This window comes from Cynocephalus volans, chromosome 1 (assembly GCF_027409185.1).
Source record: "Cynocephalus volans isolate mCynVol1 chromosome 1, mCynVol1.pri, whole genome shotgun sequence".
NCBI classification, from domain to species: Eukaryota; Metazoa; Chordata; class Mammalia; order Dermoptera; family Cynocephalidae; genus Cynocephalus; species Cynocephalus volans.
Window position 1 is genome coordinate 82,466,057 of NC_084460.1, and position 72,089 is coordinate 82,538,145.

The 72,089-nt window shown below is 39.3% G+C and overlaps 1 protein-coding gene across 1 annotated transcript; it reads left to right on the forward strand.

Moving 5' to 3' along the window:
• Positions 1-20,992: 20,992 nt before the first annotated feature.
• On the forward strand, positions 20,993-49,825 carry TIPARP (TCDD inducible poly(ADP-ribose) polymerase). Its single transcript, XM_063113902.1, has 6 exons — positions 20,993-21,188; positions 23,983-24,940; positions 40,025-40,193; positions 41,565-41,725; positions 46,633-46,911; positions 47,762-49,825. Exons 2-6 carry the CDS (start codon positions 24,024-24,026, stop codon positions 48,207-48,209), a joined length of 1,974 nt encoding a protein of 657 aa, XP_062969972.1. The 5' UTR covers positions 20,993-21,188; positions 23,983-24,023; the 3' UTR covers positions 48,210-49,825.
• The last annotated feature ends 22,264 nt before the right edge of the window (positions 49,826-72,089 follow it).

Below are 72,089 nucleotides of genomic sequence, written 5' to 3' on the forward strand. Positions count from 1 at the left end.
TTAGGAAATGGTTAGCTTGCTTATTAAACAATTCTCACTATGATCACTACAGTGACCTGAAGGGAACCCTGCCTCCGTTCATGGTCCCCTTTACTTATTCGCTCATCACTATCCCTCTTCTGCTTTTAATTCTCTCCCAGGATGGATTTCATAGTCCATACTTTCTGTAATACACTTGCCAATATCATAAATCCCCTTGCCTCTTGGTTTTTCTCATATCAATAAGGAAAAATTTCAGTCCTGGTTGAACTCAACAGCCCACATTCTCCATGCTTCCATGAAGGCAGCTGAACACCACAACTAAGAAATGTGAAAGGATAGGCTGATGTGGCTATAATGTTAAAGTCACTAACTCTGGGCCCTCACCACTGCCAACAATCCCATTCTATTTCTTACTCTAGGCAAGGACTGTTTCAATTGTTGCACACTCTTTTTAACCTCTAATCCCCTATTGTGCTGCTTAGTGAAAGGACACCAGTTGATGATCCACCAGAGAGAGCTCGTTTATTAGGCAGCACACACACATATATATAGGGCTTTTAGGGAAGGCTGATTGGATCAGGGTGTGATCCCTTGGGGCATTTGGGTTCTTACATTCCTCGGTGTGATCCCTTGGGGCATTTGGGTTCTTACATTCCTCCCTTTTTCTTGTTTTAGGAAAGGGTACGTTGAAGTCATCGAGCTACTTCCTGCTGAACTGGGGCGTTGTGGGGGGGGCAAAGGGAGGAAGGTACATAAATACCCATTATGAAACCCCAAAGGAGGGTGGAGAAACAAGTAATTTCAAAAGGGGAAAAGTCCATAAACGTTCCTTGAAGCCACAAGTCGAATACGCACCTGTTTCATTGTTCGTAGTTGGAGACTGGAGGGAGCAGCCAGGCGTCGGTGGCAAGGGCGTGTAGGAATGCGTTTCCTCTGTAAGGTGGTGTCTCTTCAGCATCGGCTGAGGCACTCACGAGATGAGGCAGGGGGTTCATCAGTACCTAGAAGCTGGTAGTTTCTAAGCAAAAGCTGGTTAAAGGCCTGATTAGAGATTTTTCCCACTTGGGTTTGAAGAAACCTAATGATGCAGGGCAAGAAAAGGCAGGTTATGAGGATAATGATTAGAGGTCCCAAAATGGGCCAAATCCAAGTTAGGATAGGGTTTAAGATAAAAGAAGAAAAGGGGTTAGAACTGGATGTGGTTCGTAGGCTGGAAGCTAAGTCGGTGAGTTTGATGATGTTTGTTTCTACTAGACCGGATTCACTGATATAATAACATTCTTCCCCAAGGAAGATGCAAGTACCTCCTTTTTCTGCGGTGAGGAGGTCTAGTGCTCTATGGTTTTGGAGGGTGACCTGAGCTAAAGAGGTAATTTGTCTCTGTAGAGAGGAAAGAGATTCGGCAGTGGAGGTCAGAGCCCCTTCAAGTTTAGCATTTATGTCTTCGAGCCCCCATAAACTGTGTCCTAAGTCTCCTCCCGACAGGCCGGCTCCGACCGCTGCTGTTGTTAGGGAAATACCAACCATGATCGGGAGGAAGGCGGCCCTTTTTTGCCTTGAGGGGGGGGATGAAGAAGATGGAACAGTGAGTTGAGGGACAATGGTGACGAGAAGGCATGGGACAGTAAGATTGGACAGGATGGAGGCAGAGAGGGTTCCATTGCACCAGAAGAAAGAGCCTGGTGGGGCGAAGGTGTGGTTATAAATGGTTGGGGAAGGGAAGCGTTTAAGGGGACGGCCGCCAGGAGCGGTCGCATGAGAGATCTGTTGCCAGGTGTAAATGGGTGACCCTGGGGAGCTAGCAGAGGGGCCTGAAAACTCCCTGGGTGAAATGAAAAGAACAGGAGAAGGCCAAGGAGAAGGTTCATTTCTCCGGAATTGGGGGTAGGGCTGAGGTCCGGGATAGGTGGAGTTTGAGAGGGTTGGTAGGATGAGGGATACACTTAGAGGAATAGTGTGTTAAGTTTCCTTGCAGCTTGTTACTGGAGTTCTCGGTGGCCGAGGGCGGATCCTGAGTGTAAGGCTTCAGCCTGGAAATACGAATCCATGGAGTAATATGATTACCTGGCAGGGCAAGTTTAGCAGCAGTTGGAGTGCAAAGGATGACAGGACATGGGCCTTCCCACTTAGGGGTTAGGTGGGTTTTGGGTTCTGGGGAAGTGTAGAATACTAATTGGCCTGGGCTGAGTGAAAGGTTATTTTGGAAAGTGATGGATCTGGAAGTAGCCAGCCCCGGTACTTCCATAATTCGGTGCGAAGGTGGGAGAGCAAGGGTAAGGCCATGGTGGGTGGTATGAGTCCTTCAGTTGCTGTGATCCCCGGGGGTAGGAGGGGCCTACCATACACGACTTCAGATTGGAGGGCCTTTTGGGGAGAGCTCTGGTCTTGAGTAGAGCAAGAGGTAGAAGATGGACCCAATCAAGGTGTAATTCCAGAGACAATTTAGTTAATATGTCCTTTAAGGTTCTGTTGGTTCTCTCTACCTTTCCGGATGCCTGAGTTCGGTAAGGGCAATGTTGGTGCCAGGGGAGATAGAGCGACTGGGAGAGTTTCTGTATTACCTGGGCGGTAAATTTGGGTCCATTGTCAGATTGAATGGAAGTGGGCATCCCAAATCATGGGATGATTTGGGAAAGGAGAGTCTGGGCTACGGTGGAGGCCTTTTTATTGGATGATGGGAATGCCTCTACCCATCCTGAAAAGGTATCAACAAACACCAAGAGGTATTTGAGGCGCCGGACGGAAGGCATGTGTGTAAAATCGACTTGCCAGTCAGCCGCGGGTGTGAGACCTCTGGCCTGGTGGGAGGGGTATGGCCCAGGTTTGAGAGGGGTGTTAGGATTGGTACGCTGGCAGAAATTTTTTGTAAGAGGGCTTTGTCAGATGGGGTGACTGAGAAGAAGGCCTGTAAAAACTGGGATAAAGCTTGGGGGCTAGAGTGAAACAGGTCATGGAGCAAGCGAAAGAGAGAGGACTTATCATCATTAGGCGGTTGAGGCTGAGAGGGTGTCTGTGAACCTTGGGAGCCGTATGGAAGAATGGGAAGTTGGTTTTGTGTCTGTGGGTGCCGTGCCACAGTGCGTGCGGCGAGGTCAGCCTTACAATTCCCGCAAGTGATTGGGGAATCGTCCCTCTGGTGGGCTCTGCAATGAATGACTCCTAATTTACAAGGTAAATGGGATGCTTCAATTAATGTGGAGATTAAAGCTGAGTTGGTGATTGTGTTACCCTTGGTGTTAAGCAGACCGCGTTCTTTCCATATGAGAGAGAAGTATATGAAAGACATATTTGGAGTCAGTGTATAAGTTAAGAGTTTTTCCTTCAGCTAGAACGCAGGCTCGTGTGGCAGTGATAAGTTCAGCCTGCTGGTTGGTAGTACCCTTGGGTAAAGTTTGGGCTTCTATAACCGAATCAAGGGAGACTATGGCATAACCTGCGTAATGAGTGTTTCCTTCCTTGAATGAGGACCCATCCGTGAACCATGCGAGATCAGCATGAGACAGGGGCCCCTCAGTGATGGAAGAGTGGTAAGGTATGAAATTTTGAAGGCTTTCTACGCAGCTGTGCAAAGGGGTGTTGGGGGAATCTGGTATAGGCAGTAGGGTGGCTGGATTTAGGGGTGGGCAGGTAGTGAAGGATAGGGCAGGATTTTCCAGAAACAAGGATAGGAGGGTTAGGATTCTGGAAGGTGGGAGGGATTGGAGAGCCTTATAGGTCTTTGAGGTAATGTGGTGAGAGAATGGTGAGAGGTGCCCCAAATGTTAATTTGGATTCCTCCTTATGCAGTAAGGGCTCTTAGACAGGGTGCCCAGCCTCGTACAGTGGGGTCCAACTGTTTTGATAGGTATGCTACGGGGGCAAAGGAGGGGCCATAATTCTGTCCTAGGACGCCTAGAGCTTGTCCCATATTTTCATGAATAGAGGAAAAAGGGTTTAGTTAGATCAGGGAGATGAAGTGCAGGGGCTGTTAGAAGGGCCTGCCAAAGCTTGAGAAAAGGGCGCTGAGGTGAGGAGAGTAAAGGTTCTTCAGGAGGACCCTTACTCGTATTATACAGAGGTCGGGCTAGCAAAGAGAAATTGGGGATCCATGCTCTGAAATATCCGGCTAGACCCAGGAAAGATATGATCTCTGTTTTGGTTTTGGGGATGGGCAGGTCAGTAAGAAGCTGTTTCCTGTCCAGGGTGATTTCCTTCCTTCCCGGGGAGAGGAGAAAACCAAGATAGGTTACAGACAGCAAGGAGATTTGGGCCTTGGCAGGGGACCCTCGATATCCCCTACCCGCTAGGAAGTTAACTGCATAGAAGGAGGATGGTTTAAGTGAAAAGATTTGAGGTCCTGTGCTAGGGTCTGCCCGAAAATATGAGGGCTATCCCGAAATCCCTGTGGCAGGACCGTCCAAGTGAGTTGTTCGGAGTGGCGGGAGTGGGGGTCAGTCCATGTGAAGGCAAAAATGTCCTGAGTGCCGTTTTCTAGGGGTATGGAAAAGAAGGCATAGTGGGACGGAGATACCCCTTTTTTAATAGGTCCTGAATAATGGGGCTTAACCCGAGGAGGGCTGTTGTGGTTAATGGATACTGAGCCTGACAAATATATTTGGAGGGGTCTTTTTAGTTTTATGTGTACAGAGGAACACTGGGCTAGAGCGGGGCTGGCAGTGTCCCAAACTGTGGGGTTAACAGGGTGCATAAGCATGGGTAGGGACTTCTTTGGAGGGGTGGAATTTGTAGGATCTTGGAGCGCTAGGAGGAAGGAAATGGGGGAAGAGGAAGAGGACAGGGGCAAAGTAATGGAGACTTGAAGCCGTGATAGAATGTCCCGACCCAACAAGGGGACAGGGCATTGTGGCATGACTAGAAAGGAATGGGAGAAAATGGATTGAGTGCCTTGAAGGCAGCAGGTTAAAAGAGGGGTTTGGGGGGGAAAGATGTGTTTACCTCCTACCCCGACTATAGGAGAGCTGCTGGAGGTGGTGGGGCCTTTATATTCCCTTAAGACCGAAAAGGTGGCTCCAGTGTCCAAGAGGAAAGATATTGGGTGGCCGTCCACAACCATGGATACCCTGGGCTCCTGCTTTGTTATAGAGATGGTCGGGAAGGGCCCAAGGCTCCTTCAGTCCTCCTCAGCGAGGCCCACCATAGGTGGTGTCCACGGTTCGGGGGGACTGTGGGGCAGTTGATCCCTCACCCCTTTGGGCAAAGGGGCAATCAGATCCCCAATGTCCCTTCTTTTTGCATTTTGGACAAGGAGAGGTGGGTGGCCTGGGGGTGGGGCAAGCCTTTGCCCAATGCCCTTCCTTTCCACATTTAAAGCAGGCTCCAGGTGGAGGCTTACAGGTGGAGGCTGTGGGAGGGCGCCCAGAGGGTTTGATAAGCTGGGCCAACATCTGGAAGTTGGCGTGGTCGGCCTTTTGTTTTCGATGTTCCTTTTCCTCCTCCCGATTATGAAAAACCTTGAAGGCCACTGACAGGATTTCGGTCTGAGGGGTTGCAGGACCCTGCTCTAATTTTTTAAGTTTAGTTTTAATGTCGGGGTAGGATTGGGCCAGGAAATAGGTCATAAGGACATGCCGGCCGTCTTCTGAGTTGGGGTCTAAGTTAGTGTATTGTTGAGGAGCATGAAGATGTCATGATGTGTGAGGCTGTAGGCCTGCAGGATCCATTGGAATTCTTTAATGTAGGTGGTAGGGTCGGTAGAGAAAGAGCCTAGTCTTTTTTCTAATTCTGTAAGGTCAGCTAGGGAAAAGGGAACATGGACCCTAACTACTCCTTCAGCCCCAGCTACCTCACGTAGTGGGGCGATTGTTAAATGGGCGGTGGGAGGTCCTTGGGAATGGGTGAAAGGGGGACTTAGTGGGTCAGGAGTAGGTGAGGGTAACGACGGGGGAGTGGATGGCGCAGGAGGTGCAGAAGGTGACGCGGAGGACGGGGGAGGAGGAGTGGACCCCGGAGGCGCTGGGGGAGGAGGAGGTCGGTAGGGTGGGGGTTCATCAGCAGGGTCGAAGGTGGAAAAATCAAGGGGTGACTGTGAAGAGGGTTTACAGGCTAAAAGGACTTGAGAGGGAGCACAGGAGGAGCAGAGGGCGGGGTTCTGAGCCAAGAGGCGAAAAGCCTCGATGTAGGGGATCTCCTTCCATTTTTTTAGGCGCTGGCTGTAGTTAAAGAGGTCTCGTAGAATGTTAGGATCTAGTATGCCCTCAGGGGGCCATGTGTTTTGATTATCTAAAGGATAATAAGGCCAATCTTGTGTACAGAATTTGGTGAGGAGTTTGGGCTCAATATCCAGAAGGCATTGAAGTGGAGAGTCCCCTAGGGAGGAGGAGGAAGCGCCCATTCTGGTCTCTTAATGGGAATTTAGACAGAAATTGGACAGAGATTTAGTGAGAAGACAGATCCTTCGGCCAGTTGGGAAAGGCGGGATCCTAGAGGGCGTCCCCAGTAGGTCACGTCAGTCCCGGCAGGTTCAGGTACGAACCAGGAGGAGAGAAGGGAGGTGTGGGTCATCACTCAGACCTCCACTTCTCTAGGGCAAAAGCCCGGTGCCTGAAGGAACCTAGCACCAGGATTTTCTGGTTGGGTCCCAGACCCGGGAAGTGGAGAGAAGAGAGTGGTGGACAGGAGGGTGAAGGAGAGAACAGAATGGGGCTTTTAACCTCCAAAAATGAAAGTAAAAGTTTACCGGGGCTTTGGTACCTGTTATAGTTTGGGAATTTATGGTGGTCATGAAGACCGTGGTGGGGTGGGGTATGGGCGTTAGGGGCTACTGGACAATCTAGACTCCCTGTGGTAGCCTGAAAAAGGGCTGGTGCCCTTTAGGAAAGGGGGCTTACCTAATGATGAGCCAGTGGTGAGTGGAAGGAGCCAGCGCGGAAAAGAATGGACGAGGGTGGACCGTCAGTGGTGAGCGGTGGAAGGGAGGCCGGTCCTGGCGGGACGGAGTTCCCGAGGGGTGACTCGAAAAGTGCTGCCGCTGCGATTTGAAAAGTGTTACAGCTCAAGGGAGCCCCGAGGGGTGGCTCGGAAAGTGTTGCCACTGCGATCCGAAAAGTGTCGCCGCTCGAGAGAAACTCCGTCCCGGGTTTCAGCACCAAATGAAAGGACGAGTCGACACCAGTTGACGATCCACCAGAGAGAGCTGTTTATTAGGCAGCACACACACATATATATAGGACTTTTAGGGAAGGCTGATTGGATCAGGGTGTGATCCCTTGGAGCATTTGGGTTCTTACATTCTTGGGTGTGATCCCTTGGGGCATTTGGGTTCTTACACTTAATCTCAGAAAATACCTCAACTTTTATTTCTTGGAAAATACAGAAGTCATTGTACTGTAACTCCTTCTGCCTAGCAACTTTACCACCCTACCTACACCTGTGCCTATTCTAGTCTCTTTCCCTTTGTTAAAATAGAGATGCTCCTTCTTAATGCGAGATCAACTCCTCTGCTGCTTCTTTAGATCCCATCTCCTCCCACCTTCTTAAGAACCATATAACGTTATCTTTTTGTCTATCTTCAACCTCTTTTTTCTGGATTCTTATCATCAGTATCTAAAGATATTATAGTTTCCCCTATCTTAACAAACTTGTCAAATTATACTTATAAAGTAATTACTATGTGGCACTGTCGTTCTAAGAGATTCATATATGCAACTTATTTAATCATCTATATTACCCAATGAAGTAGATAATATTTTCATCCCTATTTTTTTTTAAGAGGAAACAGGTTCATAGAGATTATATAACTTGCCCAAGATCACATGGCTGATGAGTAAAGTGAGAGTCAAACCCAGGCAGTCTGATTCCACAGCCTTTTCTAGTTTCTAGATTCCCTGTTGGTCTATTTTTATTTTCTGTTGTTTGTCTGGATTTTCCATTGCATTGTCTTATCTCCTCATGACCTGCTTCCTCCCACCCTCCCAACTTTTATTATGATATATTTGAGATTTACAGAAAAGCTACAAGAATAGTACAATGGGAACCTATATACCCTTTATCTAGATTCACACACAACACACACAGAGGCAGTTACTCAACAAAATGATTCAAACTTCAGTTACCATGCTATACTAACTGTAATTACATAAAGTACAGACTTCACTGCTAGAACTTCAGTCTGCAAATCACTATATAGTTAACAGATGTGCATCATGATCAGTGACAGTGACCAATCACAGCTCTTCTTTCAAAATCTGTCAGTGATTGGTCGGTCACTGCACATCTGTTGTTCAGTTCATGAACAGACAGCAAAGCATGTAGTTGTGTTGTCACCTTGTCTCCCAGTGATAAACTCACGTGATATTTTATAAAAATGATTATTCAAAAGAGGAAATCGGCCAAGAAAGATGAAAGTGCAGGAAAGAAATAAAAAGTGATAATGCTGGAAATGAAAGTGAAATCAACCATAAATGGAGTTATAGAAGAGACTGTGAGAATGTTGACACCACCACCATTAGAGAGTCTCTAGATATGCAGCCAGAGGAACTTAGTGAAGATGAACTTATCAACATTAACAGGGAAAGTGGCTGTGACAAAAAACATGAAGATGTCCCAGAGGAAGTACATTGGCAAAAAACTTTACATAAATGTAGACAGATTGATAGAATTAGAAAATCTCTTTGGAGACATTTCACATTAAAAGTGCAAAGGATAAAATAATGTAAGCTAATCCAAACCTAGAAAGAAGTACGACAATTTGCAAAGGCGTAGAAAAGATGCTTGATCCATATGGTAGGTTATCAGAAGTAGCAGCACTGTTCAAACTACTCTTGGTAATTTCTTTACAAAGAAATAAAACACTTTAATCTTCAATGTTTGTAATGTTTTAAATTACAGTGTACTAAGTAAAATTTTGTTTTACTATTTTTTTTTCATATTTCTACATTTATAACTGACTATAAGAGAGTTCTTAATGTTTTGACAGAAATTTTTAAAGGTCATAGAACAAGCGTAATTTTTCCCACTGATTAGGATTACTTTGCACATTTTCACCTTGCATGGTTATTTTTATGGTCCTGTGTTATCATACCATTTTTATAGTCCTGCAAAGTGAGGACTGCCTGCATATACATATATATCTATAAATATGCAGTATTCTTGAACCGTTTGAGAGTACTCTACATATGAAGTAATGCTTCATACCCTAAATATTTTAACATGTATCTCTATTTTTTAAAAACAAGAACATTCTTCTACATATTTACAATACCTGTCCTATTATGCTTGAAATTTAACACTCATACTATATCTAATATTCAGTACACATGCAAATTTCCCCAGTTGTCTAAATAATATTATTCATAGCATTTAAAAATACTCAGTATATAAATAAAGATCAGACATAGCTTTTAGTTTTCTTTAATCTAGAATATTTCCACTGCCTTTTAGTTTCTTTTCCTCTCATGACTGATATTTTTAAAAGAGTTCTGTAAAATGTTCCACGATTTGGATTTGTCCAATTGTTTTTTCATGCTTAAGTTTAGATCAATTATTTTTGGCAACAATACTATATAGATGATGGTTTGTCCTCCTTAGTTCATCAATATCAGAAGGCACATAATGTCTGTTATTCCCATTAGTAGTAATTTTAAATAATTTTAAGTTTGATCATTTAGTTAAGGTGGTGTGTGTCAGATTTCTCCATTGTCGAATTACCTCTTTCTTTTTGTTATTAATAAGTAATGTATAAGGAGATACTTGGAGACTATGTGACTACTTTCTAACCTTACTTCTAGTGGTATTAGCATTCATTGATAATCCTTTTCTCATTAATTATTATTTTGGTAGTTACAAAATGGTGATTTTCTAATTCTATCACTCTGTCTACATTTATTAGTTGGCATTCTTCTGTAAAGAAGAACTTTCCTTCCTCTTTTGTACCCTTCCCCACCTTTCAAGTATTTTTATAGACTCATGATAGACTCATGGATTTCCTTTTTTTTTTTTTTTCAAAAGATGACTGGTAAGGGGATCTTAACCCTTGACTTGGTGTTGTCAGTACCACACTCACGCAGTGAGCTAACCAGCCATCCCTATATATAGGGATCCGAACCCATGGCCTTGGTGTTATCAACACCACACTTTCCTGGGTGAGCCAAGGGCTGGCCCATGGATTTCCTTTTTTATTTTTAAAAAGGATGACTGGTAAGGGGATCTTAACCCTTGACTTGGTGTTGTCAGCACCACGCTCTCCCAAGTGAGCTAACCAGCCATCCCTATATATAGGGATCCGAACCCATGGCCTTGGTGTTATCAGCACCATATTCTACCAAGTGAGCCACGGGCCAGCCCTGGATTTCCTTTATGTTAGCTATTTTAAAATGAATTGCCATCATTACTCTTTTATCATTCAGATTGCCCTATTTTGGCCAGTAGGAGGACCTTCAATTTGGCTTCTATGTCCTTTGGCTTGTCCTATCAGTGCTTACCTGATTATTTTTCACTGAGTGCCTGTCAAGCTAGGGCTAGGGCTCACAGACCCCTCAAGCCTGTTGTACAGACTGGGTCACAAACTCTTCACATGCAGGTCCATGAGCTAGGTAATAGGAAGACCTGGGCACATGTGGATATTTACAGCAAGTGCTCAGCAAGATTCTGAACATCTGACGGGCCCTGACCATTTTCCTATATTTTTCCTACAGTGCCAGATATTGCTTTTGAATGATTGTAAAAATAGTTTGAGGCCTAAAAGAATGTTATCTTTCTCCAAAGAGTATTTACATTTGCTTTTGGCAAGAGGTTAAGGCCAAGAGCAATCCTAGATCACCTTAATTTAATCCAGTTGTAGGACCTGACAGGATGTGAAAGGGGAGGGTTCAATCCCCTGGGATGGTTGGTCTATTTCTGGTTTACCCTTACTCCCAATGTAGACCTTTGGGTCTCAACCCAAAGCCTGATGTCACTCTCCTTGTCTTTCCTTGAATTTCAGTTTTATACCCCATTGCTGTTAATCTGTCAAAAATTCTGTTCAGCTTCTCAGCCACCTCTTTGGGAAAAGTGGCTCTAAATGCTTTACTCATCTCTCTGATTTTCATTCTCCCAGGTCTTCTTCCCTTAATTATTCATTGTCATGTTAACTTGTGATTTTAAAAATATCTTACTCAACTTTGTGGTTTAGTAAGGGTGTTAGACTGAATTACCTAATCCATTACTGGAAGTGAAAGTTCTCCTTACTACAGATTGACTTTTAAAAATCAAAATATGGGGCCGGCCCGTGGCTCACTCGGGAGAGTGTGGTGCTGATAATACCAAGGCCATGGGTTCAGATCCCATATAGGGATGGCCGGTTAGTTTACTGGGTGAGCTTGGTGCTGACAATACCAAGTCAAGGGTTAAGATCCCCTTACCAGTCATCTTTAAAAAAAAATAAATAAATAAAAATATGGTCATGTGATTTTCCTGATTAAAACACTTCTATGACTTCCATTTTCCTTTCCTTTTTTTTTTTTTTTTGATGGTTGGCTGGTACATCCATCCAAACCCTTGACCTTGGTGTTAGTAACACCATGCTGTAACCAACTGAGCTAACTGGCTAGCCCTTAATGAGGCCTGAAGTTCTGGCTCCCCAAATCATCTCCAGCCACTCTCCCTCTCACTTTCTATTTTTTAGACACACTGACTCTCTTTTGCATGCCACACCTTCACAATTTTTGCTTTGCACTTGCCATTTCTGTCCCCTGACCACTATTAACTGCTCCCATCCATCTCTCTTTGATCTAATTGATGCTTGCTTAATCCTCAGAGCTCAGCCAAATGATTTTTCACCAGAAAAACCTTCCCTGGCTCTTCCAGTGTAGGTCAGGTCTCAGTCATGGCACCCTGCACTTCTTCAAAGTAGTTATTAAAGTTTGTAATTATACGTTAATTTCAGTGATTATTTGAGTAATATGCTACATGAAGGCAGGGATCATGTCTATTTTGCTCACCATTGCATGCCCAGAAACTAGCTGTAACAGGCATTCAGCAAAATAGAGGAATGAATAAAAATTATGTCAATCAAAAAGTTATTTTCTGGGTCACTTATGTAAGCAACTAGCCCATTTATTTCCACCAACATGTCTGTACCTAGGATTCTGTTGATGTAGTAAAAATTTCTTGGCTTTTAACTTTGAAATTTGATTAAAATAGTTTGTTTCCATCTGTCTTATGGTCACACTGACTTCATTTCAATAGAGAGTTATTCTTAACAAAAGAAACACTGTTTTTTGGTGACACTGCAAACTTAAACTGAGAGGTTACCATAGTTTCAATATAAACACACTGATCATTGAGAAAAAGCCATTCTGATCTTTGATTTCTAATTTAGCCAGCTCTTCAGAAAGTGCAAAATAAAAACCAAAGAGTCTCAGGCAGGTGATGAAGTCAAATAATGCATACAGTACATGAGGTTGCAAATATTTTCTTTTGCTTAATATAGATTTTCCTGATACACTAAATTTCCATTTGTTTTGCATTTGAAAATAAAATACAGATGCTTCTTTAAAGTCCATAGGCAAAAAGCCAACAAATAATGGGAACTCTAATGGATACTATAAGTTTTTGTTTTAAAACCAGATTTAGGCTTATATTACTAGAAACTTGTATGAGCTTGTACCAATTTTTATTTTCATATTTTAATATGCTTGACATGGCTATCTTCCTTTCTTTAGATCTACAGAACATACAAATGTCTACTGTTTCACTTCTTTATCCTCAAAGTCATTTCTTAGTCAGCTTCCCTGAATGAGGTCATCAGGTCACAGCTGGGTAATGCGAACTTTAAATTAGCTCATGTTTATAGGGATTATAGTTTGCCTCTGCTGGAGACCTATGAAATGAGTGGACACATCACTGGGCAACACCTCACTTCCAGACTTTGTGAAAATATATCTCCCTCCTCTGCAAATGCAGAATTCAGTCCACTACTCTTAAAAGACTTGCATTTAAGCCCTCCTATTTAACCTAAATGTCAAATGGAGGAATGAATGTGTTTGCTACATAGGTTTAGAAATGGGGACATTCTTAGATATAGTAGCAAGAAGCTCCAATGTCTCCCCTAAACTTTAGACCTCATTATGGCAGTTGCCTACGAGCCTTTCCACTTAGATATCTAATATGTCTTAATCTTGAAATTTTCAAAACTACACTCATTTTTTCCTTCTCCCAAAAGCCTGTTCCTCCCACAATCTTCACCATCTCAGTAAATGACAACTCCATTCTTTTAGTTGCTCAGACTAAAAACTGAGGAGTCATGCCTGGCTCTTCAGTTTCCGTCATAACCCTACATTCAATTCAACAGCAAATCTTCTCAGATCCACTCTCAGCATGTGTCCAGAATCTACCATTGCCATGCCACCATAATTATGGTGGTGGTTATTATCTAACCACCTCTACCATTGCCAAGCCACCATAATCTCTTGCCTGGATTATAACTAATCTTCCTGTTTTCACTCTTTTCATCCTATGAGGCTCTTCTTCACACAGCAGCCAGAGTGATCCTTTCAAAATGTAAATTACATAGATTTCTGTCTAAAGGAAAAATCCAAAGTCTTTACCATGGGCCTAAAAGATCTTCTGAGACCTGGCCTCTGTGTACCCTTTTGACCTCATCAGCAGCACTCTTTTGCTCATTCTACTCCAATCAGACTAGCTTCTGTGATTTCCCTCTAACATGCCAACCTTGCCCATACCTCTAAGACTTTGCACATGTTGTCCCATCTACCTGGAATGCTCTTTCCCTAATAGCTTTGTGGCCTGCTCTTTTATTTTCCTCAAGCTTCTTCTTAAGTGTTTCCTTTTTAGGGAGATCTTCTCTGAACAGCACATCAGTTTTTGAAAAAGCACATCATTCCCTTTCCTGCAGCACTCTCTAACGCCTTATGGAGGGAGACCATACATCTTTGTTTATCCAGGATAGTTCTGATTTCATTTGTATTGTCCTGACATAATTGTGAATAATTATTCTCAAAATGTTCTTATTTGATAAAGTATGTAGTTGTCCTACCCTTACCATGTTTTCGTTTTACAGCTTTCATCACTACCTGATACCACTTGTTTCCCCCCATTAGAATTTGATGAGTTGGCCATTTATTTTAGTCTCTGCTGTATCCCTACCACTTAGAAGTGCCTAGAACACCAATGCTCAATAAATATGTGTTGAATGAATGAATGGGGTCGTCGATTACCTGATATATGTCAAGTGCTGTACTGGGAACCAGGGAAGAGAAGACAAATGAGACACAGTCCCTATTCAGTTCACAGGCCTCATCTGAGAAATTCTGATTTGACTGATCTTGTATAGAGACTGGAAACAGATATATATATTTAAAGTGGCTCAAGTGATCCTCATTTACAGGCCAGGTTGAAAACCTGAAGTCTAGGAATTATCTGCCTCGTGGAGGAGTCAGAGATGAAAGGCAGGTGGGCATCAAAACAAACTCTCCACAGAGAATGGCTTGGATGTCCAGTCTGCCAAAATTCCTGTATTGAGTTTGGACATCAACATGAAAACATGCCTGCAGTGTTGCTGGCCAGGCCTACCAATGAATTAAATTCCTAAATTTTATTACTTTGCTAGGAAAAAGTCTTTACTACAAAAATAGAATATTGGCTTTGCAGAGCCTGAACAACGAAAACAGGAATGATTTATGGCCCAGAATGTCTCATGACAGTATAAGAACTGTTCAAAGGAAAGTTGTCCCACAGATAACTGGGTCTGGGATCGTATGACAATGAGCACTCAGACACAACTTATTTGTTGTAGGGAACAGTTTTTTTTTTTTTTTAAAGATGACAGGTAAGGGGATCTTAACCCTTGACTTGGTGGTGTCAGCACCACACTCTCCCAAGTGAGCTAACCGGCCATCCCTATATAGGGATCTGAACCCGTGGCCTTGGTGTTATCAGCACCACACTCTCCCAAGTGAGCCATGGGCTGGCCCTATAGGGAATAGCTTTGTAAGCAAACCTGTGCACATAACCCTAATTATACCTTTAGGATACAGTCACATATGTAGAAGTGCTGTTAACTCAGATCATCTCTGCACATGATTATCAAGATCTTTAATTTTACCTGGGAATTCACCTTTTAAAAAAAGTAGACTTTTTTTTTGTTTTTGTTTTTCTATTAGAGTTTAGATGTACACCAAGTAGAAACAACAGAGTTTCTTAACATTCTAAAGAGTAATACTTGTAGATACTTCAAGAAATCCATGGCTGGTAATCATCTCCTCTGACAATATAGTTCTCCTTTCTATATTCTTAGCACTTTGCATGTATATCTCCATTATGGCACTTACCACGCTGTAGTGTATTTATTTATTTTCCTATTTGGCTACACCCTAAGCCGCCTCCTCCCCACCCCCACCCACGTGTTTTTAAAATTATGAGCTCTTGAAGCAGCAGTACCTAGGGAACTTCTTCAAAGTTCAGAATCCTCTGCCCTGTCCTTTGAGATTTTAATTCAGAAGGTCTAGGGTGGGGCTGGGGACTCTACAGCAGGCCTTTCCTGGTAGTTCTAGGTGGTCAGTTCACAGACTTCACTATAAGAAACTGACAGAGAGTAGAGACAGTCTTAGTCACCACTGCATAACTGGTGCCTGGCATAGACACATTTGATAAATGTGTGTTGAATCAATTGGATGAATGGTCAGGAAAACATCTGGGGACTTCTCTGAGAAAAGACCCAAAACCATTAGATCAGACAGAATTTTCAGTATGTGCTGTGAGAATTACTCGACAGGTCCAAAACTGAAGGGGATTAAAGAGAGTCCATGTCAAGGATCTTGAGAGAACAGTCCAGCAGATGATCAGGCAATTTAAAAATGCAAATCTTAGATAACCAGAATAGTTTGTGATCTTGTTTAAGCATTTTAGAACTCATCCCATTCATATTTTATCTGTTTCATTTTTTACTAGGCCTTGTACCCTTACCTTTCGCAGACAGAGGCATTCTGCTGCCTAATTAGAGGCAGAGAAAACAGTGAGGTTCAAGAGAAAGATTATAACTGAAATATTTTAAAACTTGAAAATGGTCTGCAAAGTGAATATGTCATCACTCTTATGAAATTATGAATTTTAAGTTTACATTTATCAGAGCATGTTTATGACAGGCTCTAAAACAACCTACCTCTGAGCATTGAATTAATTCACCTTTAATTCATGCTAATTAAATTCCCTACCTTTAGTTGCTCTGAAATATTCCCTAGTAGCATTTTCCAATCTTCTCCGACCACCACAACATTTAAAACCCACCTGAGGTAAATAAATTCCAGCCAAAATCTTGTTTTGCTTTAGAATCCCAAGAGTGCAGAGCTCCCTCTCAGGGAAATAGGAAATCTTCCTTCAGGTAAGTTCCAGGAGTTGACTCATTAGTAACAACATCAAGAGATAATTTTCTTTTCTTTTTTTTTTTTTTTGTCCTTTTTCGTGACCGGCACTCAGCCAGTGAATGCACCAGCCAGTCCTATATAGGATCCGAACCCGCGGCGGGAGCGTTGCAGCGCTCCCAGCGCCGCACTCTACCAAGTGCGCCACGGGCTCGGCCCAAGAGATAATTTTCAATAACAGATTTTATGTTTAAAAACAACAGCAATTCAGTTATCTAGATAATAACAGTCTGACTTTTCTTTCACTTCAGATATATTATATACATGCACATATGAACTTCTTTTGAGTTAAGGAATTAGTTACCCTTATATAAACAGTCACATAAAACATTATAGCTTGGACTTGGCCCTCATAAATGAGTTGTCAGTCTGCCATTACAAGTCAACCAATACAAGTTGGTTGTATTCTCCATGTAATCTCAGGATAGCATTGCAAAGACAAAGCCTCTGTTTTCAAATCTCAGGTCTTTCATTGTGCTGAGTCACATTAGTCACTGTTTCCTTCTTGATGTGGTAACCAAAAATGATTAGCTTTCTACTAGAGGGATGTTTGGGAATTAACTAATAATTGTCAAAACAGAAAGCAACAGAATATTGATATTTACATGTGATAGCATTTACTGTTAACAACAAAGAAAACTGGAGGCCTTGGGTAACTTAAAACTTTTAGTAAGAAGTCTTGGTTTTTATATTGATATTGTTCATTGGAAGCACTCTACTGAATCAATCAGTCATGATAAAGCAAATCCAGCAGACAAGAATAACAGAAATTAGCAATAAAAGGAATACTTGGAAATTAAAATATTTTCATCCTATAAGCATATTTTAAAAGAATTAAATGGTTTAGGGCCACATATAAAAAGTATACATTTTCATAAGCCATATATGCTGCATGTACATGTGTCTTTGTAGTTTTGAAGAGCATTCATGGAAGAGCCACATTTGATTAATCTCCATGTACTTACAATAGTTAAGCCAGTGACTTGAATGTAGATACTCAGTGAATAAGTTATATTTTAAAAAGTGAACTGACAAGGAACCAGATAAGCAAAACATGTCATAGTTACTTGGAATATTAAACAGCTATTTGTTTAAAAGACCGTATTAACATGGAAAGCTGTTTATGATATAATGTTAGGTAAAATATTAATATACAGTAATGTTTAACGATAGAAAGAACTGAATAAAATAAGACAACTATATCAAAATGTTAAAATGAGACTTTAGAAAGTTTAACTATGAGGATTGTAATTTTTTCTCTCTTCTTCCTATTTTTTCTTCAATAAACCTGTTTCTTAATCTTATAATAATTTGGTGTATCTATGGAATTAGAAAGAAATGCTATAGGAGTTGATGTATTGCTGTGTAACAACTCTTGTATTTCTAGCATACTAAGTCATGTTACTATCTAACTGCTAGAGCCTGCAAGCAGAAAGACTAGTTAGGAGATAACTTATGAGCCAAGAACATGTTCAGCTACACATAACAGAAAACAGTTTAATCAAATTGGGATTTATGTTTTAGATTTACTAAGTCCAGAGGTAGCCAGTCTAGCATTGCTGTAGCAGCTTCAAGTTGTCATGAGTGATCCAAATTCCTTCTATCTTTCTGCCCCAGTGTCCTTAGCTTGTGACATCCATCTTCATATTTTCCACATCATGTTCACCTTCATTTTTGTCATAAGACTATCTCCATCCTCATGTCAGTATTTCAGAAGAAAGAAAAAAAGGAAAAAATGGAAGGGGTGGTTTTGTATTAGGAAAGGAAATGCTTTTCTAGCAGTCTTGAACATATGTCTAGAATTACATCCCATGGCCACCCATAACTATACAGGACATAGGGAAATTGATTTTTCAGTTAGGCAAATTACCACCCCTTTCCCCACAAAAAAGTATCAGGATCTTTCTAATAAAGATGAAAGGGTCAACAAGCAGTGTCTGCCCCAATCAATTCCCCTTCTCATACACAAAATGTACTCATCCCCTCCTTAAGTGGATCTCAAAGTCCCATTTAGTTGTTGCAATGAGCTCCTGAGTACAGGATCCAGGAGACCTGATGTTGTGGGGGTACTCCCCATCAAAAGTGTGGATCCCCACGTTCAGCCAATATTTAAAGAAAAGTTATCTGCCTCAGTATGCCTAATAAGTATTAGTGGACAAGAAATAGGATGTTGGCAAAACTCTCGTTCAGAAAAGGGGAAAATAGGAAATACACATAGCAATATCATATCCTGCTGGATAATTATAGCAAGGACTCCATGGCCTTGGTCATTTAATCTTTCAATTTCTGGTTCTATAGGAGGATTTTCAGTTAGGCAAATTACCACCCCTATTTCATTATCTTCCACAGGGTCACATCTGAGGTGGACATTGTGGAGGATACCTTTTCTGGAGCAATAAAACTTCAGCAGTGTGAGGAGCCTAAATCCAAGAGTGTTATGTCCAGAATTTGGTACCATTTTCCCCTTTGAGGCAACTGACATTCCAAAAGCAGTAGTAGAGAGGTTGAAAAACAGAGTTTTCAACAGACTCAAGAGAAGTGGGTGAAGGGTGGGGGGTAAAAAATTTGAGTTCAGAGTTTGTGGAGAGATTTTAAATTGGAACCCAAAGAGCTATACTCTCAAGTAACTTTTAATTATTAACCCTGATTGGATTAAGGTAATCTGCCCCTAATCTAAGTGACCCCCCTCCACCCCACCAATGAGCCACACCTCCCAATATTCACAGCCTTATGTAGTCTTCCACACTGATGCTGAGCTTGGCCATGTGACTTGATTTGCCCAGTGACACATTGGTCAGCATGATGCAAGTAAACAGTTGCACATTGAGGATTGTTTTCTTGGAATGTCCCCTCTGCAACCCTAGGATTACTATGCTTGAAGAATCCTAAATAAGCTATGTGGAAAAACAACGTAGAGAAAAACTAAGCAACACAGCTAACAGCATTCCATCTTCCTGCTCCAGCATCTTTAGCTTGTAGCTTCCATCTTTATGTTTTCCACAACATGTTCATCTTCATTTTTGTCATGAAACTTCATCTCCATCCTCATGTCCCAAGACATATGGCCCTAGCTGAGTCATCCTAGCCAGACCCCAGCCATCTGAGCCACTCTAATTGAGGCCCCAGACATTATGGAGCAGAGATGGGCCACCTGTACTATGCTCTGGACGAATTCCTGAGCCAGAGAAATGGAATCATGAGCAAATGAGTTATTGTTTTAAGTCATTACAAACACTACTAAAAGAATAGTGAAAGAATATATAACAACCTAACTGTTAGAAGAGAATGGCATTAAAAAATAATCCAAAAGAATGCATAAAATGAAGGAAATGAAACACATGAGACAAATAGCAAACAGTAAGATGCTAGACTTAAACTCACATATTTGCTTCTAGGTAATTGTATGTATGAATAAATACACACCAAAATATTGGCTCAGTATAGTTTCTAAATCTAAAGATTCCCATCTTTTACCTATTGTCCTCTGAATTCCCCCCATATCATTCCCACCTTAATGGCCCTGCCTTGATACACTTTGAAATGATAAGCCTGCTGGAGATAATACGACCCTTTATCTATTCTTTGCTGGTGTGCTAACCCAGCCCGGTTTAGAACAGTTTAATAAAGGTGAAGAACCATAATATCTATTACTACCACCTCTTAGCTCCTGTTTCTACAGGGTTCTACCTCTAGAATTACCAGGAACCTTTTTTTTTTTTTTTCCCCATATACAGGGATTATATGAACTTAATGTAGTGTTTCTTCCCTCACCACTGAAAATGTATTCAATATATGGAGTTACAATCCAAAGCATTTTACAATTCAGAAAATATGGCAACTTTACATATGGTGTATATTTCAGAGATGAGTACACGGTGCTCTGCAAGTTCCGTGAGGACAGACATGAGGTCTGGGCTGGTCAGGGACGTAGCCCTAAGCCTAGTGCATACCTGGCACGCAATAGGCGCTCGGACAGATATTTGTTGAGTGAATAAACAAGCCATTACGGTGTTTGTGAGCTTCAAAACACACGTACACTTCTATCGACAAAAGTCAACAGCCAGGTTTCACTTCTGCAAGGCTGCATACTTGGCCCGAGACACAGGCCGCCGGCCCGTCTGGCGCGGGGCAGGCGACCCCGTCTGGCGGCAGCGGCGGCGGCAGCCGTTTGCTTCTTTGGGTTTCGCAGCGTCAGGGACCGGAGGCGTCTCCTGAGGAGGCAAATAAACAAAGCCAACCGCACGGAAACGGGTCGCTCCGTTTCACATCCTCCTTCGGGTGCCTGGGTGTCCTCGGAACAAAGTGACCCTCCATCTGTTCGCAGGCAGGTGGAGCCCGCCCCACGCGGCGCACGCCAGCCTTCCTCTCAGCTGCGCGCCACTCGACGCGCGTAGACGCGGACCCTCGAGACCCGGACGGCCCGCAAAAGAACACGCCCCCTCGCGGGAGCTCAGGCCTCTCGCACACAGACCCCGCGCGCCTACCCGCCAGCGAGTGCGCACGCGCGCGCGCGCGCGCGGGGCGGGCCTCTTTTCCGGCACCCACTGAGCGCCGGGCCTCCTCACCCCACCCCATCCCCCGCCTCACAGGCTCCGCCTCCGAGACGGGGCCGTCGGGAGGAGGCGACCGGAAGCCACTTAAGCAGAGCTGGAGGTGACAGGCGAGTGAGCTGGGCTGGGAGAGCGGTCGAGGCTTTCTACGCCCGCGGCGGCGGAATGGCTTGTACGCGGCTCGTCTCGTCTCCGTTCTGCGACTTCTAGACGCCGGCGCCCGCCCTCCATACGGACCCCCGGCGCGGACTCTGCCCGCGACGCCGCTCCTGTCGTCCGCTCTCTCAGGCTGCCCGTTCAGGTAAAGGGGTCCGGGTGGGCACTGAGGGGCCGAGAGACCCTAGCCGGGATGGCGGGCGCTGGCCTCGAGGCCCCGCGCGTCAGTGTGATTGGTTTTGGACTGCCTTTTTGGTTCCAAATTCACTGAGATCCTGTCAACATCAGGATGGAACTGGTTTACACTTCTTAGTCACTTAGAACCCCTGCAGGTGTATAGATCAGACTAAGACGCTGAAGGGTTTAGTCGGGGTCGCCGGCGTCTGCCCTTTCTCTCTTGGTCAGGGCGGGCCGGGGAGCTTCGGGGCGGCCTCCCCCGCGGGCAGACCCCGGGCGGGCGCTAGGAGCGCGGAGGAGCCCTGGGCCACCCCGCGGGGAGGGCAGGGCAGCTGCGGGAGCCTTCCGGCCGCCCCTGCGTGCCGGGCTGCAGCCCAGAAGTTTGCAGGCTGTTTTCACATTAACTTTGAGGGCGCCCCAGTCTTCGCCCTCCTCCCCGCCGCCGTGAGAAGCGCCCGCCGCGGTCCCCCGGGCTTCGCGGCTTAGTTTTGCGAGTCCCCGAGAATCGCAGGACCGTCCTCAGAAAGGTGGGTTGAGGAGGCGAAGAAGAAATGAAATGTGGAAGGCTCCGTTGAGTGGCTCCTGGGATGCAGGAAAGCCGGGCCGGGACTTTGGTGGGGAGGAGGCTGGAACGGTGTGTTTGGGGGGCGCCCCGGCGCCTGCCGAGGGGAAGGCGGAGGCGGGGATGCTCGGGAACACCCGGAACGCCGAGCCGGGCGGCGCCTCAGCCCGGGGTCCGGAGCCGCGCAAGCCGCCGCCGCGGCCGGCAGGAGGCGTCGCTCGGACCCCGGCTCGGCGCAGGGTGTCGCGCGGCGGCGGGCGGGCAGTGTGGAGCCGGCGGTTTCCACGGAGGGTGCGATCGGAGGAGAGTGCCGGAGAACCCGGGCGTCACGAGGTGAGGGTGGCGCGGTGGGTTGCCTTCAGCAGTGGACCGGAGGAAGTGTCCTTCCGATCTTTAGTTTTCTCTCCTGCACACTAATTGAGGAACTAGGTTCTAGTGGCTTCCTCACTCTAGTTACTACTCCCCAGTTTTGTTTCCGAGTTTGACGAAGGGTAATAATAGGAAAAGTGTGTGTGTGTGTGTGTGTGTGCGTGCGCGCGCGCACACGTATAAATAACATTGGCTTAGTGTCTGATTTGCCTTGACTGGGTGTGATAGGAGTGGTTAGTGTGTGTGCGTGGGGGAAGGCACAAGCCGGTTTGGTGTGGTGGAGAGGGAATACCACAATCTGTGCCAATTGTGCCTTGAGGCAAGAGCACCGAATGATGAATAATAACGCCTGGCTTGGCTGCTTTCCAGTTGATTTATGTCTCATGTCAGATCCTTCCTTCTTGGTGAAGCTTTCCCTAACAATGCCAGCTCACGCTGAACTCTTTTTCTACCTTTTCCTTTTGTACTTATCATGTACACTAACACTGTTATATACTATGCTTTGTATTTTACTTTTCTGTTTGATCATTATTCACTTTTTACACAGATTTATGACTCTCCAATTGGATCTTTAATCCTCTTTTCTTCCTAGGGACCCAATTTTATCTTTCTTTTTTTGTTGACCCATAAACAACAAAGGACTAAGCATTTAATGTGTGCCTTTTCTTCAGTAATTCAGGCAACAAAATATTTATGGAACACCGACTGTGAGATTGTGTTAGGCACTGTACTGGGCACCTAGGATGAATACTTGATTAGGTTGTGGGCCCTTGCATCAAAAAGCTCTTTCAGTCTGTTGGACGAGAGAGGATTGATTGCTCATCATCTTCCCTTTCTCACCTGGCACAATCTCAGTAGATATTTTAAAGTTTCATTTTTTTTCAAGGGGTTTGATTCTTGGAACAAAGTACTTTTTAAATCTTTCAGTAATTCATTAGAGACCTGAAGTTTGGTGTGTGTTTTATAGTCTTGTGTTATTTTTTCTGTAATATGCCTTTGTTTGCCTTTTAAAAAATGCATATATGTAACATTTCTAAAGACAAGGGCCCTTTCTGTGTTGTGAAGCTGTGTTTGGTTTCTAACACAGTGTGCTGTGGTGGTTGCTGATTTGGCCTCTGTTGCTAAACACACCCTGATATTTGTTCAGTAGTGGTAATGATTTTTGAGGATTGCAAAAGTAGACCCTTAACATTCCTGAAGAATGTACTGGAACTTTCTGAATATAGAAATGCTTAACAGACCCTTGGCTTTTTCCCATATAACATTTCATTTGAGAGCCCCCGTTTCCTGTATATATCCTTATAACCCACATTCACTCACTATTTAACTTTGAAGTTTATTCTTTATTTGATGAACCTTTTTTTTCCCCCACAAAGGAACTAAGTTTTTGTCAACTCATGAAATAGGTGATACATAAACAGCTGTGAAGAGAACCACAAGCTGAGTGGAGATGTGGTTTCCCTGCTGTCATCATCTAGTCACAGTTATTTCTACCTCCCATTTTCCACCCCACTCTAGCCTTACAGTAAAAATTCATACCCCAGCAGAATTACAAACTGTTGTATATTAAGTTTACAAGTAAATGCCAAAGGTCTATTGAAAGACACATTCTTTCTCCTCCTTTTATCTGCTGTATAGGCTTTTGAATAGCCTTGACTACTTTGGAGCATTGATTTCTCAATAAAATTTAAAATTGACCTGTAAAGACTAAACATAGTACAAGAGGAGTGATTTCGGGGACTCAGTCACAGACTAAAACAAAGCATTTTAATGAATAAATGGGATCCAGTTGTCATTTTGTAAATGATCATCTTCCTTCCTTTCCTGGTAGGATTTTTAGACTCTGAGGAACAATTGGAGCTAATCTACATCATGGAAATAGAAACCACTGAACCTGAGCCAGACTGTGTAGTGCAGCCTCCTTCTCCTGATGACTTTTCCTGCCAAATGAGATTGTCTGAAAAGATTACTCCATTGAAGACTTGTTTTAAGAAGAAGCAGGATCAGAAGAGATTGGGAACTGGAACCCTGAGGTCTTTGAGGCCAATATTAAACACTTTGCTAGAATCTGGCTCACTTGATGGGGTTTTTAGATCTAGAAACCAGAGTGCAGATGAGAACAACTTACATGAACCTATGGTGAAAAAAACCCTGGAAATCAATCCATCGTGCCCACCAACAGAAAACAATATGTCTGTCCTGATTCCTGATGGTACAAATGTCAGGGGCCAAATACCAGAGGCCCATCCTTCCACCGATGCTCCAGAACAAGTGGTTCCAATCCAGGATCACAGTTTTCCACCAGAAACCATCAGCGGGACAGTGGCAGATTCCACAGCAAGGCACTTCCAGGCTGACCTTTTGCACCCGGTTTCAAGTGATGTTCCTACTAGTCCTGACTGCATAGACAAAGTCATGGATTATGTTCCAGGGGTTTTCCAAAACAACAATTTTACAATCCAGTACATTTTGGACACCAGTGATAAGTTGAGTACTGAGCTGTTCCAGGACAAAAGTGAAGAGGCCTCCCTTGACCTTGTGTTTGAGCTGGTTAACCAACTACAGTACCATACTCACCAAGAGAATGGAATTGAAATTTGCATGGACTTTCTGCAAGGCACTTGTATTTATGGAAGGGATTGTTTGAAGCACCATACAGTCTTGTCATATCATTGGCAGGTCAAGAGGACAACTACTCAAAAATGGCAGAGTGTATCCAACGATTCCCAGGAGCACTTGGAAAGATTTTACTGTAACCCAGAAAATGATAGAATGAGAATGAAGTATGGGTATGTATTTATAACAACTTGTAAAACTGTTGTTAAATGCTATAGAGTAGGGAAAGAGGCTAAAAGCTTAATTGGGTGGTTTCTTTCAGTAGTAACAGGTTTTATTCTTTTTCTCACTGTCTCTCTTTTGGCTTCAATGCTATCCTGATTTTTCATGGTAGTTGAATGTGGGCTATTTACCTAACAGACAATGAAGATTTTATGATTTGAACAATTGAGTTGTCACTCTGTTCAGTATGCATGTAACTGAGAAGTTGCACATGCACTGAATGTTGTGAATCAAATATTTTAATCATACAGGAGAGCTTGCTTTGCTTTTGAAAGTGCATGGTGAATCTTATTATAAATGAATACCTAATTTATCTAATTTTAAAGTTCTGCATATTGAGTAGCTGCTATTTTTTTTAAAGGAAAATACTATTGTTTGGAGATTTTTGTGGCCCTCTTTATTTTAAATGGTATAAACCCTTTTTCTGTGAATGATTCAGAAGTTCATCCCATACTTCTGAATCATGCCCAAACACATTAAATCTCTCTTATTAGTTTCCTTGAAGCTTTTTGCCATTAAGTTTATCTTATAGGTAACATAAATTGTTCCACAGTTCAGGGTATTTTTTAAAACCTGGAAGAGTCTTGCAACAGTGCGTGAAGGGAGGATTTATGTCAATGCATATGTTTATCATTACATATAAAATGATTATCCTCGAGTTTTGATTTTCTTAGTATGGCTGTCTAAGCAATACTCATTGACAGCAAACTGATATTTCCCTATATGGATTCTTCTTTAATTGAACTTTAAAATGAAGAAAATGATAGGCACTGCATGTGAAGTTGCTAGTGCAAAAATGGCTGTATAAATAAGCATTAGTCTTTGTATTTCTAAGTTGTTTCTCCTGTAGTATAGAAGGAGTTAAAATGTGTGATGTTAATAGCTATTTGTGTATGGCAAAGTGTAGGGATTAACTTTTAGATAGGGGAGAAGAGCCCTTCTGTGCATGCTACATGACTTGGGAGACCATTCTGTGAACCTGGCAGCTTCACAGGTAATAAATGACCTGGTATAATAATACTGAGAGGCATGACCCGTGGGGGGTGGGGAATGCACTGAGTATTCCATTCCAGAAGTCCAGGAGAAAAACTTCCTTGAGAGTCATCCTTGTTCACAGATAAGTTAGTTTACACTACCCAAGTGTCTGGAGAATCAGTGAATAGTGGTGGTAAACTGTTTCCAAGTTTCTAAACTTCTCTTGCTCCCATTTAGTATTGTGTGAATGATGTTCTTTTAGCAGTTTAATTATCATGAGATTAGAACTTTGCATCTTGTGTTTCAAAAGAGAAATGTGGAACAAGATGAGAAATGGTACAAGGATCAAGTTCAGAGATTATATGGTAGACACATTGCGATAAAAGTAAAATACCAAGAATGTAGTTTTCCTGACTATAAGTATATTATCTTGATAATATTATGTTTTCAAGATTCTACCTTGGTTGGGTAGCAAGAGTCTTACAATAAAGCTGAGTACTTTTGACTTTTTTTTTAAGCCAGCATTGGAAGAGAGAAAAATATTTGCATTTTATCCTAAAAATCTTTTTAATAAGGAATTGTCCAAAATCTCTGTTGCCCATGACCTAGCAATTCTAATTGCGATGTCAAGGGTAATTAATTTTATATGCTCTCAAAGCCACTCTAATCCTTCCATCTCCAGGTTGCAAAACTGCAGAACAGTGACCTCCCACTTCACTCTTATGAAGCAAATTTCCAGTCTGCTGTGTACTTCAGCATCTTGGTACATTAAGTTTCTATCTGTTTGAATTGGTCAGGAAAAAACTAGCAGAATTATTGTCCAACACATTACATTCTGTTACCATGGGCAAGACAAGACAATCATTTTGATCCCAGAAAATCCAGGAACTCTTGGGTCAGCAGCATATTGGACATTTTATTTTTTGGTAAGATTATTTTGCTGAAGAACAGAGACATAGATATAGGCCCATAAGCATGTATTGTTGGATCAGTAATAAAGTAGTTGAGGTGGATGCTTGATTTCCAAATCAGTTTTAAGGAAGTAAATTAGTGTTTATATGACACTTGGGAGAGGAAAAGTATTAGTGAAGTGTTGTTATTATTTTTATTATTATTACTGCTATTGCTGCTACTATATTGTTAGTGCCAATAAGTGGTGCTGCCCTGATAAAGTAGCAAAAGTATTAACTGTTAATTAGTAGTAATAATTAGTAAAGTGAAGTTCTCTGTGGACTCCAGGAAGAAACGTAAGATTGTAGATAGCTAAGTGTCAAAAATTAGACTTTTGGGAAGTTGACCTGTGGTCATTGAAACCTGGTTTTCCTTGTATTCCAAAGCGATGTTGTGTTTCCTGGCAACAAGATGCAGATAACGGCATGTTGAGCCTTGCTGAGAGATTCACAAACAAGCTGGAGCAGCCCAGGTTCACATGGTTACCACATTATTTGGCTAAAGCTATTAATCTCTGTGGTCAGGCCTGTAAAGCTGGTCTATCTGTGCAGATTACACATAACCAGGAAGTGCGTGTTCAGCTGTGTACATGTCCAAGTCGGTCCTAGCAATCTTTGGATTCAGGAACAATGAATGGCAGTTATTTATCCCACTTATTTTCAGTAGTTTATATGACTTGGTAAATCGTTTTTATATATTATATCCATAATATTTTCATTGTGTGGAACTTGGGGAAAGTTCATAGTTCTTTGTCTCTAGCAGGGACAAAAGTTCATAGTTTCAAACTGCAGGTAAAATTATTTTGCTTTGCAAATGTATTGCATTTAATATCTAAATTAATCTAAATTAGATATGTAGTGTTTATTTTGTTCTTAGGAATGAAATTGGAAAGGAAGTTGAGCTAGATAAGTTCACAGGTCTCTTTCAACTCTTTAGTCAAGATTCTTAGATCCTAAAAAACATTTTAAAGAGATTTCAATAATAAATGCTGTTTGGTTCAGTGTAATGAAATTATAATATAATCCCACTTTGCTTTCTCACTCTGCTTTTGTACATCTACAGATGTTTATTACCAACATCAACTGGAAACCAGTTCTATGGATGAACTTCCCAGATTTAGATGCTGAGGCTTCTTTTGCACACGGGATGGGCCTTGGAAGATTTCCAAATTCCAAATATGCAGTTGAGAAAACAGCATTGAATGTTATGCTTTTGATTAAGAAAACAGTCTCTAACAGTTTAGGCACTCATCCTCAGTAGATGATACTGGATGGCAGAACTAAGCAGTTTTAGCAGAGCCTTGCTAACTGGGTAGAATACTATTGTGGATAATTGAAATTGTGGAGGCTCTGCAAATCTCTTTAGCTACCGATCACCATTGGTTTCACATTATATTTATTTTAAAGTGTGCTGTAATAGTCTTCTAGTTATTGCCACCACCAAGAAGAGATGTAATACAAACCTTATTTTGGAGGTTACAAGCAGGTAAAAATATGATTAGTGATTATTTCTAATTCTGAATTTATTGAAAGAGGATGGAGGTGAAGAAGAAAGGTGCAACCCCGAATCCATGGTTGATTTTTCCCAGAGGACAGTGTTCTTTTCTCTTCTTTTGGAATTAATGCTTATTGATAAAAGAGGGAGTTTTAGTAAGATTATTGATGTTTTAGTAAGATTAATGAGTGTGTTGTCATAATCTTAGTTGCTGAGCAATTTTGATCGCTACTTGCTCTTAGAAGTCTTTTTCTTTTTAAATCTGTCCAAGAGGCAGTACCATTAGGTGACTTCACAGAAACTTTGTGTAAGAAGACAAGGAGAAATGATAATAAAAAGCTTATATATGACTTGCAGAGTGAATTATCTAATAGAGCAAGCTCCTGACTGAACTCTAGTAGAATAGTTAAATTAGCCAAGTTGGCTATGGCCTGCACAGCTGTGATGATGTATGAACTAACTCATTATGTGTTATTGATAACACTGGAGAGAGGAGAACAGCTGAAACTTACTATGCCTTGTGACTTTTTGGTATTTCTTGAATATACACAGCTGGATGAGTTTGAATTTATTTTAAAAATTCCTGCCTGAGAGAGAGCGAGCTCCATAAGCAAGAACTGTGTTTGAAGTGACTTTCAGAATGTGCGCCTTGTGCTTTAGGATAAAGCAATCCAATGAATTATTTTTTGTATCTCTTTATGCCACTATTTACATATGAAATAAAACTAATTGGCTTCTATCTGTACTATAATCCAGAGGAGTTACTGGGTCTGTGTAGAGCTATCATGGGAATCAGTAGCAATCATTCATTTATTCCTTTTCTGGTTTTTCATCAATAAGCAGATTAGACTTTTTGAAGCAGCTGTCACCTGGCTTCAGGTTGGGGTCAGTCTTTTCCTGATGTATTTAGGTAACGAAAATGAACCTTGCGAAAGACAAAGTTGATAACTTTTAAATCAGACAGTTGGAGGAAATAGCTTATAAGGTTGCATGATATATTAAACATTTTATCACTGAGTTGAATCCAAAGATTTTACTTTTTATTGTAAATAAGAAAGAAAGGAATAGTAGAAACTCCATTCAGCATTTAAAACTTCATTCTGTACACAGTGGGTATGCACTGATTCTGTGTCCCTATAAATCTACTTCCTACTGTTACACTAGAATTTCTAGATTCGAGATTTACATTCTATCATAAAGTAAAGGTAAGTTTCATAAATTCTTCTGTGTTTTGTAATCATCGTTAGTGATCCTCAGTTTTATTCTGGGTTTGGGAGCTGTTTCTAAATGGCAAAGCAGTATGTAGCCCATACAAACCTTGACTACTCAAGGAATGCTACTAAAATCCAGCCATTTGAGATTATGACTATTTTCCTATGACTTCTTTTCTTATTTCCTAATTTGAGACCACCAAATTCTGCATCCTTTGGCTGATGGTGATGATTCTGTATTGCATTTAAATTAGGAACTCAGGTCCTCTTAACCTAGGTCAACAACCTTTAATAATTACCCATCTCCTATTTGTGAGTTACAATTGCCTCTTTGTGGAAGGAAAACTAAGTACTTGTGTTATTGCTTTTGCAAAGAAAAAAATATTTTGTAAAATTTATTTTACAAGATGACTATTCTGGCACAACTTTCTGTAAGGCTGGTTCAAATTGAACACTGGTAAGTTTGGAAAGAAACTCAGTAAAAGTAGTAGAATTTCTCTTTTATAGTAACTAAGTCTTAAGATAAAGTGAGTGCAAGTGGTTTTATATCTTTGAAAGACACCAGAGAGCGCTGAAGGTTGAGCCATTTTCTGTTTCATTCTGGGTTTGAAATTGTTAGGTAATAGCCTAAGATCTTGAGTTGAACTGTACTTTGCAAAACCATAAACACAAACTGTGCAGAGGAATAAAAATATTTCTAAAGCTCACCATTTCTAGGAGCAAACAAGCCACATTTTAGATATGAAGGAATTTCTTTAACGAAGCCAAATATTTTTTATTATTATTTTTATAGACTATTTATGGCAGTGCTTTCCAGGAACCAGGAATTATAGTGCACACAGACTCACCCCTATTTGAAATTTCTTCCTGCAAGTGTTAAACCTAATCCGTATCAATCCTTGGACACAATAACTGGAAACCTCAAATTGTTAGTATACATAATTCTTTGTTAAGGGAATTTGAAATTATAAGTGGTAGCTTTTGAAATACATTTTGAAATTTTCAGATTAAGGATTTTATGTAAAAGAAATTTTACTTATTCAGCTTGGTATTTTGTGAATGTTTATATTTGATTTGCAAAGGACAGTATTGCAGATGAGCTAAATATAACCAATTCTATGATCAGGAATTCAAAGTTTAGAAGTTGATGATATTAATAAACTTGTAATTGTGTGGGAAACTTCCAATTTTCCTTGCTAACCTAGCCTGTTAATGTTGCTAAGACAAGCATGGAAGAACGTTAACTAAGCATTCCTATTTTCTGTTTCCATATAACAAAATAAGTATGTCTCCTTGATCCTTCTCTGCTCTATGCTGTTTACTTACTGGTAACACCCACTTGACCAGTAAAGAACTTTTGCATGGTCATCACAATGAAAGGATAAGCTATTACAAGAATGAGAATGTTAGAGTGACTGTTCCCTTTTACATTCTACAGAAACCAGTGACTTTCGAGTATGCATACCACAAAAAGTTGTGTTAGAAGTGTATTAGAACCTCCCATGACTAAGCTGTCAGAAAAAGAGTTCAGTAAATTTGTAAGCTTTATGCAAATGGAAGTCTTATGTTTTGATGCTGTTGCTTCTGAGCATAAGGAAGGATTTGTGAGTAGTCTTATGTTGAAACATAGCATTTCTCATAATGATTGGAAAATATGTTTAGGCTACATTTACAGGAATTTCTCTTTATTACATTCACTTTTTTTCTTTTTGGATTAAGGGATTCTTAAACTGTTCTTTCTTATTTGACATATAGCCATAGAGTTTGGGTGAGCTTCTTTGCTTCAAATTTTTACCAGCACTGAATAGACAGTGGAGAATGGCAGGGGTGGAGGCCCAGGGGTGAACTTTTCTTGCAGTAGTGCATGTGCTTTCAGAATCTTGCCTACACCCTGTGAAATTCACAGTTCCTGCAGCTGATCATGGTGTAGGGAGGGCAAACAGCACAAAATACTCTAAATGATTTCCTGCTGTGGTTGGTCTTTTGGTTTCTGACTGTCACCTGGCTTAGCTCTTTCATTTCCAGGCATTGAGAGAATAAAAATAAGCACAGGAGAAATACTGGCTTTGCCTTCCAGGGTTTAATTACTCATCCTAATAAAAGAAAGACATCCTTGAATCCCAGAAGAGTATGTGAAACGGAACTTTGCATGCATACTCTTTGACGTTTGGATTATCCAAATGCTGCCTGACATCAGAAGCATTGTGTAAAGTGTTCTACAATTAATTAGTCACAAAAAAAATAATTTAGACTGTCTCAACTAATCGATAACATAGAATCTCTGAGAAACTATACAAACTTGGCTTTATATATTCCCTACCCCCCAGAAAAAGTTACTGATACAAGGCCATGTTGAAAGATTTTGTGATCACAGTTTACAAAAGCTAGACAGTAAAAAAAATTATCTCCTAATATCTTTTTAGTAGGAAGTTTTTTTTCATAATTTTGTTTAAAGAACTATCAGTTATGAATTCTGTATACAGTTTGTAAATATTCAAATCATTAGTCTCCTGAAAGCTGTTAGCTTCCTCATCTCTCGATTTTTAGCACCCAATACATAAGCTGTCAGTGAGTATATGTCTATTCTTTTCGTTGATCAGTTAGTTTATCTGGATTTAATGGAGAAAATGACAAGGCTAAATAAGAGAAAATTCTGAATAAAAAGGTTTTTAAAGGAGTCATTTATAGTTTAAAAGTTAAACCAGAAATAAATTAATTAATTATATTTTATTAGAGGTTATTAGAAGTTAAGTTTTATTTATAATTAATATTATATTTAAATGAGTTTCTATTTGTTTGAGGTTATTTGAAAACAACTTATTTTAAATCAATATTATTTACATTTAGTATTAATTTTATGTTTATGTAGAAAAGTTTTATAAACAGATTTATTTCAGCCCTCTTTAAATGCTGTCAAAATCTGTATCCAAAAATTTAATTAACCAGTATTTGTGCCTTGAATACATGGAAGACCTTTTTTTGTCTTCTCTGAGGTAAGATAGAAACCTGTTTTTCAAAACATTTCACCTAACAGGATATTTACTTATTTTCATAAAAATCGATAACTAATAATTTAAGGTAATATAAGGTGGCATGATATATAACTTTTAAAAGTTAGTCAGTGGTTTCTATCCCAGCTGTTCTCATAGAAATTAAGTTTCTCTTCCTCATCAGGCCATGATTGAGAAATATGTGTCACTTACAGTTACTTTCTGCAAATCTCAGGACATATAACTGGACTCGGATCGAAGTTAAGGCTGTATGACATTTCTGGTATCATCAGGGTGTGAAATTTAATCCCATGCCTCTGTAAATAGATAGCGATGAGGTCTTCTGATCTCATAGGTGTAATTTTTATTTAGGAAAGATTTTAGACTTATCCAAATCTTACTAGAAAGTTTGTGTGTGTGTGTTTGTGTTCTTTGTTTTGATCTATAGCTATGTAATAATAATAAAAGCTAGCATAACAATATTTTAGTAGGTTCTTTTTCTTGAGTATTGTAATTTGCTTTTAGTGGTTGCATGGAGAGGGGAGACTTCAGTGTATGACATTATTTATTGGGGGTTTAGCAAACATTTAGATGTACTCTGGCCATGTTTTAGTATCAAAGCTTTTTGAGAATAAGCTATGTTATGTGTTTATCTCGCTCCCCACATGCTTTTGGAGAATATACAATTACAAAAGCTTAAAAACAGGATATCTTTTCATTTGGGAAACTTACCTGCCTCCCTTTCCTCTTCTACTCTTATCCTTTCTTTTCCATTTCACTGTGTTCACTTCTAGAATGACTTTAAGACTACAGATTAGATGTCTAACAATTTGTAAATCAGACATGGGGTTTGGCACTCAGAAAAATGTGATTCAAGATAGAGTCCCACTCACTAACTTGCTACCTTCTCAGAAATTCACCTGTTTCTAAGACATCCCAGGAAAGACCAAGGGAACAGCACACACTGTCAGAATTTTGCCTAGTGATCACTTAAGAGTTGGTTCCGAGAAATGCATTATATCTTTAAGCGGGGAACACTTTTACCCACCCAGAAATATTTGAGGTCTTTAGAACCATTAGATCCATAAAGTTTTATGTTAATAGTTTTAAAGAGTGATCTTAGCCTTAGCGGTCGTGCTTAGATTAGGTTAGGGTCTCCTTAGAGGTAGGCAAATTTGATTCAGAGTCAACATTTGGTTTTTAGTCTGCCTATAACTCCTGAGGACCATATGCATAATAATGTAAACTAATTTTGATTAGTGGTTATATCTGTGTCCGCAGCTACTTTGGCTACAAAGGGGAAGATCTAGTTGTTACCAATAACCAATGTTATAGTGTGGAAATTAAGTATAGAATTTTAACCTCTGGTGAATATTGTAAGATGTTGCTTTGGATGTAAGCATTTACAAACAAGTTTTACTGCCTCCACCAACAGCTTTGTGCTATTTATTTGAAGCAGTGTTAGCAAAAATCTTAATTAGTAACAGAATATATGACACTGTGCTTCTAAAGCAGAACTTTACATAGTACCTAATTCTCTAAAGTTTAATAACTACATTGCTTTCACAAAATATGTTGGTATTATGTATGCCATGGCTTTGATTCTCATCACCTTGTAACATATTTGAGGGATGTATAAGCTGCCAGATATTCCAGCATTACCAAATGAGGTCCTGGATACCTGAGGTCAGGTATCAAAAGCCAGCTATATTTTGTGCGCCTGTGAAATTTCTTTAGCAGCAGCAAACGTGCCCCATCTGTCAGGCCTGTCTCAAGCCAGCAGCAGAAGAGCCTAAATACTCTCCAAACTGCATTTAATCTTTATCCTTCTATTATTATGACCCTCAGTTTGGGGAGACATTTTCACTTTACATCATAGTAATAAACAGGCCTACCAATTGTGATTGTTTAATCTAGTTGATTAGGTTGGGTGTTAATTAATTTGAGGTCACAGGTTTATCCTTATAGAAACCAGTTTACTCTTAGTTTCCAAAGTCTAACGTGGCTAAAACTATACAGAGTACAGTTTAGAAAACTTTTATACTTAACCTTTGCTAAAGTCTAAGTTCTATATTTTATTTACATTATCTTTCCACTTAAACATGTTTCACCTCTTATAATTCCTGTCTCATTCAATGGTACCATTATCCAGTCACTTAGGTCAGAAACATGTATACATCCTAGACACTTTTCACTCCCTTCTGCCCCACATGTAATAATTGTTCATGCAATTAGATCTTAACTCTTAAGTACTTCTCAAATTATCCCTACTGTTGTCTTCTTAGTTGTATGTCATCATTTGTTTTGTGCAGTTCTACTAGCTATAGATGGCTAAGCATAGAATAATAAATATTAATAAAAATGCTAATATTTAGCAATAAGTACCTCTTCACTCTTCCCCCACCATCCCTTGCCAAAAATAATCAGTCCTCTATACCACTACTGTCGGAGTGACTTTCATACAGTAAAGGCAAGTCTGGACCTTGTTGAAAATCCACCAGGGATTCCTATTGCCCACAGAATCAAGTCCTAACCTTTTAACACAGCATACAAAGTTCTTTATTATCTGGCCCCAGCTAACCTATCCAGTCCAGTCTTATCTCTTATCATCTCCCTTTCACTCAGATACACCCTGACCTCCCACATGAACTGCATGTGCTTCTCCTGCACTTTCCTCTTGCTTTGCTTGGTTAACTTCTCCACGTCAGCCACTCTGTGGTGTCCTGGCTCCCATTGTCTGCATGGTGGCTGGCTGGACTTGGCCCACATTTTATCCACTCTGGGACACCTCCCTTGACCATCTTTCCCCACAGACGTAGGCCATCAGCTTCTGAGTTGTTCCTGGACCACCCTGGTGCCACATTTCACACTCTTCCACAGGGTTTGCCTTCCCCACTAGGCTGGTGCTCTGTGGCATTTGCCTTTTTCATCTTATCCCTAATGCACAGCCCAGTACCTGAGCAATTTGTCTATTTAAGATTATTTATTTATTTTAATTGTCACATTTCCTTCTTGGTTACAAACACTTTATAAGTAGAGAAATTACCTAAAATATTTATACTCTTTTCTGAGCTCTCAAATGCATAAACCTAAGAACTAAGAAACCATGTTCTTACTAATTTCTGTTTTATTCAGCACATTTTTTTTATTGTTGTTTTGGTTTTCATTCCAGCTCTGTTTATCATATCATTCACGTCATAGGCCCTTTTTACTTTCTTTTTAGTATCTGTAATATACTAAGATATTAGTGTATTTGTGATATAGAAGAAATGATGTGTGGGACATACTTTCTTTTTTTTTTTTTTTTAAAGATGACCGGTAAGGGGATCTTAACCCTTGACTTGGTGTTGTCAGCACCACGCTCACCCAATGAGCGAACCGGCCATCCCTATATGGGATCCGAACCCGGGGCCTTGGTATTATCAGCACCGCACTCTCCCGAGTGAGCTATGGGCCGGCCCTGTGGGACATACTTTCTAAGTGTGGGTGTTGGTGCTCTATGCATTGGTAATATATGTCAGAAAATGGCTTAATTGGTATGTGAAGATATTTGTTGAGTAAGAGGAGATCCATTGTTACAAAGCATCTAAATTATGAGAATGGGTGTTCTTTTCAGAATTTTAGATTAATTATGTATCTGGATTCTTAAAGTGGTATGTGTGGTGGTGTGTTTAGTGAAGCATGCAAAAACAGAATTGTTAATTTATCAGCAGTTTAAGTTCATTCTTCCTTTATAACAAATATCAGCAACCTGTTTACAAGATTTTTAAAATTTTTCTGACTCATGATAGGGTTATATCTTAGGTAAAAAATACTGGTTGATTTAGGCATGTGATATATTTAGCAGAATCTAAATTCTAGTGCACAGTGACTATCTTTCATTCTTCTTTCTGGCCATCCCTCAGCAGAGAAGCCCTTAGGCCAGATAGGGCTCTTATCATAAGGATTATTGTACCCTGCTTTTACAAAGATATCTCCCCCAGTCCCTAGCACTCGCTTGCTTAATTTTTACACATACTTTGACAATTTATTCCCATCTGCTCAATACTCTAAATTCCCACCCTTATACCTTACGGCTCTGAGACCCTGGACTTACATCCTCAGCACATGGTCTGACATCTCTCACATTGCCTCTTACACCCTGGTTCACATTTCCTCATTTCTTCGGTACCTCTGTTTGGAAGGTCTCCTTTTCCAAATACCTGCATAATTCCTGTCCCTCAACCTTCTTCCAAGAAGCAAAGTGCTTGGAGAGCGCTTTTTCCTTGTTTTTCCATGTAACTGTTTACTCACCAGTGATATTTCCTACTATTTAAACTGCTCCTAAAATTTTCTCTTACATTGGGCTGGCCCGTGGCTCACTCGGGAGAGTACGGTGCTGATAAAATTTTCTCTTACGGAAAGCTATCTTAGATTGATAAAGTAAAACTTCTTATTTTTCCTCACCTTTCCTGGATTTTTTCTGGATGCCATCTCCTTTCCAGTAAAGTTGCGTGTCTAGTCTTTGTGTTCTCATTCTTTGAATGTACTTGCCACTGATGAATTTAGATAGGAAGATGTACTGCTTCTTTGGTTTTATGTTTTGTTAGTTGAAGCCCCTAGAAGACAGGGATCACATCTGTTTAATTCTTTGTGTATTGCCTAATACAGTCCACCATCACCATTACCACACACAGATGACTCATAACTGCTTTCTGATAATAGGAACAATGGTTTGATAAAGAAGAGTGGTGGATGTTGAACATTTGGCATCCATATTGCACACATTTGTACTGGTGCAGATTGTGTAGAGAAAAAACTCTTGGCTTTGGATTTTTGAAGCATTCCCTGTTTAAGGAAGAGCAGGCGGTAAAATTAATCTTATAAAAAGATAATTTAGGGTCAGCCCATGGCTCACTTGGGAGAATGTGGTGCTGATAATACCAAGGCCACGGGTTCGGATCCCATATAGAGATGGCCGGTTGGTTAGCTCACTGGGTGAGCGTGGTGCTGACAACTCCAAGTCAAGGGTTAAGATCCCCTTACTGGTCATCTTTTATAATAAAAAAAATAAAAATAAAATTAAAAGATAATTTATGTTTTTCAGATTTGTTATTTTGTCTCTATCAAGTCTAAAAAAGCATTTTGGAAATCAAATAGAGCTAAAACAGTACTTTGATACATCAAACTAAAGAACAGTTGATTGTAGTAAATTAGGATTTGTCATAGAAATTTCATAATGCCCAAAAGGCTGAAATGCACAGAGAATGTAGCAAAAGCTGCAGTTTTAGATGTCTTTCTCATGCAAATCATTTTCTATGAAGTCTCAATGACACAGGCTTAAACAGAAATTGCTAGAGTGATGTCCAGAATAAAATCTGTTGTTTAAACAGCAAAAAGCATTAGCTATTTATATTATAATACATGTTAATGTAATGACTGCTGTTCTAAGAACTCCTTAAAGGAAATACAGAGAATTTGTTAATTCTTAATTAGGAACGGTTGCTGGGAGATAAGCTTAAAAGGAGGGAAATATGTTTAGAAACTTGAAATAGTCTTAAGAGGGAGAAAGGTTTATCTCTCTTTCCAGTCATAATCTCAGATTCTCCTAAAGTTTAATGAACATTGTTTAAGGCAACTTTATGAAGTTTAATTTAGGCATAGAAGTTTCAGTTTTCAGTTTTTTTAATTTCTTTTTTTAGGATTTCCTAGAAACATTTTTCCTTTTGACTTAAATATTCCCATGTACCATAAAACATTTTAAACAAAACAGTGATTTTAAACTACGTTTTACCACCTTATTCCTATTTCATGCTTAATTAAAATTTTATGTTGTTTTTAAGACCACATCCTACTAGTTAGTACTCTTTCTAAGCAAGAAATTTGTGGGGTTTTTTTTTTTTTTTTTTGGAGAAGATCTTTAGGAATTTTTAAAGGAACATACTACTTTTTACAAGTTATGTGTTTCTTGTCATCATCAATTGGGTATATGATTTGAGTTTTCTTCAAAGAGTAGAATCTGATTAACTTATCGTGAATGTAAGGGTGAAGGGTGAGAAGTTTCTCTGACATTTGCACAGGGATATATTGAGAAATGTTAATAGGTATTCATGGGGAAGGGAAAGCATTGTCATAGGCTTGGAAGGATAGCCCTCATAGTGGTACTTCAGTATATACCTTAGCATATTAAAGGGACTGAGGAAAGCCTGCAGAAAGTAAATTGTTTAACTTTGTGTAACCAAGTATTTTTTGAACATTTGACCACAGAATCCTTTGTGCCCAGAATACCTGTTAACAGTCCTTGAAACAAGTGTTCTAAGAGCAGAGTCTGGAAAATGTTGCACTAACAAAACCATATGTCAATATTAATACTCTTTTCAAAATCCTAATTTGTAGTGAGGAAATAAGTTAATTATTGGGAATATCTGTCCTAACACCTGGATTTCATAAATACCAATCATTCCAAATGCCACTGGATCTGGAGTATTCTGTATGTTGTAGACATCCATTTAGAAATCTGTGGTGGAAATGGTGGAAAGTATGAAGGAATATATTCAGGAACTTAGTTACTGTGCTAATATCTATGATGTTATTTTATGATATTTAATGTTTTATATTTTCTTAGAGAAATCGAGCATTTTACCAGTTACTTAAAATAATAATACAAATGTTTCAAACTAAATGAAGTTCCATTAAAAAGGAAACATGTTTTAATTGGACCACACTTTATAAATTAATTTCTTAAATGAGTCTGATTTATATAGTGGGTTTCCACCCCCAACCCTCAACAGTATGGAGATGCCTGTGAAGTGCTGATGCAGCAGCAGTTAGATCAGATAACAAAATTACAAAAATATTCTTCTAGCAAAACCTCATGATAATCTAGTTTTCTCTTCATGTTTTGCCAACATTTTCCCACCCACATTATTAAAGATAATATTGATGTTGGGTGGATTAGCAGTACCGGCTTCATCTTGGGTCGTTTTATTTTTCCCTTGTCTTTTTTCCTGTTTCATCAATGATATTGTATATTACTGTATCAGCTCAGGTAAATTGATACCTCTGAAAAAAGGGCAGGCTTCACGAGAAATTTTCTTTTCTTTGTCTGGTTTCTATATCAGCTGCATCCTAAAATTGATTCCCTGATTGGCTGAGACAAGGTTTTGGCTCATTCTGCTGTGGTGGAGAGGGTGGAATTATGTTGATTGGTTTAGGCCTGTGGTGCTGTGGAGTTAAATCAATCCTACCATAAATTTTGGTCTTGTTAAGAAAGGGCACATAGGGAATGAATGCTGTGGAAACAACCAATAATGTTCTTTTACTCCAAGAAAGCAAGTTTTGAAAATTCTATATAATAGATATTGTTAATGTCCAATGAGATGTTTAGATATTTTTATTTTGCAAATATATTAAGTTTTTTCTTCCATCTTTTTAGCGGACAAGAATTTTGGGCAGATTTAAATGCCATGAATGTGTATGAAACAACTGAATTTGACCAGCTACGAAGGCTTTCCACACCACCTTCTAGCAGTGTCAACTCTATTTATCACACAGTGTGGAAATTCTTCTGTAGAGACCACTTTGGATGGAGAGAATATCCTGAGGTATTTACAGATTCTTTTTTTAAAACGTACATTTAAATTTTTTTGTCTTTCTCTGTTCTTTTGTTCTTCCTTTTCCACAGTGACTAGGCTGAACTACAAACCATAATCAGTCTTGTTGATATAAGTAAAACTTTTCTCTCTTCATTTCGTATCTGAAAATGTATTTCTTTCCATTAATCTGAAATCCAGAAATAGAATATCACTATTATCAGAGAAATACAGTGTTTTCCCCAGAATTTTATACTTTAGAGGTGAAATACTTAGACCTTGTGCCACTTTTGGTGGTGGTAGTGGTGTTTCTGTGGTCAGGGGTCTGAACCCTTGACCTTGGTATTACAACACCATTCTCTAACCAACACTTTTGAATAGTTTTCATTAGATGAGAACTGGTGTAACTTTTAGCTGTATCTGTCTCCTGGGCTCAAGGAGATTGGATCATGTGTTACATTTAGCATTTCAGAAGCCTAATGGAAACGATCACTCTCAGGTCCCTCGAAGAAATACTTGAAAATGTTTACTGAGCTATTGTCAGGCTAATCGGTTATGTAAAGTTTTATCATATGTGTACATGCATCCTTAGTCTGAGATGGTGAGAATAGCTTGTCAATCACAAAGCAAGGTTTAAAAATGATGGTTTACTTTGTCTCAATGACAATCCTTAGTTAAGTTTAAACACCCTGAAATGGACTTTCATATTCCAGAGATCTGACTTCTTAAATTTGATAAAATTTATTTCCAGCATTACCAAAAGGGAGAACTGACTTATCTACCTGACCTAGGTTTGTTTAAATGGTAATAGCAAAAAAGACAACCTAGCAGGTTAGTTGCTGTAAAACACAATATTGGACTAGAATTGCTGACTCTCTTTTAAGTAATCATTAATATCTATCTTCCAAAGAGAATTAGAAGTCTGTTTAAAATGTATTCTCAAGAATACTTAGAATGTCCCTGTATTTCCCTCAGAGATTTCTCAGGTTCATTACTGAATTGGTTTATTTGAACTTTATACACTATCATCTTTAATTTTTCTTCTGAAAATCCCTTAAGAAATACAAACCAAAAAAATCTCTAGGACATCGTTAAGGCTCAAAATAGAATAGAGTAGTTCCCTGGGCCTCACATGTTTTATAAGGTAGAAATCTATGCTCTTCTGCACAGGGAGCATCTTCCTACTCTGCATCTTTGGGGGGGGGGATCCCACATTTTATAAAGGGAATTAATTTGATTCATTGTATTTTATTGAAATTCCTCTGATGTTGACAGTGAGGTTAATTGTTTTTGCCAGTGAGATAACTACATTTTCATATTGCATAGGGATTGTTTATTAACTTTTTTTAAACTTGCTTTTTTTCTTTGTTTTCTACTCTGTAGTCTGTTATTCGGTTGATTGAAGAAGCAAACTCTAGGGGTCTGAAAGAGGTCCGATTTATGATGTGGAACAACCACTACATCCTTCACAACTCATTCTTCAGGAGAGAGATAAAAAGGAGACCCCTTTTCCGCTCCTGTTTTATACTGCTTCCATATTTACAGTAAGTGTCCAGTGGAAAATCTCACCTTACTTTCATTTTATGTAAATGTGCTACTGAATGCCAGAGAGAAAAAGATTGTAAATTAAAAGACTAACTTGGTTATTACTTGTAGAATGTGAAATTCCAAATTATTCTTTGGATTTAATTCTTCAACAAATTGAGTTCACATAAGCTACACTTAACCCAACACTAAAAGAGTGAGTATCCTATTGGATTTTTTGAACTGAGAAGTAAGATAGGGTTAACATCTTTCCACAATTAAGCATAATTATGTCTGGAATGAGGGACAGAGTTTGCATTTGCGTCCTTCATAAAAGATTGAGGTTTTCATTCCATGAGGGACTACTTACAAGGTGGAACCATTACATGTTACAGGACTGCTTCCCAGTCCAGCTAAGCTGCCAGGGGACGTGGGGAGTCCTACAAGGTGGTGTTCTCCATTCTTCTTCCTAGAATGAATTTGAATGGGAAAAATTCAACTTTCGATTTTACATTCTCATTTGCTAAGGAAGGCACATCTTCCTGTGATGCTCACTAAAATTACCTGTCATACTTACTGAGAATACAGTTTCTTAATAAAAGGTTAAAACTAAACTCACTCTTCTGAATTGTTGATGAGCTGTTTTTCCATTTGCCCTCTCCACATAGCCTACTAGCACACCTTCCTAGATACCAAGAGGCAAGGCACATTACCATTAGTATAGCCATCTTTGAAAGTTAGTATCTGTAAGGAAATCCACTCAGATATACCATTTTTAGAGCCTGATTTTGAAAATGTTACTAGTTTTACTTGATTTTGTGAAGTTGGGAGGTTTAGAGTAATATTAGTTGGTTTCTTCTGCTGATCTTTGAGGCAAAGATACTGTTTTTATATTTCTACTATTTTTATTTCAAGCCACAACTGTTTTCCTCAAATCATGATAGAATCTTAATGATACTAATTCTGAGATTGGAGGCAGGGAGACATTAAAAACAAAATATAAACAAATAAAAATTTCTGAAGTGATCAGTACCAAAAAGAAATTTGTAATAAGGCTGATTTTACAAGTGTTTATTGGCTTGGGTTAAGTGTTTGCTTTCTTCTAAGTCCAAGTGTGAGAAATTTTACCTTATACAGTTTTTTTTTACTGGACCTAATAAAAATGCCATTCTGTGATTTCACTAGCACAGCTGGAGATACTGTCAGCATCCAGTAGTTAGGAACATATTGTCCTGGTGAGACAGTAGAATTCATTAGTGGAACCAGCAGCTTAGCATGCTGAGCCAATCAAGCAAGATGTAGCTTCTGTGTAAGGGTAAGAATGCTCATTTGAGTGCTGCGTTGTTGTGAAAGTTTTAATAGAATTGCAGAAATTGATTTGTTTCAATCTTAAGACAAGTTATTATGGACTCCTTTTTTTCTTTTTAAACTTACGCTTGTTTTATGAAAAGGTATGAGCTATAAAAATAGTATAAGCAGTGGTAGAATTAATACTACAAATATGGCCTTACTATATTTATAATACAGGCTTATAGGAGAACAAAAAAAGTTACTCTACTCCCTCTTCCTTTTTAAAATTTTCTATTTTAATCTTCTTGTCTGTAACAGTGACAATCAGGTATAAAGTAAGAAGTCAGCAAATCAAAGAGATTAGGCAGATACTTCAGTGAGAAAAGAGCAGAGAAACAGCAAGTTCAGCAGGGTAGAATGCATAAACATAGCAATCCTATCTGCCCTAGAGTTTGGGCTGAGGAATAATTAGACTGGCCCAATGGGGAGGAAGAGGAGAAGGATTGGCTCCAAAAAGCAGATTTCAGAGACAATGATCTTAGCCAGGGTAAAAGTATTGTTTTTAAGTGTTATTAAATACAGAGGGTCAAAGAGAAACATAGGTGTCAAAGAGGCCATATTTGTCAGGGAATCAGAGATGTCTAAGAATTGGGAATGCTAGGGGTAGGGTGGGGCTGACTTAAATTCATGAATTTCCTGCAAATTCAGTTGTATTTAAAAGATTTTTTCCTAGAAAGAGGGGGAAAAAAAAGAGTAAAAGATTTTTCCTGCTGCCTTTTAGTGGGGCTGATAAAAAGGAGTTCATTCTTTAATATTCTTAGAATACTTGAGTTGAGGCTGCATAAGGAAACAAATCTTTAGCAGTATGGGGGTTCATTTTTTTCCATTGAAAGGACAGCTGTCCTGTGCAATAACCTTATGGTCATGAGAAGGCCTGATACTGTTTCTTGGACTCCTCCTCTCAAAGGATAAAATGAATTAATCTTTATTTCATCACTGACATTGGGTTAGGAAACATATTTCAGAATGGTAAGGAGTGGGAAGGAGAGTGATGAAAGATGACCTTGGATTCTGAAAAATCTGTTCTTCAGAGGTCCTTGAGTACAAGCTAGATACCCTTCAACTTTGCCTCTCTAGAGAAGGCTGGTGCAGCACTGTGAAGCATGCAGTATGTCATTGAAATACCCATAAGCTAAATACGATTTCAGCATTCTCAGAAAATAAAGGTATGTTTGTAACTGTGTTTGAAATATATAGTTTGAACCCATGACAACTAGAGTGTAGAAATCTATTAGACAGTTGTCTATATGCATCTTTGTTTTAGTCCAATTAGGATGTTGGCTTGTTAAAAAGTATACGCATCAATGGGTGGGAATGGATGCTAGCCATATATATAGTCTATTTTAACGTCTTAGAATGGATAGGATTTACTTACCCAGGCTCATCTTCAAGCATGTGTGAGTAAACGACAGACCTACATGTCCCCAAAAAAGGAATGGATATATTTGAAGCTTTGATTTTATGGAACTGGTTCTTAGGCAGGAGTGGTATCAGGAAGAAAAGGAGCAGAGTATCTTCTGTTGTCAGTGCCAGGTTATCAGTACAGATCGAGACTGTCTAAAATCAGTTTTGGGTAGAGAGGGGAGAATCTTACCTTCCTTTCTCAACCCAGAAACCTTTGTTGGTAACATCAACCCCTGAAAATAACAGAAGAGCTGGTGGGCCGGGACTTACTGGCTTTTTTGCAGAGCTGAGATAAATGGAATGGCTAAAAACAAGGGGCTTATATTCTGTGCTTTCTTGCCATTCCTGCAGAATAGTGATGGCTTTTCTAAGAGTTATAGACTTTTGAAAATCTGATTAAAGCAGTGAATACTCTCTTCAGAAAAATGTACCAGTGGAAAATGTACCATTGTTCCAGAAAAATGTACCAGTACTGAGGCTCCAAAGGAATCTGTCAGGGCTCTGAGAAAATGTTCCAGAGAACAAGAACTTCTGTGCCTTCTGTCATGAAGGTTGGAGAAACCAGCACCACTTTGAATCTGCCCCTGAACTTAAAAGCACCTGAGGGATTCAGTAAGCCCTGGATCTACCCACCCAGAACTTTTTCTCTGTCTCATAAGGGGACTTTGAGGCACATTAAATTGAAGGCACAGCCCCTTGAAGCAGGCGAGGGTTGAAAAAGGCAATTATGCTCCATAGCTTTTAGCTTCTTATCAAACCATCTCTTAAAAGTACAAAGACGTATGATATGGTGGTGGTAGTGGTGGTGAGGAGAGTCAGGCAAAACTAGGTTGAAATCCTGGTATATCCCATCTGTCACTTTCTAGGCATAGAAATATATAAAAATATAAATATACATATATATAAAATTGTGAAATACATGGAAATGGAAAGAGTATAAGTTTAGAAACTACTTAAATGAGCCTGGATTCAAGTCCTGTCACTACTCTTTGCTAGTTGTGCTAGCGCAGATTATTTAATCTCACCGAACCTCTTTCTTTATTTGAAAAGTGGGAATAACCAAGCTCTCTTGCAGGATTATTGTGACAGTGATACTGTGTATAAAATGCCTGGCCCATAATATGTACTCAGTACTAAGTGGCTGTGATTACGATGGAGGGTGATGGTAAAATATGCTCTTTGGAGATTAGATTCATATTCACAAACAGTTGTCACCTCTGTGTCGCAAAGCTCTTTTGAAAACTTCCTTTTCCTAATCCATTTTGGCAGACATTATTGCTTCCTTGTGACCCCTATGTGCTGATGAGTGTTACAGTACCCTGGCTCTGAAACTGGGTCTCAGGGTCTGGATTTTCTTACTCTTTGCTTCTTCCCTTTCTGTCTGTTTTAAAAATGGCCAAGAAATATGATTTAAATTTAAGTAATCATGCAAGAATAAGTAACTTATCAAAGCTGCTTCTTATCTAAGTTCATCTTTCAAAGTTACAGACCTGAATTTAAAGGTTCAAGGTTATGCATTCTGGTATCTAAAGTTTATAGTAATTAGCTTTATCCTAAGCACACCCAAAGCTATAACATTTGAATAATATTAATGGTTTTGTTATTATATGTGATGTGGGAAAATTAAGCAAATACCAAATATTTGTCAGCTTTCAATGCCTACTCCATGATTTATGTTTTTATAAGGAAATTAAAGTAAGCTTTTTTATTACTTCCCATATGCTGCCTCAAGTCTGCCCTACTTTGTTTCCCACCTCACACAACATTTAGTGATGACATCTTTTCCACTTAGTATCAGCAAAATTTGAAGAAAGCATATAAATTATCATTGTTCCCTTGAAACAAAGTTTCTTTAATTGTATAGGAAAAAGAGGAGTCTAGGATTCAAAAGTAAAGATATTTATAAGTTGGCTCGTGCTTGTTTGCCTTGCAGCAATACATTCCAGAGTTTTCTCCACAGGAAGGAGGTCAGGAGGAAGCTAATAATAGGTTATCCGTGTACAGGCAGTGCTTGTTCTAAGATTCTTTTTTTTCTTAAATAGTATTTTTTATTTTTTAAAGAAGCATTTAAGCTATACAAAGTATACTATTAGACACGGTTATAGGACAATATAATGTGAGAGGTACTCATTTCTGAGTGTTTTATGTTGATGTTTCATCCTCTCCATTTTAGGACACTTGGTGGGGTTCCCACACAAGCTCCTCCGCCTCTTGAAGCAACTTCATCATCACAGGTCATCTGCCCTGATGGGGTCACCTCAGCAAACTTTTACCCTGAAACTTGGGTTTATATGCATCCATCTCAGGACTTCATCCAAGTGCCTGTTTCTGCAGAGGACAAAAGTTATCGAATCATTTACAACCTTTTTCATAAGACTGTGCCTGAGTTTAAATATAGAATTTTGCAAATATTGAGAGTCCAAAACCAGTTTCTTTGGGAGAAATATAAAAGGTGAGTCACAGATGTGAAAAGTTCAAGAGAGCTTTTCTTAATGCAGTTAATCTCAAATATGAAACATAATAGTAAATACTTGCATGGAATTTAATATGTCTGTATTTTTCCATATATTAACTCACATGTAATCCTCATAACTGACATATGAATAGGATTATAATTTACATTTTACAGAAAAGAAACTGAGTCACAGAAAAGTTTGAAAATTTGCCATAGGTCATGTAGCTAATAAGATATGGTGCTGGAATTTGAACCCAAGCAGTCTAGCACCAGAGGCCTTGTTCTTAATCATTTTGCTATGCTGTTTCTCAAATCAACGAATACATTAATGTAGTTAAAAGGGAATACGTGCAGATTTGAGGAATCTCAGAATTAAGGGACACTCAGGTTTGGGGAATTAGACAAGGAAGGAATATTAAAGAAGGTAAAATATGAGAACTAGGGCTGAGCCCGTGGCGCACTTGGTAGAGTGCTGCGCTGGGAGCGCGGCGACGCTCCCGCCGAGGGTTCGGATCCTATATAGGACTGACCGGTGCACTCACTGGCTGAGTGCCGGTCACGAAAAAACGACAAAAAAAAAAAAAAAAAAAAATATGAGAACTAGATTTGAAATGGAAGAGAAAGCAAGTAAATGGTTGCAGGAGAAAGAAGGAAAAGGGCTTTTCTTCGGTGGAAAAGTTAAGTTCAAACTTTCAGTATGACCTTTGATGGCATTTTGCCCTTGGTAACTGCTTCAGTATTTCCTCCCCATTGAAACCATAAAGAGAAGTTTATGACTACTACATCATGCCCATTAAATTAATCTATATTTTCTTCTTCTGAATTCCTTATCCACTCTTTGCATTAGGAAAAAGGAATATATGAACAGGAAAATGTTTGGCCGTGACAGAATAATAAACGAGAGACATTTATTTCATGGAACATCCCAGGATGTGGTAGATGGAATCTGCAAGCACAACTTTGACCCTCGAGTATGTGGAAAGCATGCTACAATGTTTGGACAGGGCAGTTATTTTGCAAAGAAGGCAAGCTACTCTCATAACTTTTCTAAGAAGTCCTCCAAAGGAGTCCATTTCATGTTTCTCGCCAAAGTGCTGACTGGCAGATACACAATGGGCAGTCATGGCATGAGAAGGCCCCCTCCGGTCAATCCTGGCAGTGTCACCAGTGACCTGTATGACTCTTGTGTGGATAATTTCTTTGAGCCTCAGATTTTTGTCATTTTTAATGATGACCAGAGTTATCCTTATTTTGTTATCCAGTATGAAGAAGTCGGTAACACTGTTTCCATATGAAAAATCCTGGTACTGCTAAATTATTTTATATGAACTAAATCCAGCATTTGTAGCAGGTTTTGAATGGGTGGGACAGGGTGGGAAACAGTATTGGACATTAATAGGGCACTTTTCAGACCCATTTTTTTTTAAGTGCTAGAAAGTGTAAATTTTTCTTAAGAAAAATACAAGTTTTAAAATGACCACTTATTCTTTAATTATTTACTAATTGTGAGTGTACTCAGTGTGGGAAAGACTACAGTTTGCATACTCCTTTCATTCACACTTGTACATATAGGCAGCAATGTTATTAGAAGCATTAATTAAAAAAGAGAAAACTGAACAGCCTAACTAATTAATGTGTCTTGGGTCTGGTAGAAGTATGGCCAAATGAAGTGGAGACTGTGAATAAAGCGAGGGTTCAGTTTATTTACTTACATTGATAAAATTGACTGGTACTACTGTGCCCATTCCCTTTCCAAAGCATCACTGCTTTGGTGTAGTATAAGTTCGTGAAATTCTGGTGGGTGGAAAGAAATTTTTATTTCTATGAGCAGGACTGAAATATATCACCCAAACACAGAACATCAATGACTTTAACTGTTCTTCAGAGTTTGCCTGAAAATTCAGAGTTCCGTTTAGAGGAAGTAAAAGAAAAGGAACCATTTGAGAAATTTTTGTCACCAGCAAAATTTTTCACAACTAGTTATATGAAAGGTGATTCTTGTTTGTTAAACTTCAGACTTGGGAAATTCAGTCTCTTCCATTATCATCCACCCTAATTGAAGGAATTGGGCAGCTAATTTGGTTAAAGCTCGTCTTGAGGATTAGAAGTATTACTTTCTTTTGGGGTTCTAGACCTAGCCCTTAACTGAAGGTTTTAAAAGGAAGTACATCTATAGCCAAATAAATAAGATTTATTACTGTACTTTGCACAAAGTAGATTCTCAAAAGTATTTGTTGAGTTGGAATTATTGTTAAAGGTGATAATCCCACCCCTACGCCTGCCTTGCCAGATGCAGCTGGGTTTCCTGGCTGACTCTGTACCATACTTACACTACTTACTTAATAGAAACACAGACTTGGAAATTGTGCCACTGGCTCAGCTAGAGCACTGTTAGGTGAATATGCTGTTGCCGCAGTTCAGAGAGGTAGCAGCTAGGTATACTTAGCCTTAAGCAAAGCAAATACCTGGAGTTACAAAAAAGGAAGCAGTTATTCATAAAGGAATTCACCATGGAATTCTGTCAGATACCACACTCTCCTCGTATGTTTGTGGATGTTTCATTTAAACAAAACTTTTCAGGAACTTCTGTGTTGTCTAAAGCAAAATATATCTATACTGATGTCTCAGTGAATCAGTCTGTTTAAGCACTTATCAGGGCTTCCACGCAGTTATTTATTTTGCCCCAGTTGATCCTGTTGTTTGCTGCCATTGGCATGAAACGGCCAACTGTGGCTGTCACAGTTGTTGCATTCAATTATATCTTGTAAACCAGTGATTTCCAATCTTTTTCAAGTTCAGATACCTTACCATTGCTTATTTGATTTTATGAAACTTGTTCCTTTTTTCTTCCTAAAGAAAAGAAAGCTTTATGACTTATTTATTTTTTTAATAAAACTAAGCAAAAATAAAAGTTATGGTAATTCTTTAAAACTTTTGTTTTTTGGTTGCATTTAAGATAACTGAATTAAACACATAGTTGATATGTAAATGCTGGTTGGGTGGTTGAACAAATGTGTGATTGAATGACTGAATAAACACATCTAACTAGAACATGCTGCTCTAGGAATCTGCAGAAAGTATGTTATCTAGCAGTCAACTGTAAGTCACAAGAGGAGTGAATATTTTATTCTGTAGGTAAGTATTTAGGGGAAAGGGACAAGTTTTATATCAGCAAATATCTGTAGAGAAAAACATGAGCAGTTTGTTCCCTTCAACACATGTGACGGAAATATAAAAAAGGATTGTAGAAGTCTTGTCAGTTCTCAAGTACCTTAATTTCATTGAAAAGTCACCTGACTGGTATATGTGAGTATCTGTGACTACTTTTCCTCCAGTATAATGATTTTTAAATATGTTTAATAGTATTGTATGTGTTTTAACTACTTAAGCAATAACTATGGAGTCAGTCTAAATTTTGTAATGGTTCCATGGATTTAAAACATACTAAAAGGCATCCAATAACTTTCTACCTACTAGTATATCTACTATTTATACCATTCCAAAAAGCTGGAACTTACTCTTAATTTAAACTATGGTTAAGATTTCCAGGAAATAAGAGTCTACAAACTCCCTGAGATATTTCAGTGTCCTATAGACAGGAAGATTCTTTTATGTGTGCAATGTTTATAAATAGTGGATCCTTTGGAATTATAAATCTATAATACCCAACTCTATGCCTTTTGTTACAAACCTGTTAGTTTTAGTAAATGATTATACAGTTATAAAAATAGTCATTAAGATCTGAAATACTAACCTAAGGAGGAATTTTTATTATATAAGGTGTGAAAATGATTAAATAAAAAAATACATTCAACACCCAATAATGTACTGTCAATTTAAATCAGAGATTTTTCTCCTTCATTAAAGAAAGTAAGGTGAGTACAAAATGTTTCTGGTTTTCTTTAATTGGAATCTCAACAGTCAAAATGCATTTTAGAAAATTCTGCATGGCACTTTTTTAGAATCTAATCCATACCACTTATGTTGTTGATGTTAATATGTGATTTTATTAAGTAAGTTAAGCTTTCTATTGTAACTGTACTATAATCCTGGACAAATCATTTAACCTTTCACATGGTTAGTTTTTTTATCTTTGAAATAGACTTTAAAAAAAATAAATAACTACGAATGATAAGAATGTTTCAACTTTGAAACCCCAGGATGCAAAATTTTGACAACTGTTTGGCATTTGCTTACAAATTAAAAGCCAGATACCTTTTCCTTAGAAAAGATAGTGTTGGGTTTTAAAAACAGACCCATCTAGTTTATTGACTTAAATACTCTTATTGCAGGCAAGTTGAAGAAAGGAAATCCAACAATGCTTACTTTTGACCTTCTTTAGCTTGCTAACCTTGGTTACTCATAAGCTATTATTGTAGAAAGAAAGATGCTTTTGAATAATGTCAGCATTATTATTTGGTCTTACGCTCCTCCACATATCTTTTGGGAAATTTAACTCCTGTATGAAAATGTCAGATGATAGCTCTTTGGAAGCTTTAACCTTACACAGATGGAAGTGTTTGTGTTGTAGAAGTGTTTTGTGAACAGTTGTTAAATTCTTCAAGTTAGAGGAGCAGTGCCCATCCATTTTATGTCAGAATTTCACGGACCATTGTAAGAAGTTGGTTAATGAGCACAAAATTATAGCTAGATAGGACAAATAAGTTCTATTGTGTACAGTAGTGCAAGCCATCTATAATTAATAATTTAATGTTCTCAAATGGCTAGAAGAGAGGAGCTTAAATGTCCTCATCACAAAGAAATGATAAATTTTTGCAATAATGAATTTGCAAGCTACCCTGATTTTGATCACTATGTATTATATACATGTGTTGAAATATAACTGTACCCCATAAATATGTACAATTAATACATTTCAGTTTAATGTCATGGACCTTCTTGATAGTACTTACTTGTATTTAAGTACCTAATGATTAATAAAATGCAGAACAAGGAAAAGATACTAGGAATTCAGTGATTATTTCTAAGCAGATTTGTTACTCATCATAGTTATATATATCTACATTTGATATGTAGGATATATAGTCTACAGACATATGTTGTGCTTAAATGGATTAATGGGCTCCTAATGATAATTCCCAGATGATGCTAGAATTCATATTAACAGGCTGGGAACCACAGGGCTAGACTATTGCGTTCAAGTTTAAATGATTCCCTTTTATAACTAGGTGTATCTAGTTATAATTTTATATCAGTTTATAAATTATTTGAGCAACCATTATGGACTTTGGGCATTAATCCATACTTTTCTGACAAAGGTCCCACATAAAGGTTATATATTTTATAGTATCTTGGTCAAGGTTGAAGTCATAGTTTCTTAGCTGGGAACAATGAACTGTTCTATTTAGGGTTAGCAACCACAAATCTAATTAGCATCAGTCTCAATGATCTAAGCTAGTTGAACCCAGTATCTATATAAGCTATTAGTTCCAACCACTCATAAATGTAGCTGAATTTCTTCTAAATACAAATTTCTACCCATATGAGTATAGATTTTTTTAATTGAAACAGTTGATTGTACATATCTGTGGTGTACCACATTCAATATCAATAACTGTGTGCAATGTGATGCTCAAATCAGGATAATTAGTATATTCAACAATATATAATGTAATCATTTTTTGTGGCCCTTTCCTAATTCCTCCCTTACTCCTCCTGCCTTTCCCACCTCTGGTAACCTCAGTTCTGTTTTCTTCTTTTGTAAGTTGAATGTATTGTTGTTGTTGTATCTTTTTTTTTTTTTTTTTTTTTTAGCTGTCACTTATGAACAAGGACATGCAGTATTTTTTTTTCCTGTGCCTGACTTATTTCACTTAACATAATTTTCTCTAAGTTCATCCATGTTGCTGCAAATGGCAGAATTTCTTTTTTTTTATGGTTGAGTAGTATTCTGTTGTGTAAATATACCATATTTTCCTTATCCAGTCAACCATTGATGGACATTTAGGTTGGTTCCAGCTCTTGGCTGTCGTAAATAGAGCTGCAATAAACATGGGATTGGAGGTATCCCTTTGACATGATGATTTCCATTCCTTTGGGTGTACTCAGCAATGGAATTGCTGGATATTATAGCAGTTCTATCTGTAATTGCTTGAGGAACCTCCATACCGTTTTCCATAATGGCTGCACCAATTTATAGTCCCACCAACAGTGTAGGAGAGTTCCCCTTTCTTCACATCCTCACCCAGCATTTGTTAATCTCAGTCTTTTTGATAATAGCCAGTCTAACTGGGGTGAGATGATGTCTCAATGTAGTTTTGACTTCCATTTACCTGATGGTGACATTGACCATTTTTTCATGTGTCTGTTGGCCATGTGAATATCTTCCTTTGAGAAATGTCTATTCAGCTCCTTTGCCCATTTTTTAACTGGGTTACTTGTCTCTTTACTGTTAATTTGTGTGAGTTCCTTTTGTATTCTGGACATTAATCCCTTGTCAGATGCATAGTTTGCAAATATTTTCTCCCATTCTGTAGGTTGTCTTTTTGCTCTACTAATTGTTTCTTTTGTTGTGCAGAACCTTTTTAGTTTGATATAATCTCATTTGTTTATTTTTCCTTCTGTTGCCTGTGCTTTTGTGATCATATTCATAAAGTCTTTGCCCAATCCTACTTTCAGAAGTGTTGTCCCTTTTTTCTTTTAGGAGTTTTATAATTTCAGATCTTACATTAAAGTCTTTAATCTGTTTTGAGTTTATTTTGGTATATGGTGAGAGGTACAGGTCTACTTTCATTCTTCTACATAGGGATGTCCAGTTTTCTCAGCAATATTTATTAAAGAGGCAGTCTTTTTCCCAATGTATGTTCTTGTTGTCTTTGTCAAAGATCAGTTGGCTGTAAGTTTGTGTGTTGATTTCTGGGTTCCCTATTCTGTTCCATTGGTCTGGGTGTCTGTTTTTATGCCAGTTCCATGCTGTTTTGGCTACTATAGCTTTGTAATATAATTTGAAGTCAGGTAGTGTTATGCCTCCAGCTTTCTGGTTTTTGCTCATGATTGCTTTGGCTACTTGGGATTTTTTGTTGTTTCAGATGAATGTTAGGATTTATTTATTTTTTTCTATTTCTGTGAAGAATGTCATTGGTATTTTGATGGGCATTGCATTGAATCTGTAAATAGCTTTGGGTAATATGGACATTTCACAATGTTAATTCTTCCAATTGAAAAGCATGGAATGTCTTTCTATCTTTTTATACCCTCTTTAATTTCTCTCAACAATGATTTGCAATTCTCATTGTAGAGATATTTTACCTCCTTTTTAAAACTGGATTCCTAGGTATTTTATTTTTTGGTGACTATTGTAAATGGGCTAACTTCCTTGATTTCTCTTTCTGCTAGTATGTTTTTGGAATATAAAAATGCTATTGATTTTTGTGTGTTGATGTTTTATCCTGCAACTTTACTGATATCATTTATCAATTCTAAGATTTTTTTGTAGAGTCTTTAGACTTTTCTATATGTAAAATAATATCATCTGCAAACAGGTAATTTGACTTTGTCTTTTCCAATCTGGGTGTCTTTATTTCTTTTTCTTGCCTGATTGTTCTGGCTAGTACTTCTAATACTATGTTAAATAAGAATGGTGAGAGTGAGCATCCTTGTTACCATTCTTAAGAGAAAAGCTTTTAGCATTTCCCCATTCAGTATGACATTGGCAGTAGGTTTACAGTATATGACTTTTATTATGTTGAGATATTTTGCTTCTATATCTAATTTGCTGAGAGTCTTTATCATGAAGTGATGTTGAATTTTGTCAAATGCTTTTTCTGCATCTATTGATATAATCATATGGTTCTTGTCCTTGATTTTGTTGATGTGATGTATCACATTTATTGACTTGCGTGTATTGAACCATCCTTGCATACTGGGGATGAATTCCACTTGATTGTGGTGTATAATTTTTTGGATGTGTTGCTGTATTCTATTTGTTAATTTTTTGTCAAGGAATTTTGCATCTAAGTTCATCAGAGATATTGGCCTATACTTTTTGTTGTTGTTGTTGTATCCTTGTCTGCTTTTGGTATCACGGTGATGATGGCCTCATAGAATGAGTTTGGGAGAATGGCATCTGTTTCAATTTTGTGGAATAGTTTGAAGAGAGTCAGTATTAATTCCTTTTTAAAGGTTTGCTAACATTTAGTAGTAATACCATCTGGTCCTGGGCTTTTCTTTGTTGGGAGACTGCTGATCACTGCTTCAATCTCATTGCTTGTTATTGGTCTGTTCAGGTTTTCTGTTTCTTCTTGGTTTAATCTTGGTAGTTTGTATGTGTCCAGAAATTTATTTATTTCCTCCAGGTTTTTAAATTTGTTGGCATATAGTTGTTTATAATAGTCTCTAATGATTCCTTGTATTTCTGTGGTATCAGTTGTAATGTCTCCTTTTTCATTTTTAATTTTTCTTATTTCAGTCTTCTCTCTTCTTTTTTTAGTTAGCCTAGCTAATGGTTTGTCTATTTTGTTTATCTTCTTGAAAAATGAACTTATTGTTTCATTGATCTTCTGTATCATTTTTTGGATTTCTATTTCACTGAGTTCTGCTCTGCTCTTTATTTATTTATTTATTTTTTGTTGACTAACTTTGGGATTGGATTATTCTTGTTTTTTTTAGTTCTTCAAGGTATAGCCTTAGTTTGTTTATTTGAGATCTTTCTATTCTTTTGGTGTAAACATTTATTGCAATAAACTTCCCTCCTAGTACTGATTTTACAGTGTCTCATGGGTTTTTGGTATGATGTGTCTTTATTTTCACTAGTTTCAAGAAACTTTTTGATTTCCTGTTTAATTTTTTCTTGGATCTATATGTTGTTCAGGAGCATGCTGTTTTATTTCCACTTGTTTGTATAGCTTCCAGAGTTTTGCTTGTTATTGATTTCTAGTTTTAAACTGTTGTGGTCTGAAAAGATACTTGAAATGATTTCAGTTATTTTAAGTTTGTTGAGACTTGATTTGTGACCTAACGTATGGTCTATCCTGGAGGATGTTCCATGTGCTGATGAGAAGAATACATATTCTGTGGTTGTTGGATGAAATGTTCTGTAAATATCTGCCAAGTCCAGTTGATCTAAAGTGTGGTTTAAATCCTGTGTTTCTCTGTTGATTTGTTGCCTAGATGATCTGTCCAATGTTGAGAGAGGGGTGTTCAGATCCCCTACTATTATCATATTTGGATCTATGTCTTTCCTTAGGTCTAATAGAATTTGCTTATATATCTGGGTGCTCCTATGTTGGGTGCATATATATTTATGATTGTAATTCTTCTTGCTGGATAGATCCCTTTATTGTTACATAGAGGCCTTCTTTGTCTCTCTTTACTGGTTTAAAGTCTATTTTAATCTGATTTAAGAACAGCTGCTCATTTTTTATTTCCATTTGCATGGTATATATCTTTTTCCATCTGTTCACTCTTAGTCTGTCTGTGTCTTTCCAGATGAGGTGAGTGTCTTGTAGACAGCTTATAGTTGGGTCTAGCTTTTTAATCCAGTCAGCTAGTCTACATCTTTTGAGTGGGGAATTTAATTCATTTACATTTAGGGTTGTTATTAAAAGGTATTGTCTTACTCCTGGCATTTTATTAATTTTCATTTGGATATTTCATATATCTTTTGTTTCTTTTTCGTTCTCATTTGCATTTTTGTTCTACCAGTGAGTTTTGTTCTTTCTTCTGTTTTCATGGTAGTGATTGACCTTTTTTGAATTCGAGATGCAGGACTCCCTTGAGCCCTTGAGCATTTACTGTAGGCTGGTCATGTGGTGGTAAACTCACATAGTTTTTGTTTGCTGGGAAATACACTTCTTCTTCAATTCTGAAGGATAGCCTTGCTGGGTATAGTATTCTTGGCTGGCAGGCTTTTCTGTTGTTGTTGTTTTATAGTATTTTCAATATATCGTCCCATTTGGCCTATAGAGTTTATGTTGAAAAGTCTGCTGTTAGTCTGATGGAAACTCCTTTATAGGTGACTTGATGCTTTTCTCTTGCTGTTTTTAGGGTTCTCTCTTTGTCTCTGAGTTTTGCTAGTTAGACTATAACATGTCTTGGAGAGGACCTTTTGTCTTGAATCTGTTTGGGGACCTTTGAGCCTCTGGAATCTGAAGGCCCAAGTCTCTTTCTATACCTGGGAAGTTTTCTGTTATTATTTCACTGAATATATTCTCAATGACCTTTTCTTTCTCTTCCCCTTCAGGAACACCTGTGATTTGGCTGTTTGTGTACTTAAGGTTGTCTGCTATCTTAGATTTTCTTCATTTTTTAAAATTATTTTTTTTCACCTGCCTGAGTTATTTTGAAGAGACTGTCTTCAAGATCAGAAATTCTGTCTTCTACTTAATCTAGCCTGCTGCTTAAGCTCTCAGTTGTGTTTTTATTTCATCAAATGACTCTTTCAGTCTGCTACATTCTTTTTTAAGGTATTAATTTGTTTGTAAATTTCCTTCATATCCTGGATAGTTTTTGCTCAGTTCATTGTGTCATTTAACTGCATTTTCCTGTATCTCATTGCGTTTCCTTGAGATTTTTACTCAGAATTCTTTTTCAGTCATTTCAGGGGTTTCCTGCTGTATGGGGTATGGTTCTTGAGAGTTACTGTATTCCTTTGATGAACTCATTTTCTTGTTTTTCATATTTCTAGTATCTCTGTGTTGATGTCCAGTCATCTGGTACAGCAGTTGCTGCTTCTATTACTCTAGAGTGGGCCTTGAGGAAACTCCTATAGATGTGTTTTATATTTACTGCTGAGTAGGGTGTTTTAGTATTGGTTCTGGGTAGATGTAGTAGTGTAGTCTCTGGGTGGGTACTTCAAGTGTAGTCAATGTTGGAGTTGTATGTGTGTGTATCCGTGCTAGGCACTGGGGCATTTAGCAAGTGTTCAGTGGCCCACCTGCACAGTGACAGTGGCTGCTGCAGCTGTTGCTGCTGTGGTAGCATGCTGCCCTTACAGCAGTGGTGGCTGTGGCTTTGATAGGCTGCCTGCATAGCAGCAGTGGCTCCAGTGGTGGTGGGCTGCTTGCATAATGATGGTGGCTGCCTGTGGCACCGTTGGTGGCAGCAACAGCAGTGGCAGTTGCAGCAGTCACTCCCTTGGTTGCAGTGTCTGCAGCAACAGCCCACATAGCTACAATGTTGGAGCGGGGTTACCCTGTTGTGGTGGCAGTGGTGTCAGCAACTGCAACTGCCTCCCTCACATCTGCACTGGCTGCAGCAGCAGTGTATTTACCTCGTGGGGGGGTGGCATTGGCACCAGTGGCTAAAACTGCCTCCAACCGGTCTGTGGTGTCTGTGGTTGGCAGGGAGTTACCTCATGGCAGCAGCAGCAGCAGCAACTGCCTCCCTCGTGTTTCTGTTGTCCTTGGCAGCAGTGGGGTTAACTCACAGCAGCAGCAGTGATGGAGTGATGATCACAATGATGAGGTGGTTGCAGCTGCTCCCTTGCATCTGCAGAATCTGCAGCTGCAGTGATAGGCCACCCACAAGACTGCTGCTCTATAGGGAGCTGTTCTGCAATGGGCAACAGTTCTGGGACTTGACAGTGGCTCTGGCAACCGAGGCAGCAGTAGCAGTGGGCCCATTTCAGTCTTCTTTTGTGGGAGGAACATGCCCAGGGTACCTATAGTCTGCCATCTTCCTGGAAGTCTCTACATTTTTCTACAGCTACGTGTTTGCAGTCTTATTATAATGAACTTGTAGGCATATACAAGTCAGTGCTAGACAGGAGTGGGAATGAAGATTTTGTGAATCACTGTTACTCTATTTTGTGATAAATTGCCATCATTTATTAATCAGAAAATCGTGGCTTAGTCATGAGCCTGAGAAACTTCTTTATTTTAGTAGGTGTCTTTCATACTAATTGAGATAAAGAATGTAAAGCACCATGCCTGGCTGGTTGTATACAATCAAATTGTAGCCCGTAGTAGTAATAATAGTAGTAGCAGCAGCAGTAGTAGTATCATGGTAGCTGAATAATGGCCCCTAAAGATGTCCAAATCTTAATCTGTCAATATGTTACCTTATTTGGCAAAAAGGACTTATATGATTAAATTAAGGATCTTGAGATAAGGACGTTATCCTGGATTATTCTACAGGGCCCGGTGTAATCACAAGTGTCCTTATAAGAAGGAGACAGAAAGATAAGAGAGCAACTGGAAGATACTACACTGCTGGTTTTGAAGATGGAGGTTGAGGCCAGGAGCCAAGGAATTCAAGCAGCCTCTATAAGGTAGAAAAAGTAAGGAAACAAATTCTCCCCTAGAGCCTTCAGAAGGAATGCAGCCCTGCCAACACCTTGATTTTAGGACTCTGACCTCCACAACTGAAAGATAATAACTTGGTGTTAAGTCACTAAGTTTGTGGTCATTTGTAACAGCAGCAATAGAAAACTTCTGAGGTAGTAAAAGTAATGATATTGGAGAACATCAGAGAAAAAGACCACTACAAATGTGAAATCCGCAATGCTTGTTGGAAATTTTAAAAGTTAATGTGAAATGCCCAGAGAGTAGACTACCAGTGGCTTTCCAAGAGTGGTGTATATACATGCTAAAGACAAACCTCACTTAAAATAAGGTTTCTTCAAGGGGGTATTTAAATACTGAATAATAGTGAGCACTATAATTAGTCAGATAGCCCATCCCACAGATCTCTCGTGACAGATGAAGAAGGTGGCAAATTCCTTTAGACAATCAGTTGGGGAAAAAGATATAGGGTGGAAAAGTTTAGCGTTGAGATTGTCTAGTCGTAGATTTACTTTGCAGATTCAAGCCTCCTTTAGGTTATCTTTCGTTATTACATAGGGAAGAGTACCAAGCTGTTTAGAAAAGCATCTGTTGACCAGTTCCTAGAACCCAGGGAATTCCTCTTTGAAAGGGCATTGTGCTCCGTGATATAAAGTAGCTTTGTTAAGCTTAACAAGATACAGGTTTTTCTTCAGCCCATTATTAAAAAATACTGTCTTTTGTAGAGAGTTTGTTAAGGTCTCAAACCTTATTAAGTATAACTCCAGCTTCTTATTGTTCATAATCAGGAACTTCTCACCAGAAGACCTCATTTGAAGCTTTGCTTTGAAGGAAGGGACAACCACTCAGCTTTGTTCTCTACCTTCCTCCAAAAAGTCTGGTAGAGAGGGTCAAAGTGATTAGATTATTTTGGTAAAGATATGTAACAGGGTCTTAAATCAAAATAAATATGAGTTTTTCATTTCTCATAACAGAAATCAGGATCAGATCATTTCAAGATTGATTAATTCAAAGGTACAACATTTCTAAGGATTCTGTATGACTCTTGGCTCTTCCCTCATGATTGTAGGATAACTGCTCTGGCCCCAAATATCACATCTCATCTCTAACATCTAAATGTAGGAAGGGATGATCCTCATCCAGGTTTTTTTGTTTGTTTTTTTCATTTGAAAGTTAGAAAAACCTTACAAAAGTACCCAAGTGGACTTGCATTTATGCGTTTCTGTCCTGGGTTGTATCACATGACCATGCCTAAACCAATCCCTGCAAGAGAGACAGAATCATTATGAATGCTTTGGACTAACATTCACTTTCTAAGGCAGGGGAGTGATCCATTAAGCAACCTCAACAAGATTAGAGTTCTGTTAGCAAGGAGAAAGGAAAATGCTGTAGAAAAGTAGGTGGTGGGCAGAATTTGGCCTGCTCCTGTTCTAGTGGAGCGTTTCACAACTTCCCTGAGCCTGCTTATGACCACCTGGTAGTGTGAAAAACAGATTCTGGGCCCTTTTTCAAAACTGAATTTTGTTGACAAGCATCTCAGGTGTTTCTTATAGCAGGCAACTTAAGGACAATGTTCTCTATGTGGCCCTCTCCCTATACAAGTCCCTCAGAGTGTGTGAAGAAAAGCCTAGAGGAGCTCTCCACACTGAAGTAGATGTTTGGGCTCTTTCTTACCCAGCCATGGGCTCACAGGAACATTACCATTATGATCGTGTATAAAAAGTGAAATGACATATAACTGAAACAATTTTCCAGGTGACAGAATTCATAGGTGCCAGGTACTATTCTAAGTACTGTTCATTAACTATTTTACACTTTATAACTTTGTTCAGTAGGTACTGTTATTATTCCCATTTTACAGATGGACAAATTAAGTCTCCATCAAGAGGTTAGGTGACTTAACCAAGGTCACACAATACGTAGAGAAACTAAGTTCAAACCCAGACAGTTTGGCTCTGGAATTTGTACTTATAATCACTATAGCCTGCTGTCACCTACACTATATATGTATTTCATTCAGCCTAGATACTGGAACTGAAAGTTAGTTTATTTGATTTATTATTTGAGATATCCAGACACTGTTTTAAATTTTTGGATCTAGCTCCGACTGTAGCAGCGCTTCTAATCACATTATTTTTAAAATTTGATTTCCCTTCCCTCTCTGTCCTATATGAGACCATATTCAGTTCAACAAGAAAACTGAAAGCCTTTAAGAGAGCTACACCTTCATGGCTGACATATTTTTTGTGAAGGCATGCCCCAATGCTTATATTTTCCATGATGGAGGCAGTGGTGGATCATGAGGCTACTGTGAGAAGTTTCCACCATTGCACTGATACAACAGCCAGCTGAAGGGCAATCCCATCCCTGCTGTTCTGGTTCAACAGAAACCTCCCTTCAGGAGGCAGAGTAGGTAAGAAACCAACTGGCTCTCAGAGTGACAGATGGTCTGTCTCTTAATGGAGTACCAAGTGGATGGAAAACTTCTTTGTTTTTTCCCCCCTCTACTGGAGTATTTTATTTATTTTTAATTTTTTTTTTCTTGAAGGAAAACATCACGAATTAAATTTAAAGTCAATTGATAAGGAACAAATTTAACACTCAAAGATTAAGATCTTTAATGCAAAAAGAACTCAAAAATGAATTAGGAAAATCTAATCAGAAATTTGGTGATTGAATGACACAAGCAGATAAGTCACACATCCCAAAGAAACACATGTGGCTAATAAGAAAATTCTAAGATGTTGTTGGGGAGTGGTGGAGAGGGCTGACCCTCAGCTCCTGTGTCAAGACTCTGGGCTCCTGGCTCTGTTCCTTGTCTGATTGTGGGAAGGGACGGGGCTTGCGGCCCACAGCCCCTGTCTCAGGACCCCAGGTGGCTGGCTTTGTTGCTTACCTGGTTGTTGACTTTGGAGTTTAATGTCACAGGATAGCCAAGGGCCTAAAGGAGCTAATAAAGGCAAAGGGTTGCTTATAATTCCCAGAGTTAGACTTGTCTGGATGGTACTGGGGCCTCCCAGGTCCAGGAACTAGGGCATGGAGTTTTTCTCTGGAGATAAAAGGAGATAACAGAATGAAAATGGTAGAAACAATATTACAGGACCAGGACCATATGCTTAACAAGGTTCAGGATCAGTCCCAAATCTGAAGAGACCAATGTCAGAGCCCATAGTTGGGTTATATGGAAACAAGAGATCAGGAACGGAACATGGGTTTTGTTCCAGATCATGGAACATGGGAGAAGTTCCAGAATTTCTCCCAAGAAATGGAGGGAATGGGTATCTGGTGAGCTAAAAATCAAGTTGGAAACCGACAGCTGGCAGGCATACCTATAGAATTCCTGAGATAAAGAACTCTAGAGAGCTTTTGGCAAGTTTTCATAGAATTGCCACAGGCCTCAGAAAGCCAGCAAGGAGACAGTGTTAACTCTGGTGGTGGTGGTCAGGATCATTGGGGTAATGATGGTGATTCTTCATGCCGATGGCGATTGTGATATTGTGATGGAGACGGTGCTGTGGTAATGGTTGTAGTGGTAGTGCACACAGTGCTGTTCGTGGTCAAGGTGGCAGTGTAGGTCATATGGTGATGATGGTGGTAATAGAATTGTTGCTTTTAGTAGTGGTGGAACTGGAAAGGGGAAGAAATCAAGGCCCCTAGGGCTTGATCGAGGAAAAGAAAGTAGAGATACTAAATCTTTTATTGCCCTAGCTCCACTCTACAGACTCTTGTAAAAGAAGGGAAATATAAAAATTTGACCTTGAACCTGGCCTAAAAATTCAATCTGATAACTTTGAAGTCAGGACAGAAAAACAGTACATTCAAAAGCTTCTGCTTATTGTTTAGCAAGAGATAGCAACCTGTGGTAGATGGTTTTTTTATTTAGGAAGATATGTTTATGGGCTTCTTGATTTTGGAAGTGAAGTTTTTGCATCTACCCCTACTCTTGATGAAAAAGGTCAGGACCACCTTACTGTACTACTCCAAGGAGCATCATTCACTCTACAGTATGAATGGCACCCCTGGAGAAGTTTAGTGGCCACACTGCAGCTGTACTCAAGGCCTGGCACAACAGAGTGGCCTATAGTGGTCTGAGAAACCAGGACTGGACCCTGAATTTAGGGAAGATCTAAGAAGGCAGAAAGTTTCCTAAAGGAAAAGAATAGTGCCAACAGCAAGGAGACAGGCCAGGCCCAACACTGGACTCAGTAAGACATTCCCAGCAATGGGTAGCAGCAGTCCATGAACTTAGAAAGGACATTGTCGATACCTAAATTTTAAGTTCTTTCCACAAGGTAACTCAATTTACCTTGTGTTATTCACAAGTCTTAAGTAAAGTCTTACAACGGTCTGTGTCTTTGATACATTAAGAAATGCTTGGGAGGGGGTTATTGTCCACTCTTGGGGTCATGCAAATAGGGAGAGACAAGTCTGCAGGTGACAGAAAACTGAGCCAGGAGAAGGACGTCAGGCAACCACCAGGAAAATGTAATTAACAGAACAATTTAATCACTGCTATAGACTGAATATTTATGTCTTCCCAAAATTCATACGTTAAAACCTAATCCCCAGTGTGCTGGTATTTGGAGGTGGGGTCTTTGGTAGCTGCTTAGGTCATGAGGGCAGAACAATTATTAGTGGGATCAATGCCCTTATAAAAGAGACCCAAGAGAGGTGCCTCATCTCTTCTGCCATGTGAGGACACAGCGAGAAGACAGCCATCCTATGAAATAGGAAGCCGGCCCTCGCCAAATCTGCTAGTGCTTTGTTCTTGGATCTGGCAGCTGTGGAAGTTCCAGAATTGCGAGAAATAAATTTCTGTTATTTGTAAGCCACCCAGTTTATGATAATTTGTTATAGCAGCCTGAACGGACGAAGACAAGCGCCTTCTGTAAAAATTCAGGGCATATAATAACCTTCCCATAAATAAGAAAGTTGGGAGGAGTTGAGTTTTTTTACTGAGATATTTAAGAAAGGGGTGACCCTGGAAGGCTGGGAAACTTGAAGATATTTAGGTACAGTAAAAATATCTACTGATACTTATTAAACATTTATTGATATTTATTGAACATTTACTATGTGCTAGGCTCGTACTAAGTGCCTTATCTCAATTTACAGCTAAGAAAATAAGGCATATAATAATTTTTTTTAGCAAAGAGAATGTACCCAGTATATGATAGAGTCTTATTTAAACCTAAATTTGTTAAATTTCAAGTTCACATTCAAAATTTCTAGTCTATAAACATGATGATTATACATTCCGATCACTGAAAATGTTGGGAGAATACACCCCAATGTATGCATATTTATTTATTCATAAATTATATATACCTTCTTCTCTACTAATATATCATTTATAAAATAGACACAAAAATAGAAATAAAATAAGAAAAATAAAGAAATAATATTAAAAAGACTAAAAAAGGAAACATTAGTGTTTTTTATATTTATTAAATATACACAAAATATTTTTTGTTCTCGTTAAAAACAAAAATTAATGACAGTAGCTGGAAAAAGGATACTTTTTTCAAATAAAGTATCTTTGCTACAGAGATACTTATATCTAAGTGGAAGTCCATCAGGAGCTGAGCTTCCTAAATTATGATACTCATTTTTTTATTTTTAAGCTCCTTAGGCAAAGATTTCTGTTAAAATTCAGGTAGAAATATTTGTATTTTCAGGTGCCAGTTATTCTTGCAAACTAATAGGAAGGTGTATTTTTATACTTTCAATATATGGCTTCAATTTAGATGGCTTTTAAATAAGAAAATTCTGCTTCCATGTGTCTCTAAGAATACAGATGTGAGCATATTTATGTGATAACACTTTTTTTAAACCCCAAATTACTTAAGATGTAAACACATTAAAATACACTTTTTCAGAATACTATCTCTGTAATAGGATTCTTGTGAAATACATAAGAATTTCTCATTCATTGTTTAAAAATGTTCCTTTTACCTTGAAAAAAAGTTTTAATTGTAGATATTTTTTTTCCCCAAAAATATATTCTAGGTCCGTACAGTCAGCTACTTGTAATCAGAAAAAAAGATCAGCAACTTTGCGATGTGTTTTCATAAAATAAAAATAAGTTACTCATCTTTAAATTCTGTCAGTCCTTGAAGAACTTTGTCATGAGATAACCAGTGAACCTAGATGTGATATAAAGATTTACATGGTTACAATTCTCTACCTAATCTTATAAAATTTTACAAATATTAAAATATTTAGGATAGGCTTTGGCAAATGCTTTCTGTAATTGGCTTAATAGTAAATATTTTAGGGTTTGTGGAACATAGGGTCTCTGTCACAACTACTCAACTCTGCCACTGTTGTCTGAAAGCAACCACAGACAATACGCAAACAGATGAGCGTGGGTAATATAACTTTATTTGCAAAAACAGGCAGCAGGCCAGATTTGGCCCATAGGCCATAGTCTGCCGACCCCTTATTCAGGGATGATATAATCCTAAATCTACTCAACCAAGCATGGATAAACTGCAGTATGTTACAGTACCCGAAAGGGAAAAAGTGTGGATACTGGACACCTGCCTCTGTCCTGGGAACCTCTCATTCTTTCCTGAGGGTACCATGACTACTGTACATGATACGTGCCCATCCAACAGACCTGATGAAAGTTGCAAGTGTTAAAAGTTGGGGAAACAACATTTTTTTCTTATTTTTTTTTAGGTAAAAATGAATGTAAATAGATGTTGCAACATTTTTGTCCTTCATCTCAACTGATTATTGTATGCACCCTACTTTTGAGAAACTGGCTTAAAGCTATTGCACATCTGCCTGCAAAAGCAGGTCATTGGGGTAAAAATGGAAGAGAAGGGTATGTGGGATCTTTGCTGTTTTAACAGTAGCCACCTTTCAGATGTGGGGCACCAAAGTGATGGCTGTCTTCAAGGGTGAATTTTATGGGGTACAGAACAGAGCTTATGGCTCGTGGACAGATTTTCTAATCACTATCCAGACAAAGTCTATCATGCTGTTACCACTACACATTGTCATTGTTTATTTAAAGGTATGTCTTTACAACTAGAATGTGAGCTCCTTGAGGGTAACTTTGTATCTTGGTGCCTTTTTTAGAAACCAGGTATCTTGACCATTCAATAAATAATGTTTCTTAAATGAGTGCCTACAGAGGCCACAGCAAGGTACAAAGGATGTGGGACCCATTCTTAAGGAATGAGGTTAATTTAAGGTTAAGATTAACTAAGATAAGACTGACACATGAAAATATAACACAGTATGTGTCCCCAAAGTGTCACTGCATCACAGACCCACTCCAAGTGAGGGAGGGAGGAAATCACTCTGACTGAGCCGAATGGGATATCTCACCATCCCCAGGAGATGTGTCATGTGAGGAGATACAAAGTAAGGCACCAGATTTTTTAAATTGTGTTTTTTTACAGATAGCCAGAGTAACAATAATTTAGTTGATTTTATCAAGACAGACTGCCAAACTGGAAAATTCTGTTAAAACACTAGCTACTTATGCCAAATTATGTGGTTTATTTAGACTTATCGAACCGGAAAATCCCAAATTCCTTTTCACTTGGTGCCACATAAGTATTACCTTGACTAAGTGCAGAATCTCAGACTGAATCAAGACAGCCAACTGATGTCTTCCCCTGAAGTTGAAGGTTAACCCTTTCTTCTGTATTTCACATATTTGAACTGGGGTCAGTTTATATGTCCCAAGTATTTGTAAATCTAGACATTATTTGTTGATTAATATTCCTTTGATCACATTAAGCTTTTGGGTCCTTATATGTAGGTCTTTTTATATAGTCAGTCTCTCTCTCTCTCTCTCTCTCTTCCTTCTCTGGAAACTCCTGCTGAATGAACATATTCAATTCTCCTTGGGACAGGGAAATAAACCACACAGCTGGGAAAAGAATGAATAGAAGTGTCAGTAGAATGTGAAAGTGGGAGATTAATGTTACTTTTCAAGTAGCAAAGGACTCTGCTTGAGAAACAAAGCTTGAATTCTAGTTCCTGCTTTTCTGAGAGCTTTAACCAAGTCACTTAACCCCTCTAGGCCTCAGTTTCCTCATCTGTAGAATAAGTGGGTCAGATCTCTATTGTCCCTTTCAACTCTATGATTCTAAGTCAAATTAAGAAATAGTAAATCTATAGTTTGAATCATTAACACTAAAGACCTTGACCTTAGAGACATGATAAGCTTCATGAAGGAAGTTATCCAATTCCAGTATGAATGATTCCAGGGAAGGATCTTGAATATGGAAGGTGGAAAATACAAGTTGGAAATCTAAAATTATTCGCACTTGTCACAGTGATCTCTGCAGGACTCTCAGACATATTTGCTGCCTGTGATTGGGCAGTCACACTCTGGGATGGAGCCACTTCCAGAGCTGGGAGTTGTAGATCTCTGTCTGATTTCCTGTATCTGTCTCTTTCTCTCTCTCTCTCAGGTTTTCCTCTCCCCACCTTCACTACCCAGTGCCCACACAACACCCCTTTCCCTCCCTCACTCCTTCAAGAATGCCAATGGTGTGTGTTGTCAAGGGCCACAAAAACAAAAGCCTTTCCTGAAACCTGATCACGAGGACAAGGGACCCTGATCCAGAGTTAGCCCAGCCCTCTCCAGTGACCCACATTTTAATAATTTCCTTTCATACGATCAGATTGTGTCATCACAGATAACAGGCCTGCGCTTGGAAAAGCCTCCTGCAAAATTGACTCTGCCTTTCTCCCCTGGGTCTTGTGCTGCAGTGGAAGAGCAGTGGCCTGTAGGACGGCATTTGGAAACACCTTTGGTCTTCACCCAGCTTTGTGGAGGCAGAAAACTCTACCAGCAATTGATGGCATTCAATTCTCGAATGGAGTATTCAAAGCTGCTGTCCATGCGTTGATGCTGAGCAGTTTCTGTCCTCTCTGCCCCTCCTTGGTCGGGCTGTGCTCTCTGACTCAGCTTCACATGCAGCTGTTCTCTGGGGCGTTACCATGGCTTTTTCTAATGAGCCATCTCTCCTCCTGCAGCCCCACTGGGACTTAAACCACAGGCCACTCTGTCAATTCCCTAAGCTTTGCCACGGCATGAATTTTCACATCCGCTTTGCAGCTGATGGAAATTGTGCATACGAGCGAGTTAATTCCTCACCATTCCACTAGATATACATTTAACCACTTAAAGCATTTTAAAAACAGATACTGAATGTCATTTCCATGGTTATTTCAAATCATCAATGGCAGATTTTCTTTTAAATAAAATTTTTATATGTATGCATGCTTTACCTAACATCGGGCAGATTTTATCCCCATGAGGAGGAGAGGTTTTAAGTTTTATTTGCTGTCCTTCCCTGGCACAGCATTATAGGAAACCACAGAGATTGTGCTCAGAATACAGACATCTGAAAAACATTTGATTTTCATCGTAGTTCTTAAAATTTTACTGGTAGCTGAAGGCTTTTATCAGTCCATAATCATAAATGGTCCAGCACATTAAATAGCTGTGAGAGCTGAGGAAAACATTTCTGCTGGAACAAGTTCATTCTTAGAAACCAAGGCCTGTTTGAGCTTTGAAGGGGGAAATTACAATTTCTAGATGCATTAGAAAGTATTTTTCAAGGAAAGTCATCTTTTTTCAATTCTCTATCTGAACATTGGTCAGGTTAGTTGTTCAAATCTCTGAATGGATTAGAAATGAATGCCTGTCTTCCAAAAGGGATACCTATCCTAAGAGGAAATGCTTGTCCTGAAACATCTCTTAAACTTGATTTTACACAGACCATACTCAAGCCCTAGCTGAGAGACGCACGAATATGTGGCCAGTCAAGAAGCAGACTACACAACCGATTTTAGGAGCTTCTCTACTTTTAACATTTAAAAGTCATTTCAAGTGGAACTGTGATGTCTATGTACACATGAAAAAAACTTTGTGTGAAAGTTACATATGTAATTATACTACATTGTTTTATTTTTCAAAACATCTTATTTTTTTAAATTTATTAATTTTTTTTTACATTCTAAGATGCTGTTGGGGAGCAGTTGTGGGGGACAGGGAGAGGGGAAGGGGGAAAAATAGGGTGGGAGAAGGAGGAAGGAGGGGTTGAGGCCCATGGCACCCCCCTCATTCCTGCAGGGAGACCAGAGCACTTCCTGTGGCAGCTTGGTGATCGCCACTGGGCTGGTTGTGGGCGTTGGGGGGGCAAGGCTGAGGCACTCGGCCCCCCTACTGCCCTGCATTGGGAGCCTGGGGTGCCTCCTGTAGCAGCTTGGTAGTTGTCACTTGGCTGGTTGTGGGTGTTGGAGGGCATGGCTCAGGCCCCTGGCCCTTTCCCCTCCCTGGCTTGGGAGCCCAGCGGGCTTCTGGTCCTTCTAGGTGTTATAGGTGTTCTTTGGTGACGTGAGACCTTTGCTAGTTAATATCAAACTTTGTCTCTGGTCTGTGGGTATTTTGTTTCTTCTTTCAGTTCTGTGTTGGATTATTTGCTCTTCCCACCACTTAAACTCTGCACTGGAACTAATTTGTTGTCCTTTGCTTACTTCTAAAATGGGGGAACTTCCTGTGGGGACCAGCACCTGAGCCCTGTGGTTGAGCTAAATTGCTACTTTGCTACTGATTCCCTGGGGAAGGATTTTTGTGCAGCTCAGGTTTTAATTGTTGGCCTGTAAGCACCTCTGGGTCTTGTAAGGTTTGGTACACCTGGATTGTGTGGAAACTCTGGTCTGGGCCTGAGACTTTCAGCAAACTGCACCCCCTGAAGTTCTATATGCCTGACCAGTCTCCTCTGAGTGGTCCTGTGCTGACTGGGGGCAGATCAGCTGTCCCTGCTGTGCCCTAATGTTCCCCTGGTGGGCCCATCTCTCCCACTGCCTGTGCTCCAAACACTTCCCATGGGACGTGCCATGCTCTTGCGATGATTCACCAGCCTCTGAGCGGCTCCTTTTTTCAGTTGTCTGGGGCTCTTCACTCCTATGTGTGTCCATAGGAACCCTGTTAGTGGTCTTACTGTCCTACAGGCCACCAAGGCCCTCTTCTACCCTGCAACCTCCAAGCAACTTCATCCGAAGGGCATAGTTGCGGTTTCTTCCAACTCCTGCTCTGTGTGCTCAGCAGCTCCAGCCTTGAAGCAGCCAGAGCTCGAAATGGTGGGAGCGGTCTTTTCATTCTCTCATCGTAGCTTCTTCTGCCTTCATGAACTCTGTGGTCTGTCCTCCTCTTCCCCTGAGCTCTAGCAGCCCCAGCTTGGTTGTCATTGCTTTTTTATAGTTGTCAATTGGTTGATTTGGGGGAGAGAGTGATGCTGGGGACCATCTATTCCGCCATCTTGACGGGAAACCACCATCTGTTTATTTTAATGGCCAATGCATGCCCAAGTAAAAATGCAGAAGTTATGAAAGAATATATAGAGTTTCCCCAATTCTCCCCAACCCCTGCTGAGGCAAAAACTCATCAGTTTCTTATATATCCTTCAAAACATGACATATGTGTGTATGTGTTTTCAAAGATGATAGCATATTAAACACGTAGTTCCTGCACTTTTTTCACTTAATTTATCTAGGAGCTCAACCTCCTTCTTTTTAGTGGCTGCAAATTTTTCTTTCCTGTGGTTGTTCCATAACTTACTGAACCTATCCCCTACCAATGAATTTGTGTCATTCACTGTGTATTGCTACTACAAACTATGCTGTGGCGAATATCCTCACATGTACATCTTCATGCATATGTACCATTTTCCTACAGATTAAATTCCTAGAAATGGGGTTGCTGGGTCAAAGGAGAGCACATTATAAGTTTGGATAGATATGGAAATTTTGCCCACCTTAGAGATTGAACCAACCTACCAGTATTCATCCCCCCAACCCCCAAATACCTTCCCCAACAAAAAAATAATATGAGAGGACAATGGTCTCCTAATCAATCTCTTTGCTCTAATTGAGTTTCTGTCTTTGTGGAATTGCTTTAAAAATAGAGAAGTATATCTGACAGAATGTGACAGAATTAGCATAATATTATTATTCAGGTCTCAATTCAAATGTTATTCCCTCAGCAAAGCTTCCCCGACCACCTTGACACACACACATCCCCACTCTCCTTTGCGTTCACGTAATATCACTTGTCACTATCAGCAACTACTTTGCTTCTTTATTGGTTTATTTTCTCTCCTTACCCTACATCCCCCACTAGAAGGTGAGCCTTAAGAAGCAGGAAACATGACCGTCTGTATTATTGTTCACCCAGCATTTTGAACAGTACATGGTGCTAATCAGCACTCAAGGGTATTGAATGAAACCTTGGGTCCAAAGGTACCAAAGATATCAGTTTACTCTGGAATACTTTTTGGAGCCCTCCAAGAAAGGCACAAAGCTGATGGCTCAGAGCAGTTTCTAACACATTCTGGGAATATTCTATAGGCTTTGGGGAGAAAGTGAGGCTCTTGTCAATTTAAAGGAAAACAGATGGGGCCGATAGAAACTATCCAGTCCTCTGATTTGGGCTTAAAGAAAAATAAACTGAGTTATCTCTGGTCTGGGCAAACTGTGGATCAAAGTGAAAGAAGAATTAATATTTGTAAAGTGATATGAAGAGCAACATTTTTTGGTGAAAAAGCAGAGGTCATTGACTTTTAGTCTATGAAGCACTGTGTTTTGAGGAAGTTCTGTCAGGTGGTATGTACTACAGAGTGATTCACTGAATACAGGTAGTAATAAATGAGTGTTTGTCGAAGGGGTGTTTCTAAGCCCTATAGTGTTCTTCGGCTGGGTCCCGGGTGTGGCTGGCAGGTTTGGCTAGGCCTAACTAATTGGATTCAGCCCTGTGGGAAACTTTAGCAATGATTGTTGGTGTAAACATTTCATGCTGCCCACTCACAGGCTTGGCACCAGGAAGACATGAAAATGTCATTTGAGCTTTCTAGACATTATATATTCTGGGAGATACAGGGGACATCATGTGAATTTTCC

Coding starts and splice junctions, on each gene's coding strand:
- TIPARP (XM_063113902.1), top strand. CDS start 24,024: ATGGAAATAGAAACCACTGAACCTGAGCCAGACTGTGTAGTGCAGCCT. Junction 24,941..40,024: donor AGAATGAGAATGAAGTATGG/GTATGTATTTAT, acceptor CCATCTTTTTAG/CGGACAAGAATTTTGGGCAG. Junction 41,726..46,632: donor ATACTGCTTCCATATTTACA/GTAAGTGTCCAG, acceptor TCTCCATTTTAG/GACACTTGGTGGGGTTCCCA.